The sequence below is a fragment of the Schistocerca americana genome, chromosome 7 (assembly GCF_021461395.2).
Source record: "Schistocerca americana isolate TAMUIC-IGC-003095 chromosome 7, iqSchAmer2.1, whole genome shotgun sequence".
Lineage (NCBI taxonomy): Eukaryota > Metazoa > Arthropoda > Insecta > Orthoptera > Acrididae > Schistocerca > Schistocerca americana.
Genome location: NC_060125.1, coordinates 490,515,849 through 490,587,937, shown reverse-complemented (window position 1 = coordinate 490,587,937; position 72,089 = coordinate 490,515,849). Strand labels below are relative to the sequence as shown.

Below are 72,089 nucleotides of genomic sequence, written 5' to 3'. Positions count from 1 at the left end.
CAATACGTAGAGTTGCCATATCTAACTGGGACCGTATCGTGAGACTCTGAAATCGTGAAGTAAAAAAATTATTTAATATAATTACTTTTTATTTCGAACGCAATTACATGAAACTTGTTGCGGTCGAAGTAGTTGGTACACCACATTTTATGGAAGATTTAATTTGTTTCAGCAAGTCTTTTTTCCCTTTTACATGATTATAAAACTCCATGCAAGTCAGGTTGTAGTTAAACAGGCACTGGAAGATTGATTCCACAGTCCCTGGCAGCAGGCGATTTCTTTCATCAGTCCACTGGACAGACACCAGGGAAAATACTATTTCCACAGTGGCCTTGTGAGTGGGAATAGAAAACAAATATTCGCATAATTTTAGTAGTAGGCATTTGCGTTCAAGATTTTCGGTTTCCTTTTTTATGTAAGTCCACTTTTTTGCATGGAGTGTTTAAACTTCGTTCTTCAGAATCAAGCTCAGTTTCTAAAAAGCTGCTCAGATACGTATATTCTTAAAAACGATTGTCGCCTGAAATACTCACACCATTTTTACTGAGGTATATAATAGCGTTTTCAGTCATCACCCAATCTGGGGTTTCAGATAGCGTCATCCAGTCAAATACTTTTTTGAAAGAAATAGCCCATTTCTCTAAGTAATCAATTGCTGTGGTATAGAAAGCCCTTGTCTCTTCCTCAGATTTCGAAATCAAATTAATAATTTCTTGCTTAGGGTTCTCGTTCTTTAATTTGTTCAAATTCATCTTGGTTTGCATGTCAATAAAACTGGCAGTCTTCCTTTCATTCAAACACCTTTGAGTGTCGATTAATATACTTCTTATTTAAATATTGGAACTTTATTCCTGTCCACACTTTTTATATATTTTTTCAAACAGAGCCAAATTTGACTGTAGAAACATGAGCTATACTTCACTGATCGGACTACTGAAAAAAATCTGAAGTTATTTTAGGTGGCCTGCCTTCGGCGTCAAAAACTTGTTTTAATGGAATCCAAAGTTTGGGAATTATCTCAACTGCGCACATTAACGACCGCATCTTTTTTCTGAATGAGACTGAAGACTCTGGCAATTAACATCAACGTATAAGCAGAACTCTTTCAGCTTACTCTGCCTTACCGTGTACACAGTAAAGTAATTAAATATTTACATGACGATTATTTCAGTGTCGACAGTTAAAGACTCCAGCAGGGCTTAATATAATATTGTGGAGAATATGGGAAAGACGTCCAGTTCCTTCAACTTTTTCCTAGTTCTTCGTTAATTTGATAAAACACGTTCTGCTGACTGCGTCGATGAAACCATTCGAATTTGCTATTGGTATTGTCTCCACAAAAAGCCATTAATGTATCTAATTGGAATTTGCAGTGGTCTTAAAGTGTCTAGACAAAACTTTACTATTGTCTCCGATGTTTCGTTATTCAGCGAATGAAACTTCAACATCTGCTGTTGGATTCCGTCTGTTTCAGTAAGGTAACAAACAACTAAAGGACACATCTTTTCAGACTTCTGGTTTGATGTGCCGCTGCCTAAGACGTAAAATCAAACTTATTGCAATTGTTTTATGCATTCGGACACGGAGTGTGGTGTGAGAATATTATTTACAATCGCTGAAGCTTTGGTCCTGGCTGTAAATTGCTTTGCGGTGACTTTGGAGTCAGGATACCTCGCGGCATTCAGTTTTACGGTACACTGAAGAGAACCGAACGAATGATGACGCTTGGCAACTTTATAAGCTGTTGTTAGTTCTGCAGCAGAATGAACAATTCTTCCTGGGTATCTTCCTTAACCATAAATGCAGAAATAGCCTTTGATATCATGTTACCACGAATGTATTTGTATGATTCTTTGTAGAAATGTGATGCTTCACATCTGTCTTACCTCCGTGAGCTGAAACAGCCACAAATCTCACACAACACTTCCTGATCCGTATGTCCTTTGACACAGACCAATCTTTTGTGTTATCGTCCGAAAAGCGGCACTTTCTCTTTCCATCTTTAGGCGTTTTCTTATGATGTATGATTCTTTGTAGAAATGTGATGCTTCACATCTGTCTTACCTCCGTGAGCTGAAACAGCTACAAATCTCACACAACGCTTCCTGATCCGTATATCATTTGACACAGACCACTCTTTTGTGTTATCGTCCGAAAAGCGGCACTTTCTCTTTCCATCTTTAGGCGTTTTCTTAAGCTATGATAAGTTTATTAAACAGTAAACAATCGACAATAATACTTTAATTATCGAAGTACATGGCACTATACACTTCATGCCTCACATACCTTTAGTGAACTCTTCAAACATCACTAACTTGCCCGCATCTCGTGGTCGTGCGGTAGCGTTCTCGCTTCCCACGCCCGGGTTCCCGGGTTCGATTCCGGACGGGGTCAGAGATTTTCTCTGCCTCGTGATGGCTGGGTGTTGTGTGATGTCCTTAGGTTAGTTAGGTTTAAGTAGTTCTAAGTTCTAGGGGACTGACTACCATAGATGTTAAGTCCCATAGTGCTCAGAGCCATTTGAGCCATCACTAACTTGCATCGTTGTTTGCATTACGTTTAGAGAGATTCATTTATCGGACGGCTACTTAAACGGGAACTGCCCGATTCTTCCGCGTGCTGCTGCTTAAAGAGTTCCAGCCTAGAAGGTGCCTGCATCGTCGATGCAGGATACACAACAAGCAACGCCATCTTTGAGACGACATGGTCAACATAAAATTGTTGACATAAATAAAACTAAGTGAAGCTGCATTTACTTGTTGCGCTAACAGATGGCGTTACTTCAGTACTTGAGCAAAGCTCGTAACAGCATTTTGCAAAATGGGGACAAAATTAGGCCTTGTCGGGATGTCTGGACCAGAAGGTCCATAACGGTGATGGTCCCGACATATCGGGACGGATGGCAACCCTACCAGTACGGGATCTCTACCGAATTAGCCTTCACCAGTGACTCATGTGTCCGAATTTTTGTGGTGACGACAGGTCCCTCAACAACGAAGCGTCAAACTAGATGCGACTTCATCGCGCTCCTTGATGACAGTGGCAGGATGCAAAAGGAACCACCATTTCCACTGGGCAGCTTTATATAGAGGGGTACAATGACGACATAGATATTAGGGATGAACTTAGTCACGACTCAGAGTTGTTTAGAAAACCTGCAGAAGAAATCCATTGCTGGAGAAATTCCGAACACAAGTATAATTGACACAGGCGATAGCATGAATATTATTGCTGTTAATTTCTTTAAAAGGATTACAGAAACTATGAAAGTGCCCAATCTACCAGTCAAATGGTCAAATGGCTCAGAGCACTATGGGACTTAACTTCTGTGGTCATCAGTCCTCTAGAACTTAAAACTACTTAAACCTAACTAACCTAAGGACATCACACACTTCCATGCCCGAGGCAGGATTCGAACCTGCGACCGTGGTGGTCGCGCGGCTCCAGACTGTGGCGCCTAGAACCGCTCGGCCGCCCCGGCCGGCAATCTACCAGAGCATAATGGTTTAGTATCTGGTGCTATTGCTGCCAGAAGCCAGAGGTTGGATAAGCAAGCACAGATTAATGAAAAATTTTCGAACTGAGCCATTAGTTGAACGCTGCTCGGTGTAAAAGGGTTATGTGTCAATTGCTTATTGGACGCGGAGTTACTTCGAGAAGGAGTGCGAAAAACGGCCTTCCGAGGGGCCATTGCCATTTGGAAGTCAAAGGCAGAGAGGTTGTTTTAAATTTTCTTAATACCAAGGCACATCACGGTAGATTCTGTTAGGGGGCTCGAATGAAAATCATACGATCTTCGGTGATGTGAGCACATAATCACCATGTCCGTACTAGTACCACAACTGTTTTGTCAAATCATGAATATGCGATGAGTGATCCTGCTCACATCTACAAGAAAGCTGCGGAATTTGAATTTTTGTCGGAGGAATAGAAACTGGAGTCAGCGAACTTATTTTTACGTTTACATCTACATCTACACTCCTGGAAATTGAAATAAGAACACCGTGAATTCATTGTCCCAGGAAGGGGAAACTTTATTGACACATTCCTGGGGTCAGATACATCACATGATCACACTGACAGAACCACAGGCATATAGACACAGGCAAAAGAGCATGCACAATGTCGGCACTAGTACAGTGTATATCCACCTTTCGCAGCAATGCAGGCTGCTATTCTCCCATGGAGACGATCGTAGAGATGCTGGATGTAGTCCTGTGGAACGGCTTGCCATGCCATTTCCACCTGGCGCCTCAGTTGGACCAGCGTTCGTGCTGGACGTGCAGACCGCGTGAGACGACGCTTCATCCAGTCCCAAACATGCTCAATGGGGGACAGATCCGGAGATCTTGCTGGCCAGGGTAGTTGACTTACACCTTCTAGAGCACGTTGGGTGGCACGGGACACATGCGGACGTGCATTGTCCTGTTGGAACAGCAAGTTCCCTTGCCGGTCTAGGAATGGTAGAACGATGGGTTCGATGACGGTTTGGATGTACCGTGCACTATTCAGTGTCCCCTCGACGATCACCAGTGGTGTACGGCCAGTGTAGGAGATCGCTCCCCACACCTTGATGCCGGGTGTTGGCCCTGTGTGCCTCGGTCGTATGCAGTCCTGATTGTGGCGCTCACCTGCACGGCGCCAAACACGCATACGACCATCATTGGCACCAAGGCAGAAGCGACTCTCATCGCTGAAGACGACACGTCTCCATTCGTCCCTCCATTCACGCCTGTCGCGACACCACTGGAGGCGGGCTGCACGATGTTGGGGCGTGAGCGGAAGACGGCCTAACGGTGTGCGGGACCGTAGCCCAGCTTCATGGAGACGGTTGCGAATGGTCCTCGCCGATACCCCAGGAGCAACAGTGTCCCTAATTTGCTGGGAAGTGGCGGTGCGGTCCCCTACGGCACTGCGTAGGATCCTACGGTCTTGGCGTGCATCCGTGCGTCGCTGCGGTCCGGTCCCAGGTCGACGGGCACGTGCACCTTCCGCCGACCACTGGCGACAACATCGATGTACTGTGGAGACCTCACGCCCCACGTGTTGAGCAATTCGGCGGTACGTCCACCCGGCCTCCCGCTTGCCCACTATACGTCCTCGCTCAAAGTCCGTCAACTGCACATACGGTTCACGTCCACGCTGTCGCGGCATGCTACCGGTGTTAAAGACTGCGATGGAGCTCCGTATGCCACGGCAAACTGGCTGACACTGACGGCGGCGGTGCACAAATGCTGCGCATCTAGCGCCATTTGACGGCCAACACCGCGGTTCCTGGTGTGTCCGCTGTGCCGTGCGTGTGTGATCATTGCTTGTACAGCCCTCTCGCAGTGTCCGGAGCAAGTATGGTGGGTCTGACACACCGGTGTCAATGTGTTCTTTTTTCCATTTCCAGGAGTGTATATCCTGCAAACAACCCTGAATTGTATGCCAAAGGGTACATCCCACTATACCGGTTATTAGGGTTTCTTCTCATTCCATTCACGTACGGAGTGTGGTAAAAGTGATTGTTTGAATGTCTCTGTGCGCCTAATAATTATTCTAATCTTATCCTCGCGATCCGTATGTGAGCGATACATAGGGAATTGTAAACTAGACCTAGAGTCATCACTTAAAGCCAGTTATTGAAACTTTGTTACGAGCCTTTCCCGGGATAGTTTATGTCTATCTACGAGAGTCTTCTCGTTCAGTTCCTTCTTTATTACTGTAACACTCTCCCATAGATTGAACAGACCTGTTACCATTCGAGCTGCCCTTCTCTGTATCGTTTAATATTCCCTGTTAGTCCTATCTGGTATGGTCCCTATCCACTTGAGAAATATTCTAGAACCAGTCGCACGAGTGATTTGTAACAATCTCGTTTGTAGACTGATTACTCTTCGCCAGTATTCTACCAATAAACCGAAGTCTACCACCAGCTGTGCGCACAACTGAGCTAATGTCAGCATTCCATTTCATATCCCTTCCCCATGAACCATGGACCTTGCCGTTGGTGGGGAGGCTTGCGTGCCTCAGCAATACAGATGGCCGTACCGTAGGTGCAACCGCAACGGATGGGTATCTGTCGAGAGGCCAGACAAACGTGTGGTTCCTGAAGAGGGGCAGCAGCCTTTTCAGTAGTTGCAGGGGAAACAGTCTGGATGATTGACTGACCTGGCCTTGCAACATTAACCAAAACGGCCTTGCTGTGCTGGTACTGCGAACGGCTGAAAGCGAGGGGAAACTACGGCCATAATTTTTCCCGAGGGCATGCAGCTTTACTGTATGGATAAATGATCATGCGTCCTCTTCGGTAAAATATTCCAGGGGGTAAAATAGTCCCCAATTCGGATCTCCGGGCAGGGACTACTCAAGAGGACGTCGTTATCAGGAAAAAGAAAACTGGCGTTCTACGGATCGGAGTGTGGAACGTCAGATCCCTTAATCGGGCAGGTAGAATAGAAAATTTAAAAAGGGAAATGGATAGGTTAAAGTTAGATATAGTGGGAATTAGCGAAGTTCGGTAGCAGGAGGAACAAGACTTTCGGTCAGGTGAATACAGGGTTATAAACACTAAATCAAATAGGGGTAATGCAGGAGTAGGTTTAATAATGAATAAAAAATAGGAGTGCGGGTAAGCTACAACAAACAGCATAGTGAACACATTATTGTGGCCAAGATAGACACGAAGCCCACGCCTACTACAGTAGTACAAGTTTATATGCCAACTAGCTCTGCAGATGATGAAGAAATTGAAGAAATGTATGATGAGATAAAAGAAGTTATTCAGGTAGTGAAGGGAGACGAAAATTTAATAGTCATGGGTGACGAATTCGATAGTAGGAAAAGGGAGAGAAGGAAACATAGTAGATGAATATGGATTGGGGCTAAGAAATGAAAGAGGAAGCCGTCTGGTAGACTTTTGCACAGAGCATAACTTAATTATAGCTAACACTTGGTTCAAGAATCATGAAAGAAGGTTGTATACATGGAAGAATCCTGGAGATACTAGAAGGTATCAGATAGATTATATAATGGTAAGACAGAGATTTAGGAACCAGGTTTTAAATTGTAAGACATTTCCAGGGGCAGATGTGGACTTTGACCACAATCTATTGGTTATGAACTGTAGATTAAAACTGAAGAAACTGCAAAAAGGTGGGAATTTAAGGAGATGAGATCTGGATAAACTGAAAGAACCAGAGGTTGTACAGAGTTTCAGGGAGAGCATAGGGGCACAATTGACAGGAATGGGGGAAAGAAGTACAGTAGAAGAAGAATGGGTAGCTCTGAGGGATGAAGTAGTGAAGGCAGCAGAGGATCATGTAGGTAAAAAGACAAGGGCTAGTAGAACTCCTTGGGTAACAGAAGAAATATTGAATTTAATTGATGAAAGGAGAAAATATAAAAATGCAGTAAATGAAGCAGGCAAAAGGAATACAGACGTCTCAAAAATGAGATCGACCGGAAGTGCAAAATGGCTAAGCAGGGATGGCTAGAGGACAAATGTAAGGATGTAGAGGCTTATCTCACTAGGGGCAAGAGTGTGGATCGTCAGATCCCTTAATCGGGCAGGTAGAATAGAAAATTTAAAAAGGCAAATGGATAGGTTAAAGTTAGATATAGTGGGAATTAGCGAAGTTCGGTAGCAGGAGGAACAAGACTTTTGCTCAGGTGAATACAGGGTTATAAACACTAAATCAAATAGGGGTAATGATGAAGAAATTGAAGAAATGTATGATGAGATAAAAGAAGTTATTCAGGTAGTGAAGGGAGACGAAAATTTAATAGTCATGGGTGACGAATTCGATAGTAGGAGACAAGAGAACCACTTGTAAAATGAATATCAAGAGCTCAGATGGAAACCCAGTTCCAAGCAAAGAAGGAAAAGCAGAAAGGTGGAAGGAATATATAGAGGGTCTATAAAAGGGTGATGTACTTGAGGACAATATTATGGAAATGGAAGAGGATGTATATGAAGATGAAATGGGAGATATGATACTGCGCGAAGAGTTTGACAGAGCACTGAAAGACCTGAGTCGAAAGAAGGCCCCGGGAGTAGACAACATTCCATTAGAACTACTGACGGCTTTGGCAGAGCCAGTCCTGACAAAACTGTACCATCTGGTGAGCAAGATGTATGAGACAGGCGAAATACCCTCAGACGTCAAGAAGAATATAATAATCCCAATCCCAAAGAAAGCAGGTGTTGACAGATGTGAAAATTACCGAACTATCAGTTTAATAAGTCACGGCTGCAAAATACTAACGCGAATTCTTTACAGGCGAATGGAAAAACTAGTAGAAGCCGACCTTGGGGAAGATCAGTTTGGATTCCATAGAAATATTGGAACACGGGAGGCAATATTGACCCTACGGCTCATCTTAGAAGCTAGATTAAGGAAAGGCAAACCTACGTTTGTAACATTTGTAGACTTAGAGAAAACTTTTGACAATGTTGACTGGAATACTCTCATTCAAATTCTGATGGTGGCAGGGGTAAAATATAGGGAGCGAAAGGCTATTTACAATTTGTATAGAAACCAAATGGCAGTTATAAGAGTTGAGGGGCATGAAAGGGAAGCAGTGGTTGGGAATGAAGTGAGACAGGGCTGTAGCCTCTCCCTGATCTTATTCAATCTGTATATTGAGCAAGCAGTGACGGAAACAAAAGAAAAATTCGGAGTAGGTATTAAAATCCATGGAGGAGAAATAAAAACTTTGAGGTTCGCCGATGACATTGTAATTCCGTCAGAGACAGTTTAACATGATAATAATAAGTTGTCTCTTCCTCTATGAATAGATGATGAATGCAGCTAGCCGCTAACTTTGTGTAATGTCTTGTCTGTATAGACGTGTATCTGTTGTCTTTAAGACCCTTTCACCTTCACACATAAATCTATACAGCAATGTAAGGGCCTCCCGTGTCTTGGCTGATCCGTGATAAGACAGGCGAAAAGTTATACTAATGGAGGATTATTAATATTATCTCTATTTTCATTCGCTCTCTCTCTCTCTTTCTCTCCTTTATCTATGTACAGTTTTTATTATAATATTTCATTACGTGAAATCAGCCAAATAGGATCTTTGGTGGAGTCCTTCGTCTTGGTAATCAGCGGCTGGCTTGCTGTAAGAGATCTTTACATTTATTATTACTGTTAAACACTGTATTCAGTCGGGAGAATCAATCGTGTGGACAATTTGTTCCTTTTACGAAAGAAAGCAGGTGTTGACAGATGTGAAAATTACCGAACTATCAGATTAATAAGTCACAGCTGCAAAATACTAACGCGAATCCTTTACAGACGAATGGAAAAACTGGTAGAAGCCGACCTCAGGGAAGATCAGTTTGGATTCCGTAGAAATGTTGGAACACGTGAGGCAATACTGACCTTACGACTTATCTTAGAAGAAAGATTAAGAAAAGGCAAACCTACGTTTCTAGCATTTGTAGACTTAGAGAAAGCTTTTGAGAATGTTAACTGGAATACTCTCTTTCAAATTCTGAATGTGGCAGGGGTAAAATACAGGGAGCGAAAGGCTATTTACAATTTATACAGAAACCAGATGGCAGTTATAAGAGTCGAGGGACATGAAAGGGAAGCAGTGGTTGGGAAGGGAGTGAGACAGGGTTGTAGCCTCTCCCTGATGTTATTCAATCTGTATATTGAGCAAGCAGTAAAGGAAACAAAAGAAAAATTCGGATTAGGTATTAAAATCCATGGAGAAGAAATAAAAACTTTGAGGTTCGCCGATGACATTGTAATTCTGTCAGAGACAGCAAAGGACTTGGAAGAGCAGTTGAACGGAATGGACACTGTCTTGAAACGAGGATATAAGATGAACATCAACAAAAGCAAAACGAGGATAATGGAATGTGGTCGAATTAAGTCAGGTGATGCTGAGGGAATTAGATTAGGAAATGAGACACTTAAAGTAGTAAAGGAGTTTTGCTATTTGGGGAGCAATATAACTCACGATGGTCAAAGTAGAGAAGATATAAAATGTAGACTGGCAATGGCAAGGAAAGCGTTTCTGAAGAAGAGAAATTTGTTAACATTGAGTATAGATTTAAGTGCCAGAAAGTCTTTCCAAAAAATATTTGTATGGAGTGTGGCCATGTATGGAAGTGAAACATGAACGGTAAATAGTTTGGACAAGAAGAGAATAGAAGCTTTCGAAATGTGGTGCTACAGAAGAATGCTGAAGGTTAGATGGGTAGATCACATAACTAATGAGGAGGTATTGAATAGAATTAGGGAGAAGAGAAATTTGTGGCACGCCTCGACTAGAAGAAGGGATCGGTTGGTAGGACATATTCTGCGGCATCAAGGGATCACCAATTTAGTATTGGAGGGCAATGTGGAGAGTAAAAATCGTAGAGGGAGACCAAGAGATGAATACACTAAGCAGATTCAGAAAGATGTGGGTTGCAGTAAGTACTGGGAGATGAAGAAGCTTGCACAGGATAGGGTATCATGGAGAGCTGCATCAAACCATTCTCAGGACTGAAGACCACAACAACAACAACAAAGTGTTACATCTGGGTATGTGTCTGATGAACAACAAGTCATAGGACACTAAGTTTTTTTCCTGTTATGAAGTGCACAGTTTTATATTTCTGATCATTTAAAGCAAGCTGTCGATCTTTGCACAACTTAGATATCTTATCAAGATATGACATCTTCTTTCAGACAGTACTTCATTATATATAACAACATCATCTGTAGAAAGTCTGAGGTTACTGTTAATATTGTCTGCAGGGTCATTAATATACAACATGAACAGCAAGAGCCGCAACGCACTTCCCTGGGGCACTCCTGAAGTTACTTCTACATCTATTGATGATTCTCCATCCATGCTATGTCCTCCTTACCAAAAAGTTCTCAATCCAGTCACAAATTTCCCTTGATACCCCAAATGATCGTGGTTTTGACAATAAGCGTAGGTGGGACACTGATCAAATGCTTTTTGGATACAAGAAATACTCTATCTACCTGACTACTTTTATCCAAAGCTTTCACAGAAAAGTGTGATTGGGTTTCACATGATTGATGTTTTCGAAATCCATGCTGCTTGGCATTGAGGAGGTCATTCTGTTCCAGATAGTTCATTATGTTTGAGCTCAGAATATGTTCTAAGATTCTACAACAAATCGATGTAGAGGATGCTGGATGGTAGTGCTTTGGCTCTCTTCTACTACCCTTCATGTAGGTGGGCGTGATCCATGTCTTTTTCCAAGAACTGAGAACGGTGTTTTGTTCTAGGGATCTGCGACAGATTACAGTTCCCAGAGCTTTATTCAGTTTTAACGATTTCAGCTCTCAACACAACTGAACATTAATACTTATTTCATTCATCTCTTCAGTGGTACAAGGATTAAATTGGGGTAATTTTCCTTTATAAAGGAACATTTCAAAATAAAGTTAAGCATTTCAGTCTTTGCTTTACTACTCTCAATTTCATTTTCTGTCTCATTAGCTAGGAACTGGTCACTAACTTTGATGCCATCTACTGTAGTTATTGGAGACGTCATGCAGTGCCCTCTTGATAGCACAACACTCTCATTCAGTGCATCTCCATCCATAGCCCTACGCCTTGTTTTACGCCTATTAAGCAGTAATATCTGTTTCTTTAAAAGTGTCTTTACAGTGACTCTGTCCCACGGAGGTTCCCGCCCACTATGAACTTTTCTACTAGCGTACAATCTATCCAATGCATCATACATCTACATCTACATGGATACTCAGCAAATCACATTTAAGTGCTTGGCAGAGGGTTCATCGAACCACCTTCCCAATTCTCTATTATTCCAATCTCGTACAGTGCGCGGAAAGAATGAACACCTATATCTTTCTGTACGAGCTCTGAATTCCCTTATTTTATCGTGGTGATCTTTCCGCCCTATGTAGGTCGGTGTCAACAAAATATTTTCGCATCGGGAGGAGAAAGATGGTGATTGTAATCTCAGTGAGAAGATTCCGTCGCAACGAAAAACGCCTTTCTTTTAATGGTTTCCAGCCCATATCCCATATCATTTCTGTGACACTCTCTCCCATATTTCGCGATAATACCAAACGTGCTGCCTTTTTTTGGACTTTTTCGATGTACTCCGTCAATCCTACCTGGCAGCAGTATTCTAAAAGAGGACAGACAAGCGTAGTGTAGGCAGTCTCCTTAGTAGGTCTGTTACATTTTCTTAGTGTCCTGCCAATAAAACGCAGCCTTTGGTTAGCCTTCCCCACAACATTTTCTATGTGTTCCTTCCAATTTAAGTTGTTCATAATTGTAATACCTAGGTATTTAGCTGAATTTACGGCTTTTAGATTAGACTGATTTGTCGTGCAACCGACGTTTAGCAGGTTTCTTTTAGTACTCACGTGGATGACCTCACACTTTTCGCTATTTAGGGTCAACAGCCACTTTTCGCTCCATTCAGATATTTTTCTAAACTGTTTAGCAGTTTGTTTTGATCTTCTGATGACTTTATTTGTTGATAAGTGACAGCGTCATCTGCAAACAACCAAAGACGGCTGCTCAGATTGTCTCCCAAATCGTTTATATAGACAAGGAACAGCAAAGGGCCTATAACACTACCTTGGGGAACCTTTAAACTTGAGCCAGAGTTTCTCTTCATGCTCCTGCCCTGTCCTGAAAGTTTCAAATTCCTCATGAAGATATGACATTACTGATTTTTCATTTAATTTAGTGAACATACATATATTTCTGCTTGCTTAGCGGTTCTTTGTATATTGGTAATCGATGTTGCCACAACTGTGTCATGGTCACTGATACCAGTAAAAATGTGGACATCCACAAAGAGGTCAGGTCTATTTGTTGCCATGAGATCCAATACACTTCCGTCATAACTGGGAATTCCTAATTATCTGTTCTAGTTAGTTTTCAGAGAAGGTGTATTGTAACATTTCACATGATATCTTCTCACTCCCACATCTAAAAGAACTGTAATTTTCTCAATTAATTGTTGGATGATTAGTCTCCACCAATGATATAAGTATGATTGGGGAACTTACATACAAGTGAACTGTAAAGTTTATCGATGCATCAAGAGACGAGTCTGGTAGGCAATATAAGGATCCAGTGATCATATTATGCCCATCCCTGGTACTTTGTCTTGCCCAACTATCTCATATGCAACTTCAGTTTGTATATCGATGGATTTGATTTTCTTGTCTACTGTGACAAACATACCACCACCATTTCCCATTTGCCTATCCTTTCGATATACACTTAAATTTTCCCCAAAAATCTCACTACTATCAATCGGTTTTTTGTCGTTGGAAGAGAATATTGTCATGTATCTTGTAATATTGTGTCATTTTGTGTTGATGGCTTGTGCTATATGTTGTTTAAGTTTGAACTATCTCGGATCTGTGTCTTGCAAAATTCCCATTTACCTGCATATCTCCAGGTAATAATGGCGATGTAAAGGATCTTTCATTAACAATAATTTAAAATCAAGAATCTGCTCAACCAAATCCGAGTGCTCAGGTAATCCTTGCAGAAGTCCGGACACAGCCGTTCTGATCACATTATCTTTGCCTTGGATGTTAGTGATCTCATAGTCATATTCTTACAAAAAGCGTGACCACCAGGCAAGTGCTGGGATATGCCTGTCATGCAGGTAGAAATTGATGTTTTTAAAAGACGAAACCACATAGAGTACAATCTTTCAATTGTGTGAGAACCTCATTAGCTTAACTAATGATTTTTACTTGAGCTTCTCCATCTCTGTCTGTTACCTGAAACAGACAGACTCCCAATCTAGAGCAAGATGTGTGTCAGAGGCAGTGCAGAAATCATTTCGCATGTCAGGGTGGTGCAAAATTTCTGAAGAGAATAAAGCTCGTTTTATTTTGTTAACGTCTTCCTGACACTTTTCTGAGCAAAATCAAGTAATATTCCTACACAACAGAATTACCAGTTTAGTACTGTTCAATATTAGGTTAGGAACGAAACTCCTAAAACAGGAGGCAAGTCATAGAAAACCCTTCAGCTATTTTTTTTGTGGAAGGAGGATGAAAATTATCAATTGCTTTGATTTTTTTGGGATCTGGTACAATTCCTGTCAGCGAGACGATGCGTCCCAGAAACTGAACCATATCGTTTGCTAGTTTCGATTTGTCAAATTTGCCAGTAAGACTTCACAACCCTAGAATTTCCTTAGCACTTGTTCTAGCAGCTTAATATGTTCTTGCTAAGTTGCAGTGCGATTAGCAGGAAATATGTGTATACTGCGACCCTGTCTAACAATTGTGGGCCAAGGAGAGCGTTCAGGGCCATTGTGAAGATCCTAGAGCTCACATTCACCCCAATGGGCAATAACTTTGAATTGGTCTCCTACCAAAAATAAAGATAGTGTACTTGCACGAGTTCTCTGTTAGCTCACCTGCCAATAGGAAATTGGAGATGCTTTGTAGAGAGATATTGTGCTCCATAGAATTTTTTAATTTGCTCCTCTTGTATGTCACGTCTGGTTCCTTACTGGAACTATAATTTTCTTGATCGATCTTGTATCAAAGATGAGGCACATGCCCCCTACAGGCTTCAGTTTGGCTAACAACAGGCTACTGAGGAGCAAGTCCTCTGCAGGCTTCAGTATGCCTACTACGGTAATGTGACAGCATGTCTTTACGATATCCAATCGCAACAAGTTCTGAATCACCCTTTACAGTCTCCCTTCTAGCCCAAAGGGCGGAATACGATGCATGGCAATATGTTTTGTGGGGAACCACCTCCATATGATACTGATACTCATTAATTATCCAAGGTTTACTGGAGAAAACGTGAGCACAACACAACAGGATTGATCATGAACTTTTGGTTCTAGTTGAGTGGAAAGACTTAACCTAAGACTTGGAACGTTCTGTGGCGAGCTAGGCTGCGACTTCCTGGACCTGCGCCATAGGCTTGAGAACTGAAGGGTCCTCCTAAATGGGTCAGGTGCGCACTACACATCAGATACTCAGGTATCTAACTGTGTGTGGGATGCACACAAGGGTTTTTTAGACTCTCCATCCAGTCCAGATACCGATAGCTGTATAAAACCTGAAATTATCGGTTAAGATCGGAAGAAATGCGTCTCACAGGTGAAAGTATTTAAATCCTAATAGTAAACTGCTGAAGCAATGGCAACAAAGTGCCAGAGTTTGAAGCGCTCATTAAAAGTAGTGAGCTCTCATAATACTATGTACAGGAAGATGGTTGAAACCTGAATTTGATAGTAGTGAGATTCCTACTTTGTGCCAGGACTACCTTATATGGTACATACAACTGACATGGTTGCATTTCACAGTAGCAAAATGTAAGAGAAAGATCCCACTGCACTGTATGATCCAAATTTGCATGGTTGGGTGCACCAATTACTATGCACCTGCATTGTTTGTCAGAAGATCAAACCAATGAATGTACCTCACAAAATACAGCCGAGTTTGACCTCCAGACGTTGCAGGACTTTTACCCCAGGCTCATGGAGGTGTCAAATAGCTTGTGGGCGTACATGATTTGTTCTCTGCATATCTCAGACTGTATGTTACTGAATCTGCTAAAGCAACCTCTGTAATCAAAAGGATCAGGGAAGATTACTTTCCTAGATTTGGGAAACCAAAGGACATACGTTCTGATAACACCCCAAATATTACCTCCAAGGCAGGGGAAACTTTCCTACAAGGGCAACAAATCAGGCATATTTTGGTCTTGAAATTTTATGCTGAATCCAGTCGCAAAGCTAGGTTTTCTTATGGGCATACATTCCCCACCAACAGACTCAACAGGTTGGGATCGTGATCCCATTTCAGCATATAGTTAAATATTTGCTCCACGCATCCACATGCTGCACACTTACTGAGTTGATACTCGAAGCCAAAGAGGACTGGGTAAACCTTGTCCCACAAATAGCAGGAAGTGAAATGCAAAAGAAGAAAGAATAAACAAGTTCCTCATTTCTATCACATCCTCTGTGCGATTAAGGAACTCAACTTATGACAAAAAACTAGGGCTAATTCAGAACTTCCATTGAGAACACACTCCAAGCCCTCACTTAGGCAAAAAAGAACAAGAAATGATAGTTGTTATGCAGTGGTCCATATAACATTATGAGAACACCACAAGAGGAATCCCATCTCATTGTGTATCTGGAATCCAATGAGATTAAAGAATTACACCATCAGAGAGATATAAATAAATACATACAGGAAATGTTATATACATAGTACATGATGTCTTACTTGTAAATATTTATCTTTTACACTGTTATTTAATTTTTATGTCTTAGTACCTATATGTATTTAGTTCTATAAGTTTTGACTGCTGTATGGGTATGTTGAACATTGCTCATTGCAAAGTAACAAGCATTAAATGTTCATAATGTTCTTTTTATTGCATATAGCTATGGACATACTGGTACATTAGGAACTTAGTTAAGCAGAATTAAATAATTCATAACTGCTTGGAGAGCCTCCCGGTTTACTTGATGTGTTTAGAACTATGAACATTTGACCACGAAATAGACTGTTTATTTCAAGTGAACAGATTAATTACTCATGTTTTATTTATGTGCTAGTAAATAATAATTCTAATATCAGATGTAAAATATGAAGCTTATGTATAGTATAGGTAATATAACATATAAACACCGATTGGACTTTGGAACTAAAATTCACAAGATCCTACTTGTCCATACAGTCTCTAATGTAAAGAGAACAAGATACCAGTTGTATTAGTCGTAAGTCAAACATAAACTTGAAAGTAATATTTTAACATGGTGTTATGAAAGAAGAAGTATGTCTTGTAGTCTTTCAATTAGTGTAAAATAAGCAATTAATTTTTATTAGAACTTGTGCAATAAGTTTTCAGTTTCATAGTATATGAGTGGCATAATGACATAGAACTCAATGTAATACAAGCTCTGAATTATTCAGTGGGTGTTTTATCCCAACCTTGAATTGTCATTGTCTTTCAAATCATGCTGGATTTGTTATTTTGGGTTGCTTGTCATATCCAACTTTTGCTTACACATGTGATGATTCATCACATGTGGCGATAAAACAATGCTGTCCTCAGTACTGAAGTTCGTATTTATTTTGTTTTACTTGTAAGTATCACAACATTGAGCTCGGTACAAGAATTAAGGATGCAAATCTTAAACAAAGAATTTGTAAAGAAATAAAAAGTGAAACACTGTTTTTTTAATGCAAATGACTAACATGGAGCTCTTTCAATTAAGTTTGAACTGGTAAAGTGTTATGTGAAATGCTCATGTGAGTGAAGGTGCTACATGATGTATACAATCAGACATCTGATAAACATCTGAAAATGCATAGTGCCTGTGTACTCACCTCTGATGACATGAAACAGAGCAATGAATCCAAGGACACTTGTTGTCTTCTATACATTCAGCAGTTGGTGATCAAACATCCACACTGTCAATAACAGTGATATCACTACAAGCCACAGTTTCATTCTTACCTCCTGCTCAAACAGCAGGTGTCAGTAATGCTGCTGCAAACACTAGTGTTGCCATGTTTCCGGCACTTAAACTTGTGTGTTAATCCATAAAATGCAGATCACATGCTATTACACTGTAGTGATAACTGCTATAGTTCAATTCTTTTATCTTGGCGGCCCAGACGCGGGAGATTGCTGCGTTGCCAGTTGCACACGACGCACGCGCCAATAGAAGCAGCGCCATAGTATAGCATAGTTCGCAAGCTTAAGGCCCGTCCACACGCAACAATCTGTCTGCGCAAATGTCTGCACACATCACATGTGCGCAGACAGATCGTTGCGTGTGGACAGAAGATTTGCACCAACCTGAGGTGTGTGCAAACCTGGAAGTTGGAGGTTTGAGCGAAACCTCTCAAATCTGTGGGTTCAAACCACATATGCGCAGACAAGTTGGAGCGTGTGGACAGGAGATCGCCGCAAATCTGGCGCGAAACAGCTGTTTCCTCAGTCTAGTGTTTGTATTTGTGCGCACAGGGCATTAAAATGGCTGATACTCGTCAGTGTTCTCGAGAGTTTGTAAGTGAATTCATTGAAATATATAGAAACCACCAATGTTTGTGGAAGATTAAAAGTAAAGAATATAGTGACCGAGACAAAAAGACAGCAGCATACAATGCTGTAATTGATAAATTGCGGGCAATTGACGCCTCGGCAAACAGAGAAACAGCAATAAAAAAAAAATAAAAAAAATTCGTTGCGAACTGTTTACCAAAAAGATTTATGCAAAGTTCAGAAATCTAGAAGATCTGGTGTAGGAGTTTTGTATCCTGGAACAAAAATTTTTAACAGGTTGCTTCTACACAATAGCGAATTGAAAATGCCTACTCAGAAACAAAGTAAAACATAGCTCATTGGCCATGTATGTACGTAATCGCTAATAATATAGGCCTACTGTGTTTCAACCACGTCTAAAACACCAAAAAATATTATCTGTAACATGACAGACTTAATTTACTTGACTTGCCTTCATGAACTCACCCTTCAGGACAGCGTAAATAGCTTCACACGTGTTGGGTATTATTTCACTCAACGCTTGTTTCGATATTGCAGTTGAAAATTCCAAATCCGGGTAGCTCCTTCCTGTTGCTAGGAATCTTAGTGTTACCGCCGGCCGTTCATGAGGAGAAATTTCCCTTCTCATACAAGTATTTTTTTCTCATAATATGAGGGGTTACAAGCTTTAAGAGATAATTATAAGTTTCGACATCCATCCGCAAATAATTTCGACAGTCGTTAGGTTCGCCCTGCAACTCTCGCAGTAAATTTACGTGTGAAAACTGCTTTCGCTTTAGCAGCCACTGTCTACACCATTTTGACCGCTTTCTCTGTTTCCTGCAGTTGGTCTGAATGTTTTTTGCAACACAAGTTGCGAACACAGACCACAACAGAACTTCCTCCATTTCTATATTTCAAAACAACTGAATTAAATTTTTGACATTCACGGGGAGCTTAGTCGCTTGCCACTGATATTTCTTTCCTACACCGACAGATGGCGGGCGAGTAGTAGATTGGGGTTTGTGTCGTGTGAACACACCACATTTGCAGCGATTTTTTGAATGTACAGACATCTGCGCCGATGCGCAGACAGATCGTTGCGTGTGGACCGGGCTTTACGTTTAGGGGGGAGCGCGCAGTTCGTGAAGTAAAGCCACCATGGTCGCATTAATCCTTTCGCTGCTACAAAGACGTGCTCCCTGTATTTCGCGCTGTGCGCGATTTTGTCACTGCACTGCTCGCCTGTGCAGACACATCGTGTTCCGACCACTTTGACACTCTTATCAATCGATTCCACAAAAACTATTTGTCCCAAAAATTAGATTTTTACACATCTTCTTGACTGATACCTTCCCCCCATAAATGACTTAATTTTGTTTCGATGTTCAACGCAGTTATTATTAAATATAGTAAACCATTGCACGAAATTTTGAAGAGTTTGCAGAGGTAAAAGTCCATAGAGTATACTTTCCGTATGGTCGATTTTAGTTGCCACAATGTTGAGAATGAAATGTGGACAAGATACCTAAATTCCATATATAATTTACTGTATAACAATAGCTCATTTAAGTACCACATAGGTGTCATATGTAATATTGAGAAATATTCCGTTTTTCGCGACTGTAACAAAAGTTTTATTTACACTGAGCACGTTTGGCTTTATTTTAAAGCACTTCAATCAACCAAAAGGAAGTAGACAAAATACATTAAACAAAACTGTGGACTTACAAAAACATTAGGACTTGAACATACCGTCTATCAGTGAAGTGCTCTGAGCTATGTCAAATATAATTTTTGTGTGTGGCACACACAAACATTTATTTGCTAAAACACTGATCTGCCAACACAAACGTTAAATATTATGTTACCGCAGCACAAAACTACGAAAGGTGACTTGCCAATGGAGGAGACAAAATACTGTCCACTGAAGATGCTTCAAAAGAGAGAAATGCGTCTGGTCTAAATAAGCCCCTTATTACAGTTGCAGATGAGGAATATATTTCAGTACCATTGGTAAAACTGCGACTGTGGAACAAAAACAAGAAAGAGAACATGAGTACCATTGCGTATGTGCCATACCTTTCCTTGATTGAAGTGCTTTAAAATAAAGCCAAACGCGTCCGGTGTAAATAATACTTTTATTACAGTCGCGAAAGACAGAATATTTCTCAATATTACATACGACACCAGTGTCATACTTAAATTAAATGAGATATTGTTATACAGTAAATTTTATATGAAATTTAGGTATCTTGTCCACATTTAATTCTCAACATTGTGGCAACTAAAATCGACCATACGGAAAGTATACACTACGGACTTCTACCTCTGCAAACTCTTCAAAATTTCGTGCAATGGCTTACTACATTTAATGCTGCATAATAACTGTGTTGAACATCGAAACAAAATTAAGTCATTTATGGGGGGAAGGTATCAGTGAAGAAGACGCGTAAAAATCAAATTTTTGGGCCAAATAGTTTTTGTGAAATCGAATGATAAGTGTGTCAAACCAGTGTGAACACCATGTGTCTGCACAGGCGAGCAATGCAGTGATAACAAAATCGCGCACAGCGCGGAATGTGGCGAGCACGTGTCTGCAGCAGCGAAAGGGTTAATGAAGAGACAAAGCACTAGAAATTTCAAAAAATTGCATTCAAACGAATATAATTCGTGAAGTAATGCACTTCGATATTGTTTTTAAATAATAAAAATATTAATCACAGCACAAGGTTTGAACTCATTACCTTTCTCGTAGAAGCCGAACACCTTGACCGTTACGCTAACGCACCTCGGCTGACTTCATAACGCCATGAAGACTATAACTCTGACAAACAGTGTTGGTATGACTATGAATTACTCACGCTTCGTCGAAGTACAATAGGAAATAAACAATTACCGCTGTTCTTTATTGCGCAAAAGCGGTTCGTGAGAGTGATACAAACACCTTTCCTTGCTATCGCCTGAATTAGGAGTCTTATTGCTTGTTTGGTTTAATTAATTAATAGAATATGGAGCAATTGGTATAAAGAATGCTTTTTGCAAACTTTCTATAAAAGAATGTCTGCTATCAAGACATTGATTTTGTTCTATTACTTTATTTATGAGTGAACGTTTCTAAAACTGAAGACACTCGTCCATACTCTGCACTGCAGTCGAAATGTGGCAACGTCGTTCTCTGATCATTGGCTGACTGTGTTTTGTGATGTCAGATGCGCAGAACGAACCTAAACTCGGCCGCCAACATAAATAACGGGCACCTCAGCTGCCAGTGATGAACACTTAAACGATTACTAGGCGCAAATTGTAATACTAGTATGTGAGTATGTAAATTGAAGAAAAGGTTCTTAATGTTAATTACACAAGGAGTTCAATGAAACTTATATAATTCAAAAGGTACTTTGCCTGAAATAGTCACAGAGAAAAAAATCATTTGCGTACCTAGCTGTTAAGAGCGGTAAAAGGAAGTAGATGCTTTCATATTCGTAGCTCTGATGATACCTCGTCTACCACAAATAAAAATCTCTGGTATGTGAGAATCTAAAACTGAAGTGACACCAAGTTCTGCCTTAGGTACCAATAAGGTGCTATTGTAGAAATGACTCAACAAAGTAGCAATGTTCTTTGAAATTGCATTCTAGGGACATTCATGTTTATGTGGCTCATTTTCAGTAACACACACTTACCAAGCAGGTACAGTGCGGCAACCATGAGGTGAATGGTGTTGTCAGCAGTAGATATCAAAATATTATAGCAATGGAAACTGTAAATAATGTTGTATATTGGCTTCATTATTTCGATTACTTTTCTGTATGTGTAACTTGCCACTGTTACCAGAATATTTGAAGTATTTTCCTAATTTTTAATTTCTTCATTTTGAATAACTACAGCTTCCAACTTCCTTTATTATACAGAAACTATGTTTGTTTTAGGCTATGCCTAGAAGGAAATGCTAACGAGTTGGAGTGAAAGAGGCACTTTTTTGTGTAGAGAAAATAATAGGAACATGAACATTTCTAATGATAAGGCAACTGTTTTATTCAACGTTACATTTACATGTGGACTGACGGTAATTCCACATATTTTGACAGTTGCAGTTGCAGTTTTATACATTTACAGTGCAGATTTTTTATTGAAAACATTTTGCATCAGAGGTTATTTTATGTGATACAATGGCAGTCACACTGTGTTTTCATAAAGGAAATGTTAATTCGCCAGCATTAACACTAAATTTATTTCTCAATGCACTTTATCAATGACAGGCTTCAAATGCTCCAACAATTCAAGAGAATTCAAAGAATTATTTTAAAAACATTCATAACTACAATACAGCATTTGCTATGATCAGTTCTGAAACCAAATTTTCAGACATACTTTTATATGGTGTGTATCATGTTAAGTCGCACAACATTTTTTTTTTACCATAGGTAGAGCCAATGACTTCTGTGTATCATCATTTACTATGTCATGGGAAATTATATTTTTATGATATCGACACTGATATCTGTTATAGCTGAATGAACAATCTGATCACTCATGCAATACTGATAAAAATATAATGCATGAAATTGCTGTTGAATTCAAATACTCTAATCCTTCCGTGCATTCTTTCACTGTAACGAAAAATTCCTGTGCAAGATCAGAAAATGAAAATAGAGAAATTCATGTGTATATTACGTTTAATAAAAATTTACTATGATGTGATTCAAACTGATGTGCCCACTACTTTTACCACAGTTTATGGTGACCCATCATTAGAAAGAGAAACACTGCTACAGTCAAAAACATATTGGATTCGGATTTCTCACTGGCTGCACCAGCATATCCATTATTATTTTAAATGGAGATAATGGGTGGCATACTAATTTCTTCCATAATACACTGGATATGTCCACTGGGGGACAGCATAGAAGTAAAATATGCAATCTATTGCCTTTGAATTAGTGATTATTTTAGCCTTTTACTTAATTATTTTTACAGGAGATTGTCATTGGTATGTATGTATCGAAGGTGCAAGGCTTCTTTTCATAAGGCAAGAACAGTCTGTTCTAAGATCAGAAATGTATAATAACTTTTGTGATCACTTACAACTAAACACAAATGACACCATAAATATTGGAAGAATAGTTATTTTGCTTTCTTCATTTGTCTGGTTGGTTGATTTGAGGGAGGGAACAAAACAGCAAGGTCATCAGTCCCATCAGGTTAGGAAAGGATGAGGAAGGAACTGTGCCATGCCCTTTCAAAGGAGCTATCCTGTCTTTCTTCATTTAATGATTCTCCAAGAAATAGTATCAAATTTATTTGGATGCAATGCCCATTGTTCAAAATTTTGTGACTCCTTCATTATTTGTCACTATGACTAACAACCCTATTTCCCCAAGATTATTAACAATATTGGTCCACATAAATGTGCTAATTTCCGTTCACAAATTATTGTACAAGTATTCAAGACTAAATTAAAAGAATTAATTTATGCAGCAGTAGTGAAACACACTTTGGTAAAGTTCAGGCAATCATTGACACAACTGAATTTTAAAAAAGAGTGTTCCCACATGCACATATTTTAATCATTTTCTGTGAAATCGATAAAATTGTAGACATTTGTAATACTAATAAAGTCACATGTGTACAAATTCCAAGTATTCAAACACACTGTAAGATATATGAATATGTTGTAAAACATATGATGCATGGACATGTGGTGCACTTAATTAAAATTCTGTGTCTATGAGAGATGGCAAACGCTCAGAAAACTTCGATAAATATTTCTGTGGAATCACACAACATTCAGTTAATGGATATCCGCTGTACAGACAGCATGATAATGGTGTTAGTGTTAATGTTCGAGGGCAATCAGTTGACAATCGTTATGTTGCACTCTAAAATACATATTTATTACTAAATTTCATTGCCATGTAAATGTTGAAGTTTGTACTAGCATTAAGAATGTTAAACACCTTCATAAATACATAATTAAATGCTATAATAGTGCAGATAGAGTATTAGGCAATGAACGAACATGTGGGAATGAAGAAGTTCAGGTTGATCATGTGAGCTATTATTTTAATGGCCATTATGTCAAATCAGCTGAACTTCTATGGTGTATTTCTGAATCTACAGTGCATTTTCAGTTTCACACTATCGTTAGGCTTTATATTCGTTTACCACATAGGCTTGGTCCCTTCCCCCCCCCCCCTCTTTTAAACCAAGCAACCAACCAACCATATAGGCAAAATATTTACTTCAGACTAGGACAAGAATAGGATGCAGTTGAAAATGTGAAAAAACCAAATTATTGTCATTCTTTGCATTAGATGAAATCGATCCATAAGCAAATGTTTACTATTATACTGAAATTTCTTTGCATTATGTATGCTGGCGTAAGCTGTTGCCAGCACATCGGTTGGCAAATATGAAGCAAAGATCGATTAGTAGGCGCTGGATCAAGCACGCTTATCACAAGAGAGGCCGGAGACACACTTACAAGCAACATGCCGCCAGCACCCACTCAGCAGCATGTATTTAGGCCGCCGCCGCTTACTGGAGGGCCTCACTGACTCATACTTACAGTTGGCGTCTGTCAGAATATTTGCAGAGCAGTATCAGTTCATGTAACAGGCTATGACAGTACATAGCGACCAGATTAGTTCCTATAGTGGGACTAGCAGTGAGACTTAAGTTTGTGATAACAAGTTTACCGATACTGTCTGCAAGAGGACTATTACAAATAAGCACGTACCACAAAACACGGACTCTACTCAAGTTAACTAGAAGTTTGTTCATGTAAATAAAGAAACGTATTAATCCACATGTGCATTTGTGTTGTAGAAAGAGGATACTGGCTACCCATAACAACATCCTCCCCCTTGCTTCCTTGTGGCACAAGACTCTGCAGTGGCGATGAGGATGGAATACTACGTATAGTGGTGAATGAGGATAATACAGTGGCAATGAGGATACTACACTATGTTAGAGTAAATGCTGAGAAAATGGAAGAAGAGAGTATTTAGTGGTGACTGAATTATTAGATGCACGAATGTAATGTCTCCATGGGCTGTAGATCTTTTTTATTTATGTTTGCTATTATTTCACACTTGTGATCCTAAATCATCTGAAGATTTTATGATACATTTACTGAAGCATGTCGTGCCCATGCCGTGACAATGAATGGAGTGACTTTAAATGAAGCAAAGGTATTGAATTCACAAAAGCAAATGTGTCATTTATATGGGGGAATTCGTGTATTGAATGTACCAGCAGATGCTTTAGCATTGTATTTTAAATTTAGAACATTACTTTGTGAATATTTCTTAAGGGATTACAAAGAAGAAATTTTTTACAACAGGTTGTTTCTAGAAATTGATGATATTTTGAATGGTCATAATTTGACTTGCAAATTACTTGGATTACCTATTCCAGCGTTAATGCCAGAATTTCCTGAAGCAGATTTTTGGATATAACCGATGAAGAGTTATAAATTGGTGAACTTTAGAAGAGAGCTATATGTGAACGGTGTACTATAAATGTCTGTGTTACATGTGAAGTTCAGTACCATGACATTAGCTTAAATGTGTTTTCCTCAGCTGCTCGTTCAAGTTGTAGTAAAACATTCACATGAATCGCAATTATTCATAAATTAAATTCACTGAATCTTCCTTGCATTGCAACAGCCTTTAGCGGTACAGAATCAGCTCTTTTAATTGGAGTTAGAATCTTGCACAGTGCATTTAAATTGCTGATCCCAATTCTGAAAGATTCAGTGCCCAATAAAACATTGAGCAGTAACTTTAGTCAAATCACTAACTGATATTCATTGATACTTACTGATGAAGTTTCCAATTACTGAAAGTCATAGATAGAATACTTAGATATTTGTGTGCAGATGAATGTTATAAATATAAAACTTCTGGACATAAAGTTCTTGTTTTGTACCATGATTGTCAACAAATGTTACCAGTTGTTCCACTTGGACCATGTGCAGCTTTACTTGAGAATTGCATTACAAGGTGGAATGAATTTCATAAATTTCATTATGTTACTGTAACTCAAAATATGACAGCTTTGCCACATGAAGCACAGTTTGTGGAATGTTTCAGACAAATTGGTAAAGATTAAGCATGTAAATGTCCACAGTTATTATTGAAATACCACAGCTATTAGTTGGCGATCCGAATAATATCATTAATGATACGACAATAATGCAGTGAACTTTTTACCAGCATCCATGTTAAATTCAGCTATGCCATAATAAATAACGATGTACTCAGTGACATGCTAGGTAAAGCAAGAAATTTAGTCCAGCTATGATAAAATAGTCTATGATAATGAATAAGAAATTAGTAATTACTATCCAGTAGCATTTTTGAATTCTCTGCCTGTAAGTGGTTTACCAGAACACAAAGTACAATTAAAAATTAACTACATTGCTATTTTCGTTAGAAATATAAATGTGAAAGATTTGTTAATGGAATCGTTATGCATGTCAAATGTTTATATATTAATGCTACTGACTGCCATGTTTCCACTGGAATCAAACGAAATAAGCAAATTTTATGTCTGTGTGTACATATGACATATTCAGTTATTGTTTTATCTTTCCAGTTTCAAAGAAAACAATTGCCAATTATTCCCACATTTTCTGCTATCATCAATAAGTCACAAGGACAATCATTCAATAATATTGAGAATTTATGCAAGCTACTGGCAAGTTGTTCTGGGTATATGTATGACCAGAAAAGCTGTTAGTGCATTGTACTTGGTAGAACCACTGGCATAAAATGATGTATTAAATGCCTCAAGTTGCTTAATAACAAGAAACTTACTATGCTTAAAGGAGGAATTGGCAGAAGTGCCTGTGAATTTAAATAATTTTCCCACTGATGGAATACAGTTCATCAGTGGAATGTTGGTAGCTAATCTAGAAATCCTGGATGATGTAAATAGGAACTAAGTATGCACCAGGGTAACATATACAAAAGACAATTAAAACTGCATTGGATAAGAAGCTAGAGCATTTTAATTGTGCAGACAGATTGGAAATAGAGAAATTATTGCTTGAATTTTTAGGATTTGTTTTTTCCTAGAGGGCCTTTACCAGCTACACCTATAAAGCAGCATCATATCCCTACAGGAACTGAGTCGCCAGTATGTCGCAGACCTTACTGAATAAGTGTGTGTTATATGCAACCAGTATTACAGCAATTCATTGAGAAGCAGCTAGCGGAAGGGGTAACAGAAAAATGGAATGCAGCATTTCATGTTGGATCAAAAATGACACTGGATGGGGCTGAAATATACAGATTCTGTTATGACTATAAACATCTTAAGAGCAAACCATAACCAATACATATCTGATCCTAAACATCACTGAAGCTATTGACAGATTGGGGCAATATAAGCAGTGCTCTACCTTAGATCTGAGGAGTGAGTACTTTCATATAGGCATAGAAGGGGAGGACCATCCAAAAGCTGTATTCTGACATCCCTGGTGCCATTCTCAGTATTCCAGAATGATGTTTGGGTTAAAAAATCCTCTGGCAACGTTTCAGCGTTTGCTGGATGGAGCGCTGAGGGAAAGAAATTTCGCCAGTGCATGGTGTACCTGGACGATGTAATCAATTTTGCGAAGAATATGGCAGATCACATGAATGCCAGTGAGAGGTTTTTAGATTACAAGCAGTGAATTTAACGTTAAATATGGAAAAATGTCAGTTGGCGTTACAATAAGTTACTATTTAAGGCATCTTATCAACAGTGAAGGGATTGAGATGGTTCCAAGATTGATACAGGCAGGATGTGAATTTCCAATTTCTAGTAATGCCAAGGAGTTACAATCTTTATAGGAATTAGGGAATTAACATAGGAAATTCATAGTAGGATTACTTACATGACTGTTAAAAATGGCATATGATTCAACTGGACAAAGGAATGCTGAGATGCATTCAAAGAATTAAAGAGAGCATTGACATCAAGTCCGCTACTAATTTTTCTGGACAGAGAGAAAAAGTTTATCCTGTCAACCGACACTTTCAGTTAAGATACTGGGTGTATTCTCAGTCAAGTGGTAAACAGAGAGGGTCATCTGATAGTATATGCCTGTAACATCGTGAGTCAATATGCAGTAGCATTTATTGCACTACTCTGCAGTATGCCTCATAGCTTTGGAGCCGTTGGCAGTGATAGAAACAGCCGCTTGTATCTTAGTGTGACTCACTCACACCTATCGCTAGCCTAGCCATGGGATGCGGTATCTGTGTCAATTCGAGTGACAGAATATGCAAGACCCTGAGAATTTAAATAAACTATATTAAATATTATTCAATTTAGTTAAAAGTCAATATACTACCCTTTGTTATCAAAAAGAAGACTGTGTAAAATTTCCGCTTTCTATCTGTCATAGTTTCAGAGTTAGAGAAAATTACCTAAACCACCCCAATCCCACACTTGTATGATTAAATTCAGTTAGGATTAATAACAGTTTGCTTTTAGTATCATTTGGAAGCATTACTGAAGTTCACAAAATGGCAGAACAATTTATTTAGATTTTCATAATTAACAAACATAAACTAATTTTCATTTTTCGTAATATAAAATTCAGAAAAGATTATTATTTAGTTAACATGATGTTGTGTCAGTAAATGAGTGTGAGCGAGAGTGTGTATGTGGGACATATGGTTCAAATGGCTCTGTGCACTATGGGACTTAACTTCTGAGGTCAGCAGTCCCCTAGAACTTAGAACTACTTAACCTACCTAACCTAAGGACACCACACACATCCATGCCCAAGGCAGGGTTCGAACCCGCGACCGCAGCAGTCATGCAGTTCCACACTGTAGCGCCTAGAACCTCTTGGCCACCCCAGCCGGCTGTGGGACATACATAAAGATTCAATATTATATGATGTACAGCATTACGTAACTGTGTCATGGGAAAAATGTAATTTCCCCACCGTGCTGATGACGTATGTCCAAGGGTCCTTGCTTTTGTAAGAAGGCAGCCAGAATAGCCATTTACAGAGTAACAGTTTTCTAAAGTTATTTCAAGACTAGTTCTCTTTTCGTTTTGTTTTGTTAAACATTTTATTAATATTTGCATGATGAAGTGATGTAAATGCATCTGTGAATGTTGATTGGCGTAGGACAGTTTTTAGCATGAGAAAGAACTCGAAGGATTGTTTTGATTGGCTGATCATTTTGAACAACCAATCAGAGATAGGCATTTCCCCCGCATTGCAAGTAGTTATAGGCCCTGGAAGGAACGGCAGTGAGGCAGTCGTTAGCTAGCTATCGGACATACAGGTCATGTTGGACTTGTCTGTCTACATTATGAGTAAAATGAAGAAGTTACTGTGTTTCGCGTCCGATGGTATTGCCGTGAAAGCAGTTGCATTTACGGACAGACTTGTGGAATTTTGAGCTTTGTGAAGTGTTTAGTTGGAAAGACAAACGCGTGTGAACTTTCGGCCTTTGTAGAATTCTGCGTGGCATGTTTCATATTCATCAATGGAATAGTTGGCCAGCAGTTTCTTTATTAGAAATCCACTGAAAACAGCAGAGCATCGACTGTAGATCACGTAATGATTCGGGCCCGACTTAAGTACATTTCTGGCTGCCTTGCGCCATACTGGGATGTATGAACTGTGAGCTGAGGACATTGATATTAGTCGTTTAAATAAATACGAGCTGATGGCTAATTCTTTAATTTTGAATCTAAAGAAAAAAGAACTTGTTGCGGAATTTTGACATTTTTTTCTAAAAGACTGAAGCAATTGCCCTCCACCAGAACATCGTTATAAGATATATTATAAGATAGCGTGCTACCAGAGTTTAGGCGGACTTTGCAAACGTAAGTATTGACGACTTTTTTCTTCAACGCTGCTTTTAACATAGTCTGAACAGTATCTACGTATGCAGAGAATCGGGCTGGTGGCCAGACGCCGTACTGAGGTAGGTGGAACTTTTTGTAGTGCACAGTACGATGAAATACAGTGGTCGAACAGTTACACAACGCAACGCAATTTCAAACCTGCCCCGCCACGTGCCTCTAGGCAGATAAACAGAGGAGAGAAAAACTAGTTTACAAAAGAAAAAGAGATACTTAGTGTTATATATGGAATCATGTTTCTCAGATGTTCCTTATATGGAAAGAGGTTTCAAGTAATAATGGTCAGTGCAACCGTTAAATGGTTGCAGGGGGTTAAGGACCTTTCTAGCTGGCTGGCCAGATGGGTACTGAGATTGAGTGAATTCGCGTATGAAGCTATACACAAGCCTGTAAGAGACACAAAAATGTTGATAGTTAAAGCCGAAACGTAGCAGTGGGTCATAACCATGCACAATGGCAAGCAGTGCAACAGGCAGATGAGGAATGTAACCAGTATGAGTTGCAGCCACAATTCACTGTATGGGGCAGGATGTTGTGTCATTTTGGGACCTTGGGTAGTAGTCCCAATGGTGCTGAATGAGAAGTGTGGAAAGAAGTGTGTGACAACATGCAGTCAGGACATGCAGGTTGTAGAACTTGCCAAGTAGCAGAGCACTGCTGTCAGAGGTCTGGGAAAGAAGATTTGGATCAATATTAAGGGATTGTGTACAATGCACACAGCGAGCAGATATGTGCCATAAGTTAATAATTTTGCAGAGGTTACCAGAAACAACAGTGCCTTTTAAAATAACTGATCTGGTTGTTCTCGCATCATTTCACAATATTCCAGATGTTGAAATAACTGCATTCACTAACCAACAGGCAGCATTGGTAGCACGAGCATTAGTCAATAGCTGGGTCCTCAAATTTGGAGTGACACAAAATATGATTACTGTTGAAGGGACAGACTTTATGTCTAATTTGTTAAAGCAGCTGTATAATCTGCTAATGTTTAAGGAGTTGAAGGACGAATCCATTGCACCCTCACACTAACGGTAGAACGTAGAGGGTATGTTGCACAGTCAGAAGTATGTTGATTCATTATGTGGGCATACACCATAATGATTGGGACGCGCATTTATCCTTCATTATGAGCGGATGTAATTAAAAAGTCTATTCAGTAACATATAAGGTAGTTTATGGTAAATGCACGTCATCGCCATTTGACAAAATAAGGCCAAGAACTGACAAGGATTGACAGTTCCTTAAGGGTTTTGCTAAACAAGTGAAGAAAATTACGAGGCGTTTCAGGGAGCAAGAGTTCATTATTGCAGTGTCTAATCGGTCAGTGGATAATGTTGTCAAACCCATACTTTCCAAAGGGCAAGAACAAGAAATCTGTAACTCATATCAAGGGCAATATCAGGTAGGTGAGACAACATTATCACTGGTAAACATCACACTTCAATTACTGACCACAATTGTTGTGCATGTGGGGTGTCTGAAGCTATTTCAAGGTGCTCCAGATGCGTAGACACAAGTGGCACTGTCCATTGAGGATAGGAATATGGGTAGTAGGAAGAAGAGGAAGCAAGGAAACCTTGCACAGCCTGTACAGGAGATTCCATATAGATTAAGGCAAAGGACATAGGAGGGAATAGTTTACATTAGGATTAGAGTATCCATTTTATTTAGAGGTGTAAGGGATTAACATATCAGTAAAAGACTGAGGAAGGTGGCGCAATTGTTAGAACACTGGACTGAGATTCGGCAGGACGATGGTTCAAAACTACATCTGTCCTTTCCCTAAATCACTTCAGGCAAATGCCGGGATGGTTCCTGTGATAGGGCATTGATGAGTTCCTTCTCCATCCTTCCCTATTCCAATGGGACCGATGACCTCGCTGTTTGGTCCCCTCCCCATGAATCAACCAGCCAACCACATTAGTAGAAGATGAGGATAGGAGGAAGAAGTTGTATGCATAGGATTATACCTTCATTTTCATTTGCCTGTAAATTAGGTAGTTTGGAGTTAAGTTTTCTTTCGTATGACTATGTAACTGCAGAACTTGTGAAGGAGGGAAAATAACTGATGGGAGCTTCCTGTTCCATGGTTGCAGTGTGTCGAAGCAAAAGACGAGGGGAGTCCTTATCTTAGTACTGCTGCATCTCTTCACCAGGAGTGGAGTTGGAGCGCTGCAGGTACTACCACTGGAAACCAGAGTATCTCTTACAAAGTGGTGTGGTGCTTAAAGAAGCTCCATTGCAGTTATGTATGAGGCAAACAGGCAGGCGCAGAGGCGCCGATATGTAATTTCACAAGTGATCCTGTTTGTACACTGCAAGGTGACCAGGTTGAGCTGTGCTATTTAGTGACATTGCAGAAAGGCCATGGAATGACATCCTGGCCTGCGGTATTTTTCCATATCATTCGGACATGAAAGTGTTGATCAGTACATGCCTGGAAGCAGTGTAATGGCACAACAAAGACCAACTAATTGCTATAGATATCCTCTGTTTCTAGCACAGTTATGTGCAGTCTGGATGCACCCTCCATGACATCAGGTTCTTGTCAATCTCCAATACACTATGGGGCAGCCAGCAATGACGCTGGTCTGGGCAGTCAGCTCCACCAGACCAGCTCACGACTCTGCCTGCATACTTAGACGATACATTGGAGAGCCATCCCGTAGGCGCCACAGTAGTGCCGTATTTCTGCCTTGGAGGGCAGTGGTTCATGGGCAGAGCACTATTTTCTCCATCCCTCCACAACAGGGCGAGCTTCTAACCCAGTAGCCGTGATGACCTATAAACATTCAGCAGATGTATGCATCACTGACACTACTCAGTCAGGCCCACATAGTGTAGAGTGTATGCAGAATAATGTGTCCAGTAGATGCTCATCAGCAGTGCAAGCATGGTGTGAAACTAGTGGTGGGGGTTGTTGGCAGATGGTCGGCGCACTGTAGGGGAAATGCCAAGTGCTGGAGGGGAAGTGCCATTCTAAACTGCTCATATTTTTTGTAAATATTAAGTGGAGCCTCTTCACACCCACACTTATATGGTTACCATCCAAGAAGATCTACTGTCACCTCTGCTTTGGATTGCATCTAAAAAGAATTCCACCGAAAATGCAACAAAAGCATCGATTTATTTCGCCTGACTTGTTAATAGTTTGTAACTCTCAGAGAAGTGTCACAAGGGGCGAATTTTGAGTAAAATCTGCGTTTCTCTTGTTGCCAAGTTAAAAAGTGCTTCTTTTGCCAAAAGACAATGGAGTTTACATGATGTCATCTCACTAACATGTTGTTCAGTAGCAGTTGCAAGAGAATTATGAAAAAGTGAGAAGCTGAGGACAAGTAAGGTCAGTACCTCATAAAAAGTATGTCCTTGGTACAAATGGTTCAAATGGCTCAGAGCACTATGGGACTTAACATCTATGTTCATCAGCCTTCATAGAACTTAAAACTACTTAAACCTAACTAACCTAAGGACATCACACAACACCCAGTCATCACGAGGCAGAGAAAATCCCTGACCCCGCCGGGAATCGAACCCGGGAACCCAGGTGCGGGATATCCTTGGTACATAAATAAATGTGTAATATTCTTCACATATGTTGTTCCAAAACCTATAGTATTTCCCATTTGACCAGCTATCGATCACAATTAAAAATTACATTATTTCAACGAAAAAGTCTGTAGTTAGTGAAATAACACAGTAGATAGTGAAGTTTTGCATAATAACCATATGGAAAAATACCCTCCTCTTTGCACACTATCATTTGCCAAAATCTTGTATTGACATCTCAAACCTTTTATGTGATATTTGGAATGAAATGGATTTTCATTTTGGCTATATTGCAATTCAGATGAGTAAGCTACATAAGATTACTTTTCTCGAGATTGGTGACAGACACCTCCATGGAAGTCTAAAGGAAAATTAAGTATGTCAGCTGAATTTCACATATAGCAAAATGTTATGGAATATGCATCAAATGCAACATTCCTATTTTTCATTGGGATCTTTTTGGAATTTCGCGCAGTGTCTTACTTAGATGCAAACGTCACAATAGCTATGAACATTAACGAAACAGTGCACCCTTCATCATGAAACTGACTTATCAAGCTATAAGCAAACTGAAAATGAACTTTTTTAACGAAGAGTGTGCGCCGGCCGCGGTGGTCTAGCGGTTCTGGCGCTGCAGTCCGGAACCGCGGGGCTGCTACGGTCGCAGGTTCGAATCCTGCCTCGGGCATGGGTGTGTGTGATGTCCTTAGGTTAGTTAGGTTTAAGTAGTTCTAAGTTCTAGGGGACTTATTACCTACGATGTTGAGTCCCATAGTGCTCAGAGCCATTTGAACCATTTGAAGAGTGTGCGTAAAATCGTTTGAGAAATATTGCAGTGGATGTGTCTCAATCTGTCATCGGAATCTGCCAAGTGGGCAAGCAATGTAGGCCTCCCCTTCTGGGCAAACGATTGAGCTCACCCACCGCTTCTGACCAAAACTGGTCATTGTGCATCAACTACCTTATCCTATGTGGCTTCTAACTCAGGCAGGTGCTGTTGAATGAGGTGAACAACGTCAGGAAAGCATGATACGGATGTCAAATGGCCATCCCACCGATCGTCTTTCAACCAATATCGGCAGTACTGGTAGACTAGTGCCTGCAGGGAGTGAATCCAGGGGTGTTGCAGCACTCTGGCATTGTAAACCAAGACGAATAAAACATATTGTATCTTGCAGCGGAGTTTTCCTAGCCACCACTGGCCAACGCCACTGCCTCCACAACTCACCATTGCACCACATCTATACCATAGCTGCCACACTACCCCAGGTCGCCATAACACTGTTACACTATCATATGTTGACATTTATCTTAATTTCTTCATTAGAAAGGTTTTTGCTTCTGTAGGGGCTTACAAGCTCACAAAGGTAAATTTCAAGTCCATAGTAGGAGCATGGTAGAAACTGAGTTAGCAAGACTGTCACTAGAACGATTTGCTATTTTGAAAGATGCACCTAAGTTGACAATCTCCAGTGCTTCATTTGTCATCTGTTTCAGAATACTGCGGGTAATTTCGAGTAAGACATTAGATTTAGGAATGATTCGTGTTTCCATCTTATTCTAACACTTCTCAAATTATGCAGAACTTCCATTTCTTGTTTAATAGATCCTTTTGGAGTCGTATTATAAAGTAAGATTTCGCCACCCCCAAGAAATCTGTTGCTCTGGGCGATGGTACGGTTTGTCTTTCTCTAGAACTGCTCCTGCCAATACCAAACAGTGAAAGTGAGGTTATGAGTTAGAATAGTTTAAACAAAAAGTCGAATCATAACGTTTATAAAACGTCAAAGCAAACTTCATAACCTATGTTCTTGAATGATTTTGTGTAGTAAAGTTTTGAGAAGCGAAACGAGATTTTAAAACATCGACACTGATTTGCTGGCGAAAATATATACATAAAAACACATCAAACAATATTCGTTCTGTACAGAAAAACCGCCTTGTTTTGTTACAATGTACTTCATTTCTAGTTGACAAATTTCGCCTTCTACTTTAAGGCATCTGCTGTGGAATCTAGATTGATACAGTTGGTTTTGATATGCGATATTTGTAGATTATAAAACAATGCATGTCTCTTTTTTACGTAAATAAATGAGTACTTGCCGTTCTTCACGTTTTTGGTTGGCATCTGCACTTCCTCTCATCTGGACACATTCTGGAGGTCGCAGTATAACTGCACTTACGAAATATAAGCATGTTTTCATGTTATGTACTTTTTTCTTTGCAATTTTCGAATTCCTTGCTTTTATGGCTGTGGAGCACTATTAGTTTTCTGTCACTAGTTGTAGATATTTTACCGAAAATTGCTGTGTGTTCACTTTATATCCCATCCTGTTTGGTTTTGTTAACCTTCATGCTGCCGACCTAGCGAAGTATGCTCTGAAAACTAACGTCTGTCCGTTTCTGTTATATCTGTGTATGTGTGTCCCCCCTTGTCTGTGTGTATGTGTCTGTGTCAGTGGTTATTCAGGCTTATTTGTAGGAAGTTGAATGTCAATGTAATAGCTGTCAAAGAGTGGATAAAAGTTTTGGTGTTTGGCTGATTTGAGTTTTGGTTAAAATGGTTTGTGGAGGGGTTCGTGGATAAGTGAATAGAAAGGCGTTGGGTGGTGTTATTATTATTATGATAACAATTCTCTGTTAGAGTGTTACTTTGTTACTTTAGATGTTAGTGTAAACAATGAGTTGTTTGTCATGTTTACTTATCTGCTGCTTTCTTTCTTCAGGGAGGAAGTAATATTATGTACAACATTTCCACATCTTTCAAAATACCTAGAGTTGAACAAAGTGGATCCAAAAAGTATCAGAAGAAGAGAATTCATGATTATGTACTTGAACATGTCGTCCAGTACAGTTGTTTATAGTGAGAAAGTGAACAAAAGTTATAGTTGTGTGGTGAAAAGACGGAACATACGTAAATTATATCAGTGAAATAGTGAAGCTAAATGAACGTGTATCAAGCCTGCAATTAATTGTAGATGTACTAAGGCGGGGCATTGCGCATTTAGAAAATGAAAATGCCGAACTGAAAAAGGCGCGTAATATCCCGATCGCCAAAGCAAGTAAAACACGGAACTGGGAGCACAGGACTAGCATGATCACGGAAGGAAGAAGCGAAAAGGTGATAAATACAACGAATGGAACGAACCGCGGCAATAAAAGCAGTTTCAGTGTCCTACCTACAATAAACGAGTGCTCTGAAGTGGATATAGGCCTAAAGGCAGAAACAACAAGGCAACATATGTTTACTAGCCCAAAAAGGGTTGGTCGTGTGAAACCCAGTGACTGTAGAATTACTGTGGTAACAAAAAACCGTTTTCATGCACTAGATTCAGATATAAATGTGGAATCCACGGAAAACTGCGACGACAACAACACGCCGTATCTATATAGTAACAAGCACATTAGCAGAAACTTCCGCAATAAACGTGAAGACAAACTCAAAGTGAAAATATTCTCTGATAGCCATGGACATGAGATCGCAAAAATACTACGTTACAGTCATTGTATACAAGCAACTAGTATTGTCAAACCAGGTGCATCAATCCAAGAACTCGTTAGAAACATAGAAACTGAAAATGATCGTTATATTGTCGTCATAGCTGGAGCCAATAATGTATATAAAAACGACCTCCACAGTGCAACACGAAACCTTAAGGCAATACTAAATTCAACAGGAGAGAAATCAGTTTCTGTAGTCGGAATTCCACATAGGCATGACCATTCGGAATGGTCATGTGTGAACGTGGAAATCATAAAAGCAAACAGGCAATACTCAAAAGATTTGCAGGGCCTACCAAAATGCATATTTTATAAGTATGGACTATTTGCAAAGAGACTGTTACACGAGACATGGCATGCACCTTAATAACAGAGGCAAGAAGATTTTGTGCCAAAACATCAGCATGATACTGAAAGCATCTGACAACCAAGAAGTAATTGCTGCTCTTCCAGTTCCTTGCTTGACGCAAGCAGAGCCTGAAGAAATGGTTACTTCTATTGCAGCAGTAGAAGTAGAGGTGGAAGCAGCAATTGTACCTACACACATAACAAATGCTGCAGCAGCAGTACCTACCACACTTCATCTACATGATTCAACAGCAGCAGAAGATGAAGCAACATCCAAATCTCCACTGTCACCAGTTCCCACAACAATGCCTACAGCAGCAGCAGCAGCAGCAGTACCTATCACACTTCACCAGCAAGATTCAACAGCAGCAGAAGAAGAAGCAACCACCTTATCTCCTCAGTCACCAGATGCCACAACAGTGCCTCCAGACACCATAACAGCAGTTCCATCAATTCCTCTAGTAGCAGCTTCATCTACAATATCATCGCAAGGAGGGAAGAGTAGGTGTACAACAGTAGATTTGCCACCACTCCAAGTGAACAATTTTTTAGTAAAAGGCAACAAGAGGCAGAAATCCAAAAGATAAGCCCTGAAAAACGTTTGAAAACCAATCACCATAGTGTTCAGTGTGTAAGCAATAAGAGCATGGATCTTAAAATATGTTACCTTAACGTTCGAGGACTTAAAGATAAAGAACTTATCATAAATGAGTTTGATCTTGATAACCAGTTTGATATTTTTTGTCTGAGTGAACACTGGTCTAATGACAATGAACTTGCAGTTGCCAAATTTGACAATTTTAGTATAGTAAATAGCTACTGTAGGAAAGAGCACATTAGAGGTGGTGTGGCAATTTATTCCAACCAGTCACTCAATTGTACAATAACCAAACTAGACCTAAATTCGTTGTGTGATGAACAGCACTTTGACATTACGGGTATAATCATTAATAGTCATAAGCTAATAGTAGTATCCATGTACAGATCACCAAAGGGAAGCATTAACATATTTTTTGAAAGAATGGACATGCTATTGAGTGAATTAAGTAATATTAAATGGATACATTATGATATTGCAATTGGAGGTGATTTGAATGCTGATTTTGATGTTGCTAAATGTAAGGGTAGTGTTGCAGATCTGGAAAACTTACTGAGACAATACAACTTACATCATGTTAATAACAGGCCCACAAGAAACAAAGCATGTTTAGATAACATCTTTGTAGACTTCAAGACCACTGAAAGCACATGCGAAGTTGTAGTGTTCCCATTCTCTGACCATGACTCCGTATCTCTAAATTATGCAAGTAAAATTCCCCTCAATAGGAGCAATGCAAACAGACCTGTCCCAACGGTTGTGATTACCAGACCCATAACTGAGGATAAAATTAACACATTTCGTAATTCCCTTGCTGACAGAGACTGGTTTGGCCATTGTAGTGTCGATGGACATTACACATCAAGTAATGACCTACCAGCCAAAATAATATTTGATAGATTTTTTAATGCATTCTTGACCCTATTTAACCATAGTATTCCCATAAAGAAAATGAAAATAATGGACAGCAGCCACAAATCCAGATCTCAAAACAGACAAAATATATGGTACACTAAATAGCTGACAGATGTAAAGAAACAAGTTTTGTTACTGTACAACATATACAATAGTATGAAGTCTGACTGTGCCAAATCAGCCTATGTGGAATGCAGGAATGAATACAGAAAAGCCATCCTGCAAGCCAAAAAAACCTACAATGCCAACAGCATACATAATTCCACCAATAAACGCAAAACCGCCTGGAAAGTAATTAACAGTGCTGCCAGAGATACTAAAAAAGACAAAATTAATATCCCACCACAAACACTTAATGAGTTTTTTATTAATTCAGTGAAAGAAATAGGAGACGCAATTATCAAACCAGACATTAGTCCACCAGAGTTACTCTCCCAAAATTGGGGTAGACAGTCACTTCTCCGAAGTATCGCCTAGATATGTACAAGGGGTCATAAAACAACTGAAATCATCTGATAGCTTAGATATATATGGCATATCATGCAACCTGCTAAAAAAAGTGTGTGACCGCATTCTCTACCCCTTAACCCATTGCATAAACAAATGCTTGCTTGAGGGATATTTTCCTGATGAGTTAAAACTGTCTAGGATCGTCCCAGTATACAAAAAGGGAGATAAAGACTCTCCATCTAGCTACAGGCCTATTTCAATAGTACCCGCATTCTCCAAGGTAATAGAATGCATCATGTACCAACAATTATCATCTCACTTTGAGAATCTAGGAATAATTAAGGCTACACAATACGGGTTTAGGAAGAATCTGTCGACCATTGATGTAATCAACACGGTAGTCAGTTACATCCTCAAAGTTCTTGAGAACAAAGTCTTTGCTCAGGTCTCATTCTGTGACTTAAGCAAGGCCTTCGACTGTGTTGAGCACATGCCACTACTAGAGAAACTAGAATTCTACAGCATCAAAGAAAACAGTCTCAGACTATTAAAAGCTTATCTCAACAACCGTAAACAGGTAGTTTGTGTTGGTAAGGAAATGTCGAACATAGAAAATGTTAAAGTAGGTGTGCCTCAGGGATCTGTACTGGGGCCCTTCCTGTTTCTGATAATGATCAATGACCTCCCCTCGTTTATTAGATCCACCACTGCATTGTATGCAGATGATACGACTTTTCTCCATAGCAGTAACAATCTTAATGATATTAAAACCTGTGCTGAAAATACACTCACTCATGCAGCATATTGGTTCAGAGCAAATGGTTTCCTGCTAAATGAGAATAAAACTCAGCAGATAATCTTCACTCTAAGAGACAAGCCACTATCTGATGACCCTAGTTCTGTTAAATTCCTGGGAGTTTATTTAGACGAAAAGTTATCCTGGGGCCAACATGTAAACTATATTAGTTGTAAACTATCTAGAGTAATTTATTTATTAAGACAACTGAGAAATTGTGTACCTGAAACATACATCAGATCATCTTATTTTGGATTTTTCCAGAGTATAATATCCTATGGCGTTATCTTGTGGGGTAACTTTAGTCATATACATGACATCCTATTATTGCAGAAGAAAGCCATTAGGATAATTACAAATTCTTCACATAAGGCTCACTGCAAACCCTTATTTACTAAACAAAAAATTATGACTGTAATAAACCTCTATATATACAATGTCTTAATCTTTACGAAGAAGAACCTACAAGATGTGAAACGTAGAGAAAATGTACATTGTTACAACACAAGAAGCATCAAACACACATACACGCCTTACCACAGACTATCAAAATCAATAAATAGCTATGAAGTCACAGGGCACAAGTTATTTAATAAGCTGCCACATGCCATACAGGATCTTCCTGAACATACATTCAAAGAAAGACTGCATGAATGGTTTATTGCCCACCTGTTCTATGATATCAATGAATTCTTCAACAGTAAAATGCAGTAATCCAACAGATGACCCACTGCACATTTATTGTAATATAAGCTAAAATATTTCAGTAGTCAATACCTTATCACACTGTATTATAAATTGTAACTTCATTTGACGTTGTCAATTGCTGTAATGGCCTAAAGACAATAAAATCTTTATTATAATAATAATAATAATTATTATTATTATTATTATTAATCACTCAACAGGGTTTTCCTGATTTGTTTTCTGTATGTACTAACTTTCTCGAAAGGTTTCGACGTGTTTCTTTGTTGTTGATTGTAATTGTTTTCATGTCTTCTTTGTGTGACCAGATGCGAGGAAACACAGAAGCCAACCGAAAGCGCGAAGAACTGTAAGTATTCACTTATTTGCGTAAAAAACTAGACGTGAACTGTTTTGTAATCCACAAACATCACATATCAAAACAAGACTGTATCATTCTAGATTCCAATGATGATGCCTTAAAATAAAAGGCGAAACGCGTCTAGTAGAAATAAAATACATTGCAGCAAGAAATTGTGGTTTTTATTTACAAAACAGATATTTCTGTGCTTGCTGAGGATGATGGCCACGCAAACAAAGTTACTACATCAAACAATATTAAATTTCATAAGGGAGCAAATAGGTCCCTTTTACCTTATCATTATGCTTTTTTCTTACATTGCTAATAAAGTCTTAAACAACTATGTTTTTCTTCGTCGTTAGAGCTGACTTTTTCACTTAAAATGTTAATGAAAACTGCTTCATCAACTTCTGTTCTTTTTGTTTACAGTTGATGCGTCAGTTCTGAAGTTTTATGGTCTCTGAAACCTAAAATAACTTTTTGCTTTCAGATATCTGTCCTCGCTTGTGCAAGAACACTCAACAGAAAATGTATGCACGCCGTTATGGTACAATTTCAAGTTGCCACGAAAAGAAAGCACAATAATAAAGATAAAGATGAAGACATAAAACACAAAACCATGACATTCACTTCTATAACACGAGAGTGCGCAGCAAAGTAGGTGAACTTCCGACTTCAGCAGACGACGACACCGTCAAAACTTTCATCCCCAGAAACCTTGACGTGGTGTGATGTGACTTGACGGTATGGTGACGGCCTACGTTGTAGCCACCGTTTGAAGTAAACTTTGGAATCTTTTTACGTAATTTGACATGAACTGAGACCAGTGTGTACTGGCCTTGATGCGTTTCGTAGATCCTCAGTTGCTCTAGTCACTGTCTTTTGGATATTTGAGATTTCGTATTAGAAAATATTGATACGAAGTTAAAGACAGACGCTGATGTGAAAACCCAGAAACCAATTTTTCAATGATTCCGTGAGAAAGGGATACTATACTTAGAATTGAGCTTTCATAGGTTTGCAACGAATTACGCTTGCATCTTTGATAATTTCGGTTTAAATTTCATACATAAGTGGTTGGCGGCACTGGTTGTTTGTCATCTTTGGAGAGAAGTGCCCTACCATCTTTCTGTAAAGTGTGAGCGGTAAAAAGGTGAGATAGACAAAGGAGAGTAGTTAATTTTGAGGCTGTTATTTATTCTTTGCCTGTTAGCTTGGTGAGGTCAGTTAGACTTTTCTTGTCCATATTTAATAGGAAAGAGGGAGTTTTATTTTCATGGAAGTTTCAATATTATTAGAAACTCTAAAAAATGCAAATGGTTGCCCATGTGCGCGGTAACATGCCGTCAAGCTTTATAGTGTCTTCAGAACTTGTAACTTCTTATTTGTAGCCATTAATTTATTATTGCTTGTCGTTAGCCTAGCAGGCTCGCTGAGTTATCAACAAGTAGTGTGAAGCGGGAATAAGAGTAAATTTTTATCTTAATGTTTTCATTATGTGACTCATGAACAAAGATACAATTCAAATCTTTTTCATGGTTATAATTGCCAGTTTTTTTATTATTTAATTACTTTTAATTCATTAGACGACGTTTTTGCATTTTTATTTAGGTGAATATAAATTTTCGAATTTTCTGTAAAGCCATGGCAGATCCGGAAAGAATTGGCGATGCGGCTGAGGATCTTGAAGAAATGGAGGAGGAAGAAGAACCAACAAAAGTTGCGATAACTGAAGAAATGTTACAGAGACCCGAAGTCTTGGCAGCGCTACAAGGAACTCTGCACAGAGAGATGATGGAGGTGGGCACTTGCACATGCTACACTTAGTGTAGCAGCTGTGTGGGGGTTTGCTTTTGTTGTGAACTCTTAAAATACTTTTGCGTACAAATATTATTTAATATTTGCAAATGACACGTTTGCTTAAACAATCATGTTAAGCTCTCCACGCTCGCTATTGTGATTGTGTAGCCCAGTTTTTGTGAGTAATTGCCTAAAATTTTTAAAAGCACTGCGATAACTGTGTTTGCAGTTGGATTCGAATTGTCTTCTTGAGGTTTTCTTCCTAAATTTTGGTGATACCTGGCCATAAGCGATTTTATGTGAAGAATGTCAAATTGTTTCTATGTCGAATTCCTTTATGTGCTGCTGAAACTAATTAGTAATGCAATGGTGGAGTCTCTAGTCTAATCATCTAAAATGCTAAGTAGAAGTCAGTTTCAGTGAAAAGGGAAGAGATCAGATTACAGTGAACTGTGCTGAATTTGTTAGTTGAACTCATCTCTTGTAGTACTTTTATAAGTGAATCCCACAATATACCTGGCATATAGGCCTAGTTGTTTTAAGGGATATTTTCCTCCCTCTGAAATATTACTTGTAGTGACACCTATGCAATACGCCTTGAGATGTACTAAGTTAGAAAGTAAGTTTGGTTGAGAGTTGATGAGAAATTGGGTGTAAGGTGAGGGTTGTAATGACTGTTCTGTAGCATGAGGGGGAGGGGTTGTCTGTGTTCATTGTGGTTAACATTAGCCGTGAATGTGACACGTCAACCCTCTTGTGGTTTGTTTGGTCATTTCAGTTTTGGAAGAAATGTCGTCCAACATTCACTCCATGTTTAAAAATGGAGATAACTTTAGAATCTTGTAACGTATAAGTTTTGTGGTTTTGTAGTGACTGCAGTTTTGATACAGGGTTTTTCTTTTCATAATTCAGCAGTTGAGTATGAATGTAGGTTGATAGTTGCAATTTAGCAGAGTAAGGGGTGAGTCCATCTAAAACTAGAAACATGAGAAAATTGGCTGTAATTCACATTTTTAATATTTCCATAACACGTTTAAAAATGTCTGTTATAAATCAGATTTGAGAACCTGGTGTATGTACAGACATTTAGAAGCCAGTTGATACATTGATGAAAAATTACCTGTGCAGTTTATTCATTCATCTGTCCATCTAGAGATAAGAGCTGACAATGATTTGTCTTCCTAATATAGTGAAAACAATTTACTTACTTACTTACACACACACACACACACTGTATTTTGAGGACTGGATTAGTGTGGATATAAAACTTTCCTATTTACTTTTGGATTCTCTTGTTTCTAGTGTTACCTGTAGAATATTAAATCATGTAATGGTTGAATTAAACAAGAGATAATGTTAAAATATTAGCTCCTTTGAAACACGCTCCTTCTGTATAACTGCCTTACCATACACGAAATTACTCTTAATTTTTGCCAATTTAAAGAATTGGTGCTCGTTGAAGCTGCAAATACATTGTGAGCAATATGTAGAATGTTAGGCTCTACTGAGCTTTGAAGCAGATAGTATGGGTATTGTTTCATAACTTTGACAGTGGAACTCTGGCTGTGTGACAAATGTATTGGATTCTCATATTTGGAAGGAGTTGATACCACGTTGGAGCGATTCAATGAAGTGAAGTGTTTGGAAGTATGTGATTTTTATCAATTTAATATATGAAAGGATTAATTGGAACAAACTTTGTAATACGTATTACTTAAAGGCACACACATACCTATTACTTCTTGCCCGTGAAAGTTTTATTTAAAAGTGGATGACACTACCTAATCAAGGTCATGGACTTAGATTCGTCACTCAGTTGATCACTTGTGATTGTAAGATAATTGAGATGTAACTTCTTGCTAAAAGTAGGCAATAAAATTACTCTTGGAACTCCAGCTTGACACAAAGTGAAGGGAGGGTGTTTTTACAGCAGATGTGTGTGTGCCGTCTTTACTCTCAATAGTTGTTACTGAGATCCAGGATTTGAAAGCTGTCCAAGTAAAAGTTCGGTTTTATTTGTTGTAGATGAAGGTGCAACATGCATAGATCTGTTGTCAAGCAGCACAATATACATATAACAAGTCAGTACATGGATGCAACAGTTCTGCTTCACCAGTGGAAATTGATTGGGGAAGTTATTGGTAGATAGACAGCAATAGTTTATTGAACATAACGAATGTTTTTGTCAAACATTTATGCTTACTGAATGTGCATCACAGTAATTCAACCTGTACTCCTTAATAACCACATACTTGTGTAGGAAATGTAAATTTCAGCTTTCCCATCCCATTTGTATTAATTAGGTAAAACTGCTACACCCATGTGGTGACTGGTTCTCAATGTGTCATGATATTTGGCACAAAGTAATATCTCTGTTTTCAATGTGTTCATCTTTTGTCATGTCTCTTGTAAGCATGTAGCGTCTGCTGTTCAATATGTACTGAAATGTCTAACTTCAGTGTGCACTAGTTCTTGGAAATTGCCTTTTTGCCATGTAACTTGCTGCTTGCTCACACCAGCTAGGTGTGAATGTTTACTTTGAGGCAGTATGAAATTTATAGAATAGGTCTGTGCATGTATTGTGTTAATGAGTGCTTGTCACAACCAGTAAAGAATGCTGCTGTTCCTCATTGGCAATGCTATGTGGATACAGAATATTGTAAAATTTATTACCAAAGAAACTACCATGGGTAGTTTCACCTGCTGCGGCCTGTGACAGCTAAGTGAATGCCCCCAAGGCCCAGTAGTGGATTACACTTCCATTCTTGAAAACTACACTTGAAATTGTGCTTTGTGGCAGGCAGCAGACAGTATGATGAGCTTTTGTTCTGAAATTAAGTCCTAGGGTGACATGTCAATTACAGTTAATCGCATGAACAGTGATGAAAGGCATAATTATGGATTATACATGCTACATTCAGTTTGATAATAAAATTGTCACAGATTAAAATGCAATAAAGTTAACTGAATAGTGTTAAAATCTTGTAATAATTAAAAATACGTGGTTTAAATACTTATGTGGCTCAGTGGGGTTATGAGCCATATTATAAAGCCAAAGATCCAATGTTCCATCCTGAGTTGATCCTAGGATTTTTTACTCTCACATATTGCTTCGTTCACCTTTGGCAATGATTTGTTAATCTGAAAAATGACGCTGCAGTCTCTTTATTCCCCGTTGATCTTGGTGTGCTCTCAACAAATAAGTGTCATCACTTGTAGAAATTTATTTATCCATGAATCACTTCTCAGGATCACATTAGTGTTTCATTATGAATGTTCAGCTGTTGCTTTATTATTGGAACGATCCTGGCATTTACCTGAAATTTAGGAAGACCCAAAGTAGGATGGGCTGACAGCATGAGCATCCATTGTCATTATGAAGTTAGCGCCTTAACAAATGTATCTCATTTTACCCAAGTTCATTCTTGTACATACTTTGAACAACTTAGTTTCACAGCTTGAAGTGGTAGTCATGTCAGTGTGGCTGCCTAAGAAAGGCATGTGAATACTGGGACAAAAAAACTATATTTAGATAAAAATTGTTTTGAAAGATAGTTCAGTGTAAGTGGTAAGAGATCAGCCACCATCCAATGTACTTCTTTCTCAAGTGCCGTGTGCTCACTGTTGCCTGTTTTGTAAGTGTGAAGCATGGCTAGCTGCTTCCAGGCAACATTGCTCCCTGCCAGTGCAATCTCTCACAAACTAATTTGAAAAGTTCTAAATATTCTGGCTTACAACCACTAATATTAGGAGCATAATCCTCAGCTAGACATTTTGGGTATCAAGCTCTCAGCATCTGGCTGTCTTAATCCTCAAACATTCGCTTCAGAAGCACACAAGGTCAATATTTAGAATGAAATTATTTGGACGTAGGCATTTTATTTTAAAAAATGGTAACACCAAACTCTCTGCTTTCCTTATCCATGTTACCGCCCATCCATCAGTGTTCCTTACATAAAGCAGTAAACGTTGGTCACATCAGCTCTCTCTGTGCGCTTTTGGTTTAACATGTGTATGGCTGACAGACTGCACTGAGCTGTCAGCTGTTCCATAACATTCTCAGGATGTTAAAGGACATGCAGAGACAACATACCAATGGTCATGTGCACAGAACTATTTACATTTGTTGTAATAACACCAACATTAAAAATAATTACGAAAACCATGGAAAGCATTACCATCCTCATCAGTTTGTATATGAAGTAAGTTTTCAAACTGGACCAGGTGGGTTACTATTTGAAGTTTATCAGGCAGGTAGTTTCTTCCCTTTTTTATTCACTTGTATCAACTTTGATGATGCATTTCTGATGATGAGTCTCACATGTTTGCAACTGCCGGTATGTCATAGCTGTCTAATCTAAAAGTGTCTGCATGGTCCCTACATCTTTTCAAAATGCTTTAGCATAAGCCATCAGCACATGGACTGTGCATCATTGTTGAGCGTGCCGAGTTTGACAACATGGCGTGGAATAGCACTTTTGGGAGTCTTTCTGAATGTATGGAGCAGTATCTAACGTGTCAGATATTCTGAGTGTTGACCAATGAGATGGCACAATGCCACTTAGATCACATACACACCCATCTCCTCCCAGCAAAGAGCTGTGAGGTGCCATATTGGCATTCAGTTAAAGCCTATATGTATATATGCCATTTGTGAGTGCCAGCAAATTGAGAATCACTTGAAAACCCATTGTTAACTGGTAAAATGAGAAACATTATATTCGTGTCAAAAGAATTATTCTAACTTGTGTATTATGAGAGTACGCCATTTGAAGGTAACTGCACACTGAGGAGCCACTGAAAACTCATTATTCTTGGTGCAGTTTGTTATTAAATTTGTCTGTAACACAACTACATTAAAGCTTTTAGCAACTGGCAACATGCTAGGATTGGGCATCAGTGATTTGTTGTTGGTTTTATTATATGAGTATATAGTATATTATGTAAATATAAGTTCACTTTTTCTTGAGGAGTGAGTTTGTTTGATCTACAGGAGAGCTTGCGCTGCTTGTGTAAGGATATTTTGCTACTTTCTTTAAAGTTTAGTAATTCACATTTTGTAAAGATTCTGCTACTGGGTAGGTACAATGATAAATTAAGAATGACCTTGGGGTTTTACTAAAATGTGGGAATGATGAAATAATGTTCATCTTATGTCAAGAACTACTGCAAATTTGTATTGCACTGTTTGTAATGGAACTTTTAAGTCTGTGTCCTTATTGGGCATGGTAATTTCCTTTTTGTCTTCAAACACGTACATGGATATTGAAATTTTTTGTATATTACATATAGAACAACATGACTAGCATATGGACAGTGGAGGAAGTATGCATTTTAATAGATCTAATGTTGGAATTCTACGGGTGCCTGTTTAGCAAAGTGTGATTTACCACCTAGACACCACCTCACTACTGCCTCTGGAGTGCATTCTGATCGCTTATACCACATTGGGGCCAATGTACTGTTCGCATAAGTTGCATAATTTGAGTGTTCAGCAGCAGGTTGAACTCGGCACGGTCTGTGTGCTGGTGCTTTAGGGTTATGTTCCTAATATTAGTGGTTTCATGCTGCTAAAATATTTATAACAATTATCGTAAGAGCTGCTACCTCCAGATGGACACTATTAGAGTAATTTTAATTGCAGTATATCATCTTAAATTTGAATCTACATGTTTGACAGTAGGACATTGAGAGTTGTGAAACTTGGACAGTTTCGACAATTTGATTAGATACCATTTTTGTAACTGCATAAATTGACTGTGATTTGGTGCACTGCTATATTTTTCTGGTCAGTGTTTGATATGGCTAATAGTATATTGAAGGGTTTTGCTGTAATCTTAAACTGCTTTAAAACATGAAATGGAATATACACTCAAAATTGATATTAAAGGTGAATGGAAGGTTTCTGTGAATGTGCAATAGCCCATGTAAGAGGATTTTAAAAAATTTAACTTTGGGAACTTTTGGAAGGAAGTCAACTTCTTGTGACACCCTATTACGTAATTTTATGTAACCATTCTTTGTGGAATTCTGCAGATACCCTAACACTATTGTCTCATACAGATCGTGAGAATAAGACAGAGCATAGACATCTGGTCATTCCTCCATTCACCTACATAATATTTGAATGAAATAGGATAGTGCTGGGAGAGTAAAGTCAGTGTATTCGATAAAGGAATGGGTATGCTTGATGGCATCATGAGTGTACTCTACCAGAAAAGTCTCTCCAGCAATTGTTCATCATAATTTGCAGTGTGGACCACTTTTTCTGACTAATACTGTTGTTGTTGGCTTTAGAAGGAACCCAACAGCAGTGTTTTTGTCAGCTTTCAGCTGTGCGACACTAATGGATACAGGTGAAAGCTCATATAGCTGTGACAACACAGAGACATTGCCATAGACATTCACAAAATTTGCTGTATGTGGATGGTTGAGTTAGGCCTACAAAGCTACTGTTAGACCACTTAAACTGTTGGATATCTAATTCCACTGACTTGATTAGTCAAATCTATGTGCTCAGTAAACTCTTCTTATGTCGCATACTTTCCATGTTAGTTGTAGGCCACCCATAATGAACACTGCAGTAGCTAAATAAACTGTGTTGCCTCAGCACACAACCTTCGTATGTGTACACCATTATAATTTTGGTATGAAGTGATAGTGACAATGCACTATATGGTTGCTTATTTAGTATGTACATAGATGTAAAGACATGTTCTTTTTATGTGACAGGTGTGTTGAACATAATCTTTCCCACGTATATATATAATCTGTGCGTGCGTGTGTGTGTGTGCGTGTGTGTGTGTGCGTGTGTGTGTGCGTGTGTGTGTGTGTGTGCGTGTGTGTGTGTGTGTGCGTGTGTGTGTGCGTGCGTGCGTGCGTGCGTGCAGGGTTGGTTCTGTTTACTGTATTCACATGTATTTCTTTAATTTGCAGGCTCTACCAGCTTCTGTGAAACGAAGAATAAAAGCATTAAAAAAACTTCAGCTTGAATCTACGCACATAGAAGCAAAATTTTATGAAGAAGTACATCTTTTAGAATGCAAATACCATAAGCTATATTCACCATTGTATGAAAAAGTAAGTGTCTGAAAATGTAAATTGCATGCCTTAAATCATATTACCTAAATTACAACAAAATTGTTATTAATGCATATATAAACTTATCCTCCATTTTTACTTTTTGTTTGCATCCTGTTTCACCATTGATTTTTGATTAACTACCCATGCTTATCTACATATATGAATTATAGATGACCCATATACACTAGATACCAAGCGGTTAAAGGCGCTATGGTCTGGAACCGCGCGACCGCTACGGTCGCAAGTTCGAATCCTGACTCTGGCATGGATGTGGGTGATGTCCTTAGGTTAGTTAGGTTTAAGTAGTTCTATGTTCTAGGGGACTGATGACCTAAGTTGAGTCCCATAGTGCTCGGAGCCATTTGAACCATTTTTATACACTAAATAAATTCCACTGGCTTGAAAGCTTTGCTTTTCTAGTGCTCGGGCATCGCACATGGTCACAACAGTTCCCTAATTAAACTGTACATTGGGGATAAATGAAACCCCGTGTGTGTGAAAGTTGTAGTTTATCATGGATAGGGAATGGCTGAGTAACTGTACTTGCTACAGAATAATTGCATAGATTTACTTCTTGTAGTGTTATCAGCATAATTCTAGAAGTTCTTCCACCAGCAGACAGTAATGTGCAAATAATAAGTGTACGATCTTGTGTTTCAGCTGTTTGTATCAAATAGTGTCGGTTTTGTATGGACAGATTTTGATATTGGGGTATCAGAGGTGACACATTTGGAGGGGAGAAGCTTGACTGAAAGGACAATGTATGCAAAGATAGACAAATTTCTAAGGCATGACAGTTGTAAAAACCAGGTGCACATTCTACTCAAATGACATTCATCAAATGTTGTAAAAACCACTTTGAGGGAAAACCTCTGAAATGATGCATAATGTGAATGTAAAATGTTTCAGTGGTGCCAAATACTTTTTCTGGTTTCTTAGACACTAATACATCTGTAATTTTTTAAAAATTACTTGATCCTTTGATATAGTGTTGTGACAGTACCAAGAATGTCTCAAATTTAAAAACCGTGACTAATAAGAGAACCTAGGAATAAGAATGAGAAATCTTATCAATTTAATGTTTAGTTGTAGACCACATGGAGCTAAAACTAATTTGAAGTTTCCAACTCTTGTCAACCTCTCTTCACTTAGGCTAACCTGCTGTTGCCTCCCTCATGCTGAGGGACACTGTTGACTTTCCTAATGTAATTATTCGGCTTCCTTGAACATGTTTAGAGAAAAAAAACATTTGACTGCCCATTGCACCAATTTTTAGGCTATTTATATATAATCATTTGTATTTGCTGTCAACTACAGTTTACTCATTTAAAACAGTTGAAGTTTAATCTGCAGAAAGATACATTTGTTTTTAATTTGGAGATATTTCTGTCCTCTTGTGTGATAGTGGTTATAAAATGTAATCATCATGCTGTGTTAATTTCTGCAGCGGGGAGAAGTGATATCAGGCCTATATGAGCCAACAGATGCAGAATGTGAATGGGAATCTGATGATGAGAAGATTGATGAAGTGAGTGATGCCCTCAAGAAAAAAGTTAAAATTGATGGAGGTGACTCTGAAGGAGATAAAAATGAGTATGTACAAAATTGTTTTTGTATAGTGATTTTGTGTTAACTGAATTTCGTGTAATTATTGGATATTTCATTCACAGTGTGAATAAAAATGAAGATGTTAAGGGCATTCCAGACTTTTGGCTTACTATCTTTAAAAATGTCCAGTTGCTATCTGAAATGGTGCAAGAGCATGACGAACCAATTTTGAAACATCTAATTGATATTAAAGTAATATTTCTGGAGTCCAGTCCAATGGTGAGTTAAAAAAAAATGCTACTTTTATGTAGCCTAATGTTTCTGAAAGACTCAGATTGTGACGAATTTTCTCTACCTTCCAGGGATTTGTTTTAGAATTTCATTTTTCACAAAATGAATACTTCTCCAATTCAGTTCTAACTAAGGAATATGAAATGAAGTGTAAGCCAGATGAAAGTGATCCCTTTAGTTTTGAGGGACCAGAAATATTTAAATGTAAAGTAAGTATGTAACAATTTTTCCTTCTTTATAGTAGCGACTCATTTATAAGATTCTTGTTAAGACAACAGCATTTGTGTAGAACAAAACATGTAAGATTTTGGAAATTTTTTAAACGCAGTAAGTATAGCCAGTACACAGAATGACAGTAATTAGTTATCAATCCTCTGTGATTAGTTATGTGGTATTCCAGTTTTCTGCATGTATGAAAGTGATAAATGAACATTTCATAAATTATAAAAAATGAGTCTTATTTGTGTACAGAGATGAGATGGTTTGGAATTGGTGTGGAAGCCATTTATGTTGCCAGCTAGCTTTTGATGCAGACCATTGAACTAATACTACAATCTTTTTTGATCTGGCTTATAAATTTGTATGCAAGGGAAAAATTTCTGTGAATGTGTACAGTAGTATGTTGTGTTTAAGCCAAAATTTTTCATCAGTATAAATATTTTTAGGGGTGTGTTATTGACTGGAAAAAGGGGAAGAATGTTACAGTGAAGACAATTAAGAAGAAGCAGAAACATAAGTCTCGAGGTGCTGTGAGAACAGTTACAAAGACCATTCAGAATGATTCATTTTTCAACTTCTTTTCACCTCCAGCAGGTAAGTAACTAATTAAACTATCTGATATTTTCAGTAGTGATGGCAGTCAGTGATTTAACAATCATCCTCACAAGTTTCCACTCCGAAATCATATTTTTGTTTAAAATGAAGAGTGAAAATCTCAAAAAGGAAATAGCTCGCTGTATTGTAGTATTCTTTCCTGAATTGTGGCTTAACTGTTTTTTGTTAAATATGGGACATGGAACTTTGTTATAAGTAAACATTCTTAAGACTGTCTTAATTTTAACAGTGGGATGAGTTAATTGCTGTGGCAGTAAGACTGAACAGGTCAAGATGTAATAAATCTGTTAATGCTCCTTGTGTTTAAATTAGAATACAGGCTGGATGACACCTTCAGGACTTGAAATTATATTACTGCTTTTATGCACATAAGTGGGAAAAAACTTGGTACATTCTTTGCTTTGTGTGTTTGTGCATCTTTATTTGCAGATGTTTGTATGCACACTCTTTCCAAATTGGGTTTTGCCATCTTTTGTGAAATAGTTAGAACTGAAAATTCATTACTTTGCATTATTTGTATGCAGAAAACAAAGCTCTCTGCAGAAATATTTTATCTGGATATAATTTGCTACAAAACAGCATTTGTTATGCAAGTTCCATTTTGCATTTTTAAACAGAACGCGTTTCTGTATTCATATTTGACAAGTGTTGAATTTTTCAGGGCTGTACCTATACATATGGACTGGAAAACGTTTCTCAAATAACTTGAATTAGTATACTTAACCCTTTATTTGGCAAATGGTGAAAATAAAAACAAAAAAATGGTTTTCATGCTTATATTTCTTTAAGCATAATAAATAAATATAATTCAGTCAGTTTTAGAAATTTTTGACAGCAGTAGACCACATTTATACATATTATAGAAATAAAGTGTTTGCCAATAACCTCAAGCAAAAGGTTTTCTGTACGTGAATAATTTATAAACACATTTATGCATTCCTGCTGTGTAATAAAACTGTTTCATTTTCCCTTCTAGTTCTTCTTGCAATGGAATTTTTGGAAATAGTTCCTCTTTGGAACGAAGCACAATACTAGATTGCATTTTGAACACACGACTGTAGAAAATCCAGATGGGCAATAACGACCTTTGGGACCATATACAGGCCAATGCTCCATGTTATCAAATCCGACATCTTGTGTAACAGTCGGAGCTGTTGGCTTCCTCCTCTTGTTTTGTGGTGGTGTTATGTCTATTGAGGGCCTTCCTACTTTTTTCCCTAAAAACATCAAACCATTGGCAATATCTGCCCTGAATGACTTCAGTGAGGTCTTCTTGTCCAGAGATTCTCTTCGAAATATCAGTCGGGCATTTACAACACTCAGATCTAGCATAAATCCAAACAATCTCATGTACCAACATCTAGTTTTCATTGGTACTCTGTAGAGCTCTATCAGCATACCAGCAAGATCAACTCCTCTCATATGCTTCTTGTACCGACGTACAATACTGGGACGGGGCACATCAATTCTTCCTTTTCCATTGCTGTCCCATCATTTTACTGTTGAGTGGTTGGACACCACAAAATGAGCTTACAAGTGTCAGGATTTTGTTTTGAATATCTGCCGTAAGCATATGTTATATTCTAATGGCACATGTCCCAACTATGGGCAATGTTGCTCACAGGCAACATAAGTTTTATACTATTTATGTAGTTCAAAACAATATTAGATTGAAATATTTCTGCTGTAAACTCACCTCTGGGCATTTCTTGAGTAAAGTCTGCTAAAATTACTGCCAATTTATTGAAATTCTCTCTTTCAGAACCAAAATAAGGCACACCTGGTGCTCACACGAGATCTCTGTAACACCACTGCACAAACTGCCATCTTGTGTGGAAAACCTAGAACTATTAAAACAACTGGCATTCACAGTGTGTAAAGAAATGTTGCCTGGAGGCAACAATGCCAGTAAAAGGCACTAGGTAGTGTTTGTTGTTCCATAAGGCCAATGTAAATTTGATGTTGCTTGAGAGCAACACTGCCAAATAAAGGGTTAAATGCAGTAACACCATAAAGGCAGTTTTCGCTATTAAGTGAATATTAAAGTAGAAATTTGGGGGAGTCGAGTGGTCCTTCTGTTGAAAGGTGGAAGTTGTATGAGAAAGGGTAAACAGTTTGTGAATCTTCACAGAAATTGCTGAAGATTGATACTACTTTGTCTGATAGCTGCCTTTGTGGGCACTGAAATATCACATAATTATGTGTGGCCTATGAAGTTGCAGTGTACAGTCTCAATGAATTGCCTTTGCTGCTGTGTTGTGGTGTGGTTAACCTGATTTATCAACCACTTGGAAAGGTCATTTGCATGTTGGATCACCCTTTAATCCCCCAACTGTGTCAAAGAAGAAATTGCCAGCTGTTTTGAGCTGAAGTGTTGGAAAGAGACTGGTGGGAGTGCTCTGAAATTGGCTTTGCCACAAGAACACAGTTATCTAGTGCACATGCTCCTCCACTGGATCCTGGAAGACATACAATTTCAAGTCTAGACACCTTAAATCAGGAGTGTTTTAGTTTAACTCGGCGTAAAAAGTTTTCAGAATTCCCAAAAACCAAGCTATAAAAATTAAAATTTAATGAACATACAAAATGTTGCATAGTTGACCTTACACAGATTGGAGATAAATCTTATTTATTGAAGGCAACTATTTACTGTCAAAAGAATTTTATTAATATTCAGCTTTTCTTGCAACATAAGAAACAAAGCATAAATAACATTGGTTTCCAGAAAAAAAACCTCACATTATGTGGCACTATAATGGCTAAAGTAAGATTTACTACTTTTTGGAAGCATGTCCAAACAAGATTTTCTCAATGGATGCAGTGCTGGTAGGGCAAGGAAAAAGGCACCGATAAATTAGTTGTTACCATGGGTTAGTGTTTCTAATAAATTAATCATAGGAATTTACCCTGGCAGTAAAATAACCAATGACAGACGGAGCAAGGATGACATCAAAAGCAGACTTGCTATGGCAAAACAGGCATTTCTGGCCAAGAGAGGTCTACTAATATCAAATACCGGCCTTAATTTGAGGAGGAAATTTCTGAGGATGTACGCCTGGAGTACAGCATTGTATGGTAGTGAAACATGGACTGGGAAAACCGGAACAGAAGAGAATTGAAGCATTTGAGATGTGGTGCTATAGACGAATGTTGAAAATTAGGTGGACTGATAAGGTAAGGAATGGGAGGTCCTATGCAGAATCGGAGAGGAAAGGAATATGTGGAAAACACTGATAAGGAGAAGGGACAGGATGATAGGACATCTGCTAAGACATGAGGGAATGACTTCCATGGTACTAGAGGGAGCTGTAGAGGGCAAAAACTGTAGAGGAAGACAGATTGGAATACGTCAAGCAAATAATTGAGGACGTAGGTTGCAAGTGCTACTCTGAGATGAAGAAGTTAGCACAGAAAAGGAATTCGTGGCGGGCCACATCAAACCAGTCAGTAGACTGATGGCAAAAAAAGGAATTTAAATTGATTTAATCACAAGCACAAAAATCCAGTAGTCAAATTCTACACACTGGGTTGGTTCTTGAAATACCAGTTTTTTCTCGATCATGCCTTAAATGAACAGTAATTGCTGATTGAAAGAACTGGAGGAAATAGAAGTTGTTTGGTGAACTCAAATTCTACGGTGGTGTTAATTGTAGTCAAAACTGAAGCACAGATCATTAGTGAGGGTGTACAGTGACCACTGGATGTAATTCTATAGTGGTTGTATTACTGCGGAGGGGGGGGGGGGGGGGGGCGGGCGATATATGCTGGACTTTGAATGGGGCTCATTGTGTGACCTCTGGTATGTAAATATGCTATTTGACAGTGTGATGCTTGTGTTGTTCAATGCCCTCTGAATTATCGTAAATGTCACGTGACAGCACGACATCAGGCCATCTTGTCATGTACCAGTAATGATGGGATAGTGTCTTGTCTGTACAGCTTTCCGAATGTACATTAACTGCTGCAACAAATAGATTTTTTAGTTAAATCTCCTGAGATATTAAACACTTCTACAGTCACTTATGATGGATAATAGAACTACATTGTAATGAGCTCAGCAGCTTACTGAAATTGGTGAATAGTTTGTCCATAGGAGTAAAATTACAGAACTTTGATGTATCATATTTATCCAGTTAGGACAATCGCATTTTTCTTAAGAGGCTGCTCTAGAACTAGTCTATTTTTAACATGTACTGGCCAATCAGTTTCATTGATATAAAATATAAGATACTTATTATAAACCTATAGCTTTTATTGTTAAAATTTTGATAATAGGAAAAATATAAGCAAACATCTTCATTATAAATAAAGTTAAAAATTAATCTTGCTTCAAATTTGCTGTTTCTTCAGGATGCCAAGGTTTTAAAGATGGTGGTGGTTAGGGTGGGACCTTACAGCCCAGCTGAAATTACTGAGGGAAGCATCTGGAAATGAAATGAATATGTTGTCCTGAATGTGGGCTTTGCAAAGCATCGAGCAATAGGGTTGGTGCTAAAGGGAATTCAGCTGGTTGGCCTAAGTGAGAGGGAGGCTTACTTTGGCCTGAATTCCTGAAGTGGATGGATAGGATTGGAGGATAAGGAGAATACCAAATTTATCCAGATGCAAGCTGAACCCCAGAAAGGGTTCAGGAAGAGAGAAATGAACCTTTTCGAGCCACACTTAAAAATCAAATCAAAGATGGCTCATCTGATGGATTAAGTACAGTAAAACCGCACTTTTACACTATTCAAGGGGCCTCAAAACTTGTTGTAAAATATTCAAAAAGATTTCTGGCTTGCAGCCAGTTGTTAGCTTCCGGAAGGCGGGAATTTATAAAATACCTTGTCAGTGTGGCATGTCATATATAGGACAAACATTGCGAACAGTAGAACGTTGCACTGAACATGAACGCTGTACTCGCCTTTTGCAACCTAGCAAGTCTGCAATTGTTGAACATTGCATTTCCACTTGACACTCAATGGAGTATAACAAGACGACAATTTTGGCCACAGCAACATTCTTTTGGAACTCTATCATTAAAGAATCAGTGGGAATTTGCATGACAGGCAATCTTATCAACGGTGACAATGGCTACCAGCTAGATAATGCATGGAACCCGTCATCTCTAAGATCTGCTCCAGACGAAGATGTCTGAGTACTCGGAAAGCTGCGGCAATTGACAACGCTGAAGACAGCTGAGTTCTACAGTTCCGCCAGCGAGGGCGCTGCTGGCGGGTGTTGTAGTTCGTCTGTCAATATGATTTTGACGCATGCGCGGAATATTCACTGCACACTATATATTACAGAACGGAGGGCATCTTTGTCAGTCTTCGATGGCTCACCTGAGGATGGCTGGGAGTTGTCCAGTCGAAATATCGTGGATGGAAGCTAATGACGACCGGCTGCAAGCCCGAAATCTTTTTGAATATTTAGTTCACCGGGATATTTTAAATTTCACATGTAAAATGTGAGAAATGTTTCAAGCTTAAAAGTTATGCATCGGATACCCCCTTGCATTTTCGTACTTTGTGTGATATATGTACATAACAGGCATCAAAAGACTTGTCAAGGAGTTACTACCTAATAGAAACTGCTGATTTAGCTTGAACGAACTGTTAATTGTCTGGAAAGTAGGAAATTTTGACTCAGTTTCATATGCCATCGATGTTTTTGAGACTGCAGCTGTCATTCGTTATTTAAATAATGAAATACTGCGCTCGTTATGTATTTTTTCATGCTTAGCACACCGCGTTTCGAGAATTTTTTCTCGTTAAGTGCAAATATTATGTTCAGCGTCTCTCCTGTAGTCATATTTTTGAGGTTATTAGGTACTGTTCCTCCTCAGTTATATAGAAAATATAGAAAAACACACACACACACACACACACACACACACACACACACACACACACACATATACATACATAAGCTTTAAAAAATTTATGTAACTGGCACTATATTTATACTAAAAAGTAAAAACATTTGAGCAACGCTAAAGTGAGTGGTGGTGTCAACTAGTAAAAGTGGCCAAATGCTGAAACGCTAAATGATTCAACAAAAGTGCCGTGATAATGACCCCAATTACAAAAAGGCTTTTGTGTAGTAGACAGTTTGGAAAAGGTTGTGATTAGTCAGAATATCTTTATTTGAACAAACCTAGTTATTTCCATTAACCACAACGCCAAATAGAGCTTTGCAGTGGTGAGAGATATGGCATGAATTGTTCCAGGGGGTACGTGTTTACTGGTTCAAATCTGCTGAGTATAGCACTCTGGTGTAAAGAAACTTACCGTGTAATATTTATAAGTACTACCGGATGCCCAACATCATGCTAGCATTATTTTTTTTCCACAAACACTTTCATAATGTGTAAATTCCGGAAAATTATAAATTGGGTGCAAATTGAAATTGTGGACATACAAAATTGGCGGGAACAGTGTAAAAATGTCTTAAACGGTGGGAAAAATGTTAATTCTTGGAACTTACCTTTATCAAGAGGCCTCAGCTTGCAGAGATTTATGGGGAGTAGTACTTATTTGTAGCAAATCACATGGAATTAAATTTAGTCTGTACACTTAAAATTACTGTATTGCAAACACTGATGGCGGTGAAAATTCACAATATTTATCAAAATATTCAGGGTGGAACTAAGGCAGCTGGGGCCACTAAGACTGGACAACAGTATGTGTCAGTCTACATCGGTCTTTCCATGTGACATGACTGTCACTCAAAGTATGTTTTCTCGTAATGAAATAAGTTTTTCATCTAAGGAAGTTAAATTTTGGTTTGACAATACTACAGTTGATTTAAAGGCTATGAAGTAGAGAGCAATCCTCATTCTCAGACGCTATGCATAGTCTGTGTTAGGGCACTTTCTTAATTACTTTAACATTCTAAACGACATAGTTTGCACAGAATCCTTTCAAATTGAAATTGTCAGTACAAAGTGTGAACTGTAAGTTATCACCACTGCGGAAAATCTCTCCTGCATTGTGTGTCTGTTAAGAGTTGTTCAATGAACAAGTTAGGGTAAAGTTGCCTAGAATATAGGCATCTGTAATTGGGAACTATACACAGGTGGGCTGTGAGTGGTGACGCTGCTGGTGTGTCTCCCTGCACTGCGTACATTAATAGCAAGGATTTATGTCTCAAATATTGCCTGCATTGAGAAATGGCTTGATGTATGCAGATATTTTGATAGCTTCTGAAGGAGTTGGAGCTGTTGAAATGTAAAACTATATTTACCATGCTTACCAACTTCTAAGTTTCTTAAAATGTCCATTTTGATAGTGTGTACACAATTCTTTATTGCTATGAATATTTGAAAAACTTTATCAATTCAAAGGTGAGCAATGTTAAATTTGAATTTCTGCCATGATAATAAATATTTAACGTTCAATACTCAGAAATAACTAAACTGCTTCTGTGGCAAAATGCTGGCTTTTAGTGGTGTCTTTCGGAACTTCCAAAGGCTTTGGCCCTGAATCTAAACTGCAGGTGCATTTTTGGACCACTAAAATAGAAAAAACGGTCAGCTTGCATTTGGGTAAATATGGTTAGCTGTCGGTACAAGCTATAGAGACGGGTGGTGGACCATTAGAATCTATATGTACTTCTTGCACTTCTGCAGTGTATGTGGGTCCAATTGGCTTACCACTGGCGCAGACTTGGTAGCATTTAGAAATGGAAAAAAACTAGCCTCCATATGAGCAAACCACAAAGCTGGATTGTGTGAGCAGAAAGGTGGTAGCCTTACAGCCAGTCATGACATGGCGAGGTTATAATTAACAATCATTTTGTGCAAATCTTTCATAAGCACTCATTAATCCAATGATATTACGTAGGTAAATTGTGTCAGTCTCCACTTTCTAGGTAAAAGCTGTGCAGGCTGTTGTTTGACTTACAACCTGCGTGTACTGGATATAATGGAACCAGACTACACAAAAAGCTACTTCAAATGACAGCTTTATTGATCAGTCACAGGATATGGTGAAAAATAAACAGTTCAATCAATCATTCTGAGCTAGCAATGCAAAATCACGTAACATCCAGAGAACAGATCAGATTTATATCATAACTGTGCACAACCTAATTACGTGCATGGACGGTAGAAAATATAAAAATCATGAACAAAACTGAGACATTATACGTAAACAGTGCCTCTGTCAGTTGTGTGATATTTGGCTGTGCAATGTTTGTAAACACAAGACACGTACGACACTTAACAACCGTAGTTGCACAATTTTGCCGCAGCCTCGAAAGGTAGTTAACTTCCCTAAGTTTATGCTGAATCTAAATTACAGAAATGACGCCCCTAGCTGAGTTGCTTCCACACTAGTAACAAAGTCCTTAAGGAGCCAGTGACTTTCATTGTTCAGTGAGCCGCAGCTAACTTCTATCCATTGACTCAAGCTTATAACTCTTGCTGCATCTATCTGCAGATGCTCCTCACATCTAACTCCTTTACCTCTTACTTCTCTTTCCTGACCACCGAGTATGGGTCTTCGACACTCTGTCTTAGTTTTCTCGCATATTCTTTTACCCCCCAGACCTACATGTAGTAGTGTTGATTAGCTCCCCATTGCCTTATTGGCTACTCGTGCGTTGTTCCTCTTCTCTATAAGGAGAGGATAGGAAGCTTTTCCTTAAAAGGCCTCATTATCTCCAAAGCTCTTAACTGGCTTCTTACAAGACAGCGTATTCCCCACCGCAAGCCCTCTGTATTTCTCTCGCACATTGCTTGCTCTTTCTGTGATGACCCTTTCATTGTTTAATGACGTACCCTTATTAATTCTCACTGAACCTGTTTCAGTGTCGCCGCCCCCCCCCCCCCCCCCCCTCCCCTTGTCAATTGTTTCCTGGACTAGATTTGTAACTGTGGACACTACAGTTGTAGTAAATATTTGGTTGTTTCTTCTGAATATGTCAAGATTACCAAGGTTGTGGCTGAGGTAGGATTTGAGAACACGTCTGTAATGTTTGGATGCTTAGAGAACTTCTCATTGACAAGAGAATGCTGGACTCGCATTCGGGAGGGCAACGGTTCAAGCCCGTGTCCGGCTATCCTGATTTAGGTTTTCCTGATTTCCCTAAATCGCTCCAGACAAATGCCGGAATGGTTCCTTCGAAACGGCATGGCAGACTTCCTTCCCCGTCCTTTCCTAATCCTATGAGACCAGCGACCTCACTGTCTGGTCTCCTCCCCCAAAACAACCCAGCCCAACAACATGAGAATGTGATAGTATTCCTTAGTCTCTTGTTTCCAGCATGTCAACTGCTTGCTGCTCTTTCAGTGGTTGTCTGAAACCAGCAGTTCACACACCCTATTTCATTGCAATCATTTCATAGTGAAGGTTGACACCCTTGCTTCATTAAACACATTAAATACTCCACTGGCACCCATCTGTCTCACGCAGAAATGTTTACTGTTATTTTTTCAATTTTAAATTGGTTTAATTCCAACTACAGGTAGATTCAGGCAGTCAACAATTTACATATGGTAGATGTTAATAAAAAGTGAAGGTAAGTAGTTCACATTTTCCATGGTTGACAGCATGACAAAATTTGCTACGCAGTCACCAATCCCTTCTGCATATTTTTTCTAGTTTCCAAGAGAACCACACAGAAGTGATGGACCACAGCAATCCATTTGCCAGGATTTGCAATCTTTCCAGAGGTCATGACTGTGGGCAGGTTGCAATGATTGATCACTGATCTGGAATTTTCTTGTGGTTCAGTGAATAAAATGGGTGTGTGATGATATGGCTGTATGGCTGTGACTAGTCTGTGTTAAGTGAGGTCAGGGATTTTGTTTCATTTAGCTTTCCCATGTTGAGTGAGAACTTTGTGAGAATTTATAATTGTTAAAGGACCATGAACCAATCTGAGAAGTGAAATTGAGACCAGAATTGAATTATTCTAAGCAATAAAAATATATGGTAAATACATTGATTTCTTCAGATTTTGCATCAATAAGCATTTTCGAGGTCGTACTGTTGAAATAAAATGGATGGAACTTAATTAGCACATACAAGGCTCCATCTGATTTATTTATGAAGGTTACAATCATTGTTAAAGTTTTTAGATGCTAGACAAAATGAAATGCCTTAATGTTAAGGAGATATGACTTTTTAGGACAAATAGATTATGCAACTTGAAATCACTTGTTTCATATGGTTTAAACACCCCTCTCACAATTTACAACAGGAGTTACTGCAGTGAGCAATGCTGATATTGATAACATTTCTATGCAGACATTCAAATTGCAGAAGAAATTGTGTAAATAAGTGCAGTTAAACAATGAATGAAAAAAAGAATTGACTAAGTTTTTGCACAATGGAAAATGAACACAAAATCTATGGTGTCAATGCACATCACCTAAACTGCCAGAGCTTCACTTGTAAATGTGAGACAGCCACTGTAGTACTCTTTTTGCATGATGTAAAAAGGTTCTCAGCAGCCATAGTTTAATATGTGAATGTAAGATGACTTTGTACTTTCCAAATGAGTAGTTTGGGAAAAATCTTTTACTAAATACAGTAGATGACAATCTCTAATAGTGTATTCTTCGAACTGCCCTTACATTCACACATTAGGACTAGGCTGTAGGAGCAGTGTGGATGTACAACCATCAACAAAATTGGTTTTTAGACACGTTTGGCTGTTACTAATAAATATGTTAAAAAGGTTATTGCTTCAATATACTGGCCTGCAAGAAAGATACAGAAATATTTGAGGAAAAGGACTGCAAGTTAAAATAAGATTGAGAAAGCCTTTTAGATGTGGTTGTGGGTATTATGAAGAGAAGTCTGAAAAACCAGCTCTAAGGGAACATTCCTTTGACCTTGGAAGCTAAAAGATATTTATAATTGTAATTTTAACCAGTTTGGTTAGATCTTCCATTTTTGATACCAGACAGGGAACTTGCAGTAGCAAGAAGAGTGAAATTGGGCTTGATTTTTAAAACTTTTCCCCATGATTTGTACTACAGCCAGACTTCTTTTAGTGCACCAGTAAGCCAGTGGTCCACACTGATGCCACTTTCTGCCAAGAAAGTAGGAGTTGGTTTGAAAAAGTTCTCTGAAATTTCATAATTTTGGAAAATAAATTGGTGGGAATTTTGAGTGTCAGTTGGAAGTTATCTGGTAAAAAAATCTAGTTCTTCTTGGTTTTACCCATATAATATGTATTAAATTTGTGTAGAATTTAGATTTCTGGCATAGCTAAAATATAAAGTTCTGAAATTATTTTTCAGTTCCCGATGACCAAGATGCTGAAATTGATGAAGAAACTCGTGCTTTGCTGACTACAGACTTCGAAATTGGTCATTACATCAGAGAGAGAATTGTTCCGAGAGCTGTCCTGTATTATACAGGTGAGAATATGCATAATCATAGGTATTTTCTGTTAATCTTAAAAATGAAACTTTGTGCTGAAACGCTTCTTTTGAAATAATTAAGTCCCGAAATAGAAAAACATGAATGGTGTTGAAAACAATTAGATCATTTAAACTGCAGATTGCAATAACTGTTCACAAGATTTCAGCAGAAATTTGAAGACCCCGCCTGTAAACAATGGTAAGGAATAAGTTGGTTATTTCAAGAAATTGTTCAGTATTTCTTAAATGTTTCTAGATCATGCAATGTGGTCTTTTTATTCAAAAAGTCATGTACAATAATGACAGTTGTAAATGGGCAAATTCTGTCCAAGACTTTAAAAATTAAGTTTATTAGTTACATGCAAACTGACTGAACTTGCATTATAATTGACTGACCACTGTTTGCTTTCCATGCAAAATTAAATGTTCTTTGAAACCTGTGAAATTTAAAAGGTATGTTTTAGTTTTTGTTAAAGTCTTGCATTAACAATTTTTACTATAATCGAACAAACTAAAAACTAATCTGTGATCCAGCTGTGTATAAAATAAATTTTACCAAGCACCTCACTGTTGCATGTAAAAGTATGTTGAAGATGGTCCTTAACATTTCCAGTTGTCTTGTAAATTCATGGTAATTCATGATTAAATATTCACACGTAGCTGACTAGCACGTGTGTGTTCAGGATCTTTGTTGTACTTAACCACATGATCCTCAGATGTGTATAAATCTTCCATAAAAGGCATTTACCTGGAAAAAACACCATTTGTTTCTAATGGTGGCAGCCCTTTGTGGCACTTACCGCTGTTTATATGTACACATCCTGACAGTTGCCATTAGTGAGAATCTGAAATTAGGGAACTACAATTTCTCAGTTCATCATGAACTAATATGAATAAAGTACCTAGCTTACCATGTTTTACATGCAATTAGTCTGACTGTCCCATATCAGTTACAGCTGAGATCATTTTTTAGTGTATACCATTGTAATATTCACATTTAACTTAGAGGTTGTTTTGAATACATATTTTGTGAGTGTTATTCAAAGAAAACAAAGGAGAATGGTTAGTGATGTAAGAGGTATCTGTTCTGTGGACAGGTAGGCTTGTATATGCAATCATCTGAGAAACTGCCACGGCAGAAATGTGAGTGGGTACTGTACAATCTGTGGAAGTTTGAGGAGGTTACTTACATATACCAACAGGATGTTGATTGCTGTTAAAAATTAGCTATCTGCAGCTGACCTCTTCTGTAATTAATTTTTACACTCTCAGGTGGACTTGCTAAACTGTCTGTATCTGTTGCAAACTAGCCACATAAGGTAGACCTCTCATGAAGGACTTTTGTGACTATTTAGTATGGTCACAAAACATTTTAACTATATTTGAAGTTGATTTTGGAGTATGCAATCCATTACAGCTATATCACAAATTTTTGAAAGCTCTTAAGCAGGATTTACTGTATCTAACTATACTGAAAACAATTGCAATGACAACGTTAATGCTAAGAAGATAGATTGCAATGGACTGATTGGCAAAGGAGCATAGGTAGTAAATATCGGACTCACTCCTAGGTGGTCACATTGTTCTTTTTCCTGTGGGGCCAGTTAATGCTGGAATATCATGTAGGTGGATACATAATAAAAATTGGATCACTGCAGAAACGAGGACAAATTATGATTGTACTGCTGTCATGTGACCTCTAGCAAGATGGTAGGAATCACAACCTCAAAGAAAATGATAGCATCATTCTTAATACTGGAATTTGCTAAAATTCTTCAAACAACTGTGATCCTTGTCAGTTCCTGCTTCTGATGTAGTCTTGTAACATTGAAAGACACACCATGTCAACTATTAAAAGCTTGCTACTGAAGTACTTATGAGAAAAACGTTCTTGCATTTGCTTAGAACTTTGATATGCTTCCAGATTTGTTGATAAGGGTTAGGGATCCATAGTTTGCCAAATGTCCTGACAGAATATTTAGTTAGGACACTGATAAATAGGCAGGATTTAACCTGAAAACACACCAAATTGAGTGTGAAGGATGATAGCAACATAGCTCTAGGTGTTATTCTATTATTAAAAACCATTAAAAAGTCACACAGTACCTGTAAATAATAGACACCACACAGTGGGTAATAATTGCTAATAACGAACATAGCAGAACCAACATTTTATTGGCAGTCACCTACAGTGTTGGTTTACACAATTCTTCCACACCTTATACACTTCTTTAAAGAGGCCTACTTTTATCTGGGGTTGTTTCTGAAATCAATTAAGGTATTTTAAATCTGTCTTGTGACAAGGAAATGTTCATTTTTCTCGCCAAATGTTTCATTTTATTGAAATAAAATATCAGTGGCCTTAATGAGACCACATACCATTTGGCTTGCTTTCTCCATCTAAAAACAGTTCATTACAAATGATGTTAGTACTCTTTATTTTTTTCTCACATCAGGAAACGCAATCTGCTTGCAAGTTCTTTTTTAGATATTTCCTAGTTTGCACTATTGTTTCTTGTACTGTAGCTGCGAAGACATTGCCAGCTTGCATCTTAATTTACCTTGAAATCTCAATTTGTCAGGGAAAAATGCTAAAACTTGTCTGGAAACCAGGGAAATATCAGGAAATTGTGCTTGGGGAAACTTGCAGCAACCTTGTTTATATTGATTGCTATGCTCCAGAATGCTTTCTAAAATTTTATTTTATTGTATAATAGCATTTTTGCTCGGAACAGGAGCTTTGCTCTACGTATATTTAAATGTATGTACAAAGTATTTGACAAGTAGCTAGATTTCTCCCTTTGTGACAGTTCTTGTGATTGTCTCTCAGCTGGGTTTCCAAATTTCACTGTAAGAGCTGTTTTCTTGTTTGATAACGTATCTGGTTTGTACGCACACACACGCACACACACACACACACACACACACACACACACACACACACACACACACACACTTCATTGGATATCCAATTAGTATTTGAAGCATGATACTAGTTTTTATGGAATTGTTGGCTTACTGTTTTGAAATGTACACGGAAGTTTGCCAAAAGCCTTTCCATGCTAAGACTATTCATGATACTGCAGTGTGTTGAAGCTGAAGTATTTTTCTTGTTTTAGCTAATTTTCCTGAATTAGCTGATTATCGCTAATGTTTGCTGTCCTGAACATAACTTGATAATTCTGTAATGCAATCACTTTGTAATTGGCTAACTGTACAGTAGCACTTATTCAGTGCCACATTTTCAAATGTACAGTTTAGTTGAAGTCTTAATACCAAAATTACCTTGTTAATTTCAGTTGTTGCAAGGAAATATAATGTAAGATGTCAGTGCCTGTCTGTGTTCATGCTGTGAAGAGGCCTAAGTAACTTGCTGCAGATTGTGTGAAATTTTCATTGTGAACTGGTTTTTAGAAATAAAAAATGTTTATTGGATTAATTTTTGTAGGTGAAGCATTAGAAGATGAAGATTTTGAAGAGGAAGAGGAGGGTGAAGAAGGTGAAGAAGAGGAAGATGACGATGATGATCCTACATACAAGCCTGGCAATCGTATTTCTGTTCGTTCTGGTAATAACCCAACACCAGGTGACTGTAAACAACAGTAGCAGTTTGGTGTTTGCAGCCGCTCACACTCTTGAATCTGCTTCTCTTTTTTGTATGAAAAATTAAAAATAGTATAATGCTAAATTCTTAAAAATTGGCAAATCATGTTTGTTACATTGATACATGTTTTATAATGTTCGTTTAAAATTGTCTGTTGGTTAGTTTTCTTATCATAAGAACTATTTTCACTGTACACCCATGTTGAGTGCTTGAACCACAATGGTTGTCAATAAAGCAAGCATTTTTATAAAAACATTTTGTTACATGTGTTAGTGCCAAATGAGACTGCTCTAATTTTTTGTGTGGTATTAAGAATGAACTGCACAACTTATTGTTGGTAATGACAAAGTGTAACAGGAATTGTGTTGCTTCTGTTTGTCATGAATTACTGCAAGAAATTAATGCAGATGTTGTGTATCTGCAGCTTCTGGTGATGTATATGTGTACATTGACTGTGTTTGTGAAACAGCATCTCAAAAATTCTGTGGATCAGACCTTCACTGAATGCTGTTTTCAAGAGTTAATCACAACTGTTGTGTAATATATTTTTTGAAAAACAAAAGTGTGTTTAAACACTGAAGACTTGGTCGCAACCCTTGCCACACCCTTCTACTGCACAGAATGTGGTTTAGGATATCATGTTCATTAGTGTGTGTGTGTGTGTGTGTGTGTGTGTGTGTGTGTGTGTGTAAGAAAGATAGTTGAATTAAGTGGCACATATTAACTGTATCTTTATACCTATGCAATGTGAAATGGACTGCAAACATAAATTATCATGCTTATGCTATTGTAACATTAGTTTGGTGATACAACATTAAAACACACTTTCTGCAGTTTTATGGTCTCCAATTTTAGATACCATAATATTTTATTTTTGTCAGTTTTGGTGCTGAGAAAAAGCTTTTTTTTTTTTTTTCCCCTCCCCCTCAAAATTTTATCTGACATGTAATAAGTTACTTTGTAGAAAGTGGTCTATACATCTAATTGGTGTGAATTGGTGCAGATAATTTAAAAGCTACTATTTTACAATATTCACAAAATATTACTGAGGCTTTCTTGCTCTGAATTACTTGCTGATTGGGGATTCAAACTATGGTACCAATGGTGTGAATTATGTACGTGGTTTTTAATTGTCTCCATTTTAATTGTGGTGTACACTGAACGTTTGTTGCATCTTGTTTCCTCACCTGCAGAATTATTTAATTTTAAAAAAATGCATGGTAGTTTTCTGCTGTAGTTGCAGAGTTTTCTATGGTGGAAATGTTTCGCATGAGTAGTATACTATGAAAAATTCCATATGTGCCTTTGAAGGCTGGTAACTTATTTTGCATTGTGATTGGAAACCCTTTTAATAAAAACTTGTTGAAATTATTGTAATAATAGTAACTCAGGAAAGTACATGACTGCTAGTTTGTATAATACATATTGTATTTTAAAATTGTTTAGCTCCAATCTTCTGTTTTGAGCTGCGTTTACTGTTGTGGAAAGGAAAAAAATGACCTTTCAGTTGTTATTAAATAGTATACAGTACTGCTATCATTTATTGCACATTATCACTGCATGGTTCCTTGTAAGAACAGAATGTAGGTTACATTCTTAAGGCTGCTTTTAGTGCTTTATCAAACATGAATATCAAAGATCTATCATTGTTTCTGATCTGATTTTGTAACTCATTTTGTAATAAAATGCATTTTGCTGTAGAAAGCTTTCGTCTTTTGAACATTATCTTCATGGATGTTTCTCTTATTTTTCAACCATTTGGAAAATAACATGTATACCTCAGTGTATTAATTTTACTATTTAAAAATGTAGTTCATCATAAAATGCTTATGCCAGAGTAGTACAAATGTCCTCGCTGTTGGTTTGTACACCAATGTAAAAGTGAGAGCTGTGCGTGTAGTTTCTTAGTAGTGGGAAGCAGGTAACTGGTATTTACAGGGAAATCAGACTTAACACTCCTTAAGGAACTTCACAAAATGATGGGAAATTGTTCTTAAGTCTATTTTATAGTAAGCCACTTTATTACAGTGAAGCCTCTTTATAACGTTCCTCCATATGTTTTCCTGTGTTACGTCCGTTTCCGTTTTTTTCGGTCTTGACTAAAAGCCCATATAACCAATGTTAAATTTCCCTCTTTACTTAGTTATCTCTATATTACAATTTTCTTCATATAATGCTCATATTTTTGGAACCCTGGTCAATTATTTACCTCTTTATAATGTTTAGGTGACTGGATGTAGACACATCGTTTTCCGTTTTGTGGATTCAGTTTGCACTTGTGGTTGTGATGCTGCCACTCTACGAACTGCTGCACTGGAACTGGTGTATAGCACTGCAGAATACTGTGCCCCAGTCTGGAGCAGAAGCCCGCATGCCAAAAAGTGGATGTACGACCAAATCCCACTCGGAGAACTGTCACCGGCACACTCAGGCCAACCCCCGTTGAGTGGCTTCCGGTGTTGGCAAATATCGCTCCTGCTTCCATACGTAGAGAGAAAGCAACCCAGGACATTGTAGGAAAAAATTGAAGCAAACCCAAGGCTACCCATACATACCGACATGGGAGGACCCACGAGACTCAAGTCCAGGAAACCTATCGTCTGGAGCAGAACATTGGCCACAGAGGGTCTCGATGCTGAATGGAAGAATGCATGGCAGGGTCTGAGAAGAGGCATCATGGTCTGAGAAGAGGAGTCATGGAAAACCAGCACCTAATCCACGTCCCAACCAAAAGGGTTGAAGGCCTCAATCTCAACAGGAAACACTGGTCGGCTCTAAACAGGTTTCGCACGGGAGTTGGATGATGCAAACAGCAACCAACCAAATGGGAATACAGACGATCCGTGTTGTGACTGTGGCGAGGTACAAACAACGGACCATCTTCTGGTTTGTAACATTCATGGTTTGAGACAGCTCTGATCTCGCTCCACAAGTTAACAATGCCAGGAAATGGCTCCGTAATCTTAATGTTACTGTGTAATTAATTGTCTTCAATTTTTGATTTTTGTTCCAGTTAATGTAATGTAGTTTACCTGAAATAATTGTAATGTAATAACTGATATAATTTGTTTCCACATTGTGAGTTCCAAACATTTGTGATTAATATTAATCTTATCTGTTCTTTGTAAAATGTATCTGGCGGATCGAACGAGAAATAAGTTTGCACTGGCTCGGAAAGTCTGTGCTCAGCGTGTTTTGTGTCAGCGGCAGAGCCTGGTCACGTGACATTTGACGCACATTCTGCTTGCAATCTTTTTGGCGCCATTTCAGTCGATGCTTTGTATTCACAGCATGTTGTGAGAGTTGAGCAGCAAACAGTTCGTGTGTCTTAGATATAACGTTTTTTTAAGCTTTCATCAGTGGACATGAGTGAAAAGTGGAAGAACATTTCTCTGTAAGAAGTTTGTTAGTAATAAAAGTGGAGGCATCTCCTGGTGAGTCGCGTGGAGCTAGTGAAGCTACTTGAACCAGCCCTGCAACACTCAACACTTACGAAAAACAGATCGGTTTGAGAATTGTGGAAATTCGAAACTTATGCGTTTGAAACCATCGACTTACGACGAAATGGAGGAAGTTTTATTAACTTGGTCTCACCAACCACATGCTGCAAACATTCCTATAATGGAACTATTTTGAAGGAGAAGGTGCTTCAAATATCACTGCAGTTAGGAATGGAAAATTTTAAGGTGTCCAATGGATGGATTGATAAATTTCGACAGTCATGGTGTTGTATACAAAGCGGAATGTGGAGAAAGTGTTTTAATTATAAAAAACTAATCATTTGATACAGTGATCATTTGCAATGAATATCATATTACAGTGTTGTGAGAATTTAAAATGTCATCTATGGTACCATTTGTCAAAGCTGATTAGTGGTATCCCAATCTTCAGTAATGCCCTATAATTATTATTTGGAAGCCTTCCTCTTTATAGTGTTTTTCTCTATACAGTGTTTAGAATTTGTGGTTCCTTGGAAAACGTTATAGAGAGGTTTCACTGTATTTGTATTAGCATTTATTTGTGGAAGTTGTGGTTTTACGTAAGTTAGAGGTTTCGAAACGTGGTAGTTTCTGCTTTTCTAGGAAAAAGAATTATAGTTAGTTCAGTCGTCTGTTGGATTTTTATCATTTATTTGAAAGTTTTAATGTCAGAATCTCCAGCAGAAATACATTTTGTCGCATTTGATAAAACTTCTGTAGTGCAGACATGAAACAGAAAAGGCCGTATCTACACTGTAGACAAAATATATCTGTATTGCTTCAAATCATGAAATTGGCGTTATCATACACCAAAAATCACTTTTCAGAGAAATGCAAACTATATGATAATTAGCAACTGCTGTTGGCTGACAACACAAGGTGTTCGAACCAAACAGAGAATTGCTGTCAATAGATGCAGATACATGTATGAAGATATGTATTGGCATTAAGAGATGTAATATTGTAGGATGTGATGTACAGTTAAATTTTAGTGGCACACTCCAAA

General features: G+C 38.4%; 1 protein-coding gene across 3 annotated transcripts; it reads left to right on the top strand.

Annotated features, from left to right (window-relative positions):
• The first annotated feature begins 42,165 nt into the window (after positions 1–42,165).
• Positions 42,166–69,308, top strand: LOC124623194 (nucleosome assembly protein 1-like 1). 3 transcript variants are annotated; one of them, XM_047149002.1, is made up of 9 exons: positions 42,166–42,238; positions 42,728–42,885; positions 49,822–49,965; positions 51,416–51,561; positions 51,639–51,795; positions 51,879–52,016; positions 52,473–52,620; positions 63,878–63,997; positions 67,449–69,308. In XM_047149002.1, the coding sequence occupies exons 2-9, from the start codon at positions 42,730–42,732 to the stop codon at positions 67,604–67,606; spliced, it is 1,167 nt and encodes a 388-aa protein (XP_047004958.1). In that variant the 5' UTR covers positions 42,166–42,238; positions 42,728–42,729; the 3' UTR covers positions 67,607–69,308. The 3 variants fall into 3 exon arrangements, with proteins under 3 accessions (XP_047004958.1, XP_047004959.1, XP_047004960.1); XM_047149003.1 differs by having other exon boundaries at positions 42,204–42,307; XM_047149004.1 differs by lacking the exon at positions 42,166–42,238 and having other exon boundaries at positions 42,706–42,885.
• The last annotated feature ends 2,781 nt before the right edge of the window (positions 69,309–72,089 follow it).

What these genes read in the sequence shown, in the direction of transcription:
- LOC124623194 (XM_047149002.1), top strand. Translation starts at nt 42,730, where the DNA reads ATGGCAGATCCGGAAAGAATTGGCGATGCGGCTGAGGATCTTGAAGAA. An exon ending in TGCACAGAGAGATGATGGAG is followed by an intron (nt 42,886 to 49,821) that starts GTGGGCACTTGC and finishes TTTAATTTGCAG; the next exon opens with GCTCTACCAGCTTCTGTGAA. An exon ending in CAGAAATATTTAAATGTAAA is followed by an intron (nt 52,017 to 52,472) that starts GTAAGTATGTAA and finishes AAATATTTTTAG; the next exon opens with GGGTGTGTTATTGACTGGAA.